The sequence below is a fragment of the Cibotium barometz genome, chromosome 29 (genome assembly GCF_041138505.1).
Source record: "Cibotium barometz isolate CiBa-2024 chromosome 29, ASM4113850v1, whole genome shotgun sequence".
NCBI lineage: Eukaryota > Viridiplantae > Streptophyta > Polypodiopsida > Cyatheales > Cibotiaceae > Cibotium > Cibotium barometz.
Genome location: NC_141074.1, coordinates 43,823,652 through 43,895,740, shown reverse-complemented (window position 1 = coordinate 43,895,740; position 72,089 = coordinate 43,823,652). Strand labels below are relative to the sequence as shown.

The 72,089-nt window shown below is 39.5% G+C and overlaps 1 long non-coding RNA gene across 1 annotated transcript; it reads right to left on the bottom strand.

The window, feature by feature from the left end:
* Positions 1–36,525: 36,525 nt before the first annotated feature.
* Positions 36,526–47,689, bottom strand: LOC147622225 (uncharacterized). Its single transcript, XR_015269732.1, has 2 exons — positions 47,583–47,689; positions 36,526–36,816 (listed from the first exon to the last, which is right to left on the bottom strand). It is a non-coding gene; the product is annotated as an uncharacterized LOC147622225 (long non-coding RNA).
* Between the last annotated feature and the right edge of the window lie 24,400 nt (positions 47,690–72,089).

The window sequence follows — 72,089 nt, the reverse complement described above, 5'->3', positions numbered from 1 at the left end:
AACCTCTCCTCTGGAGTTACATCATGTATGGCTACAGTTGGAGTCCTTTTCATGATATAAGCTGCTGTAGAAACAGCCTCAGCCCAATATCTATGCGGCATATTCTTCTCTTCCATCAATGCCCGTGCAATCTCAGCAATGTGCCTATTTTTTCGCTCAGCAACTCCATTTTGCTGCGGAGTGTATCTGCATGTAAACTGTCTCCGAATACCATTTTTCTTCAAAAATTCAGAGAACTCATTGGAGAAGTACTCTCCCCCTCCATCTGACCTTAGGCATTTTACAAATTTTCCTGTTTGCTTTTCAACCATAACTCTGAAATTCTAAAAGTGAGTGAACACATCACCCTTCTCCTTCATGAAGCATACCCACACTTTCCTTGTGTGGTCATCAATAAATGTCACATATAATACCTGTAGCCTCCCATAGACATGGTCTTCGTAGGACCCCATACATCTGAATGCACAACATCTAGTGCATTTCTACTCACATTTCTGTTATACGTGGAAATACTAGTTAATAGTCTCACATATGTTTGTTAACAAACCTTTTCACTAGCGTGCTATCAACAAAAATCACCTATGTTAGTTAACAGTATACTAGTCTTCTCTTCTCTGGGAAAACAAAGAGGCTAGTTAGTTAATAGTATACTTGTATGCTAGTTAGTTCTCTAGCTAGGTAGTTATTAGTCACGTGTATGCTAGTTAACAGTTACCAGTATGCTAGTTAACTGTTACCTGTATGGTAGTTATTAGTCACTTGTATGCTAGTTAACAGTCACCTATATGCTAGTTAACAGTCACCAGTCTTTTTTCTAGGAAAACAAAGAATGTGAAATCTATTGAACTATGCATTTATTAACACATAGTTTATGAAAAATCGTAGTTTGTTTAAATGAGGTGGTTTATAAAATGCCATGTATTAAAAATAAGTCACATATCAAATGGCATGCTATTATAGATTGCCTCATAGGTTTCCAAACATGCTTAATCAAACAAACACATAAGCAAGCTAATACACATAATAATCACCATGACCAAGAGCCCACCCAAGCTTTGATACCATGTTAACAATGCAAAAATGGGATTGATCATGGTGATAGACACAAGATTAAGCATAAAATAATTAAGGTGGATTAAATCACACTAAGAACTCCATAAGAGAGAGAGAGAGATTGCACACTCAACAATAGCTCTATTTCATATCTCAAGTGAACCATACAATGATATAGGATCTCTAGCCTTATCCCACTTTACATGTTATCATCCATGTGGCATTCCCTTTTCCACTCTTTTGGTCAACACTCACACACCATTCAATATTACATGTGGCATTCTTATCTTGCCACAATATCTTGCACCTTTAGGGTGCTTTTCCACATACACCCAACACCACGATTACATCTCTTAACAAAAATAAGTCACATATCAAATGGCATGCTATTATAGATTGCCTCATAGGTTTCTAGAGTGATACAGTACAAATTTCTTTTTTTGAGGATATGCTCCATGGGTATCTTAATATAACACACAAGATGTGATAGTATGTGAACTGGGGGCATATTAGAAAGAAGATTAAAGGAATATGCATCTCTCTGCTTGTAATACAAACCCTTGATGACATATGTTCCTTTAGCAATTTTATTCTGCCATTCATCCACATAATTGCCTTCAGTCTCATCCTTCTCTGTGCAATACATTTGATGAGGTGAAAGTCAACTATCTCTATATTGGTTGCAGCATTTGGTTGTTGTCACCAATTTGTAGTGCATTGCTCAATACATCATGATGTCCCTTATATGACACTTCATCATAAGCATCTTCGCCATCATCAGGAAGGGGTTCGGAATCAGGCAAGGGTTGCAAAATATGATAATCCTAGGAAGGAACATGTGCTTTGTTGACACATCTATTCCAATGACAATGCATATATGCATCACAAAAGCAAGCCAAATGTCTGATGGCAAGTCCTGTAGAATCCCGTGGGTTATGAGCATGAATGGCATGCACAGAGCGTGACTTTGGGATAGGTTCACAATTCCATTTTACCTCCCTATTTACATCTCCTACTTTTACCTCCCAAAAAACATGGACACAGTTTCTCTGTTTTGAAGAATAGCAAGCTTCAGCACCCTCTAATAGGTTGTCCCTATAGTAAGTGACTACATCAGCAACACACTTTAAGGTAGCACCATTTGGCTTTAATTGTTCATGTGTCAACGTTCTCTTCACCACAGCTCCTGCTCCGTCATGTTCTCCCTTGCCATGTCCTGATGCTGAGAAGAAATGACTCATTTGTATCCCAGTCAAACCTGCATACCTTGCTACAAAATAGAATGGCCTGCGTGCCTTGAACTATGAAGAAGCACCATCAGACCACACCCAATGTGATTTAATTGTTACCCCTTGTTCCTTTAACCATTCAAAGTGCAACATAAAGCAATGTTGCACAAACAAGGTTATTAAGAGACTAAGGTTATGTAGAAGGGGAAGAGAAGGGTGTGTGTGTGTGAAGGGACTTAAGGTCCACTAGCTTACCTATTTAAAGGTGAAGCTAGGAGGCATTTTGTATTGAGCAAGGCCTAGTTGTATTCATAAACAACTTAATAAGCACACATTATAAGCCTTCATCGTCAACCCGCTTCTATGCTTACCTTGGCAATCTTCCAAGGAGAAATGGTGCAACCATACGCCATTGTCTCCATCCCATAAGCCAAAGAGGTTGAAGATTTCTGGTTTTTTCATCAACAAACTCAGTTTTTGAGTGGTTTAAAGTTGGGCACATGTACACTAAGTGTTCATCTTCAATGTTGTTATGTATCACCCTTGAGGCTCTTGTTTGTAAGAGGCATAGCATGTCATAAGCCATATGCTCTCATTTCCCAAGCCCAAGGCATGTTATTCCGTTGCATATTCAACATTTTCATCCTCTAAGATGAGTTGTAAGATTGAGCATAGCATCACTAAGTGCTCTACTTTGTTTTTTGTCATAATTTTAAACATCTCTTGGCATTGTCTTCGTAAGAGGCATAGGCAACATTATGAGCCATGCCCTCACCTTCTTGAGCCAAAAATGATGTACCTTATTGGTTTGAGCATTTACCTCAACCACTTACTCACTTTCATTAAGCTTGCAACTTCAAACCCTAATGGGTATCATGTAACCAACATGCATAAAAGCTTTTGTTGTAATTATGGAGTAGACACTGCCCTTGACCAATCCATAAGGCAAGTGGTAAGACCCTCCCTTTCCCGCTCCCATATAAATCTACCTCATAACCATTACTCTAAGAAGGAAGGCCCTCATTGCCCATGGAGAAGGTATGGTATTCAAGGAAGCATCAAGCATGTTGAAGGAACATCCATAAGCAAACCACTTAAGCAAGGGTGGCAGCCTTGTTTTGATCATTGTGTGAGAATGGTCAAGGTGGAAAGCATGTGGAAGCAATGGCATGTATGTCTAAAGCATGTCAACTACAAGAGGTCAAGCAAGCACAAAGAGTGGGGTGCACCATCATCAAGGTGTACATCTTCATCGACAACAAATAAAGACTTAGATGGCATCATTGTATTAGCCTCTAAGGCTCTAGGAATATGGTTGTAAGTCCTAGATAACCACACCACCTATATTCCAAACCTTGTATGCCTGATGTTATAAAGGCATCCTATGTCCAATACCACCTATTCCATTCTTTCATAGTTGGTATTGAGGGGGGGTATTAAGAGACTAAGGTTATGTAGAAGGGGAAGAGAAGGGTGTGTGTGTGTGAAGGGACTTAAGGTCCACTAGCTCACCTATTTAAAGGTGAAGCTAGGAGGCATTTTGTATTGAGCAAGGCCTAGTTGTATTCATAAACAACTTAATAAGCAAGATATTGTTCTTGTATTTTGTGAGTCCCTCTCCTCCACACACTTGATCTAGCATGAGCACCATGTTTTCTCAACAAAGGTGTCATGAACTCTGTCATTTGAAATGAAGAAGTGGACAGTTTTGATGAGTTCACCTGCTTTCCTGTAGAGTAAGTTATGTGTACAAGTATGGTAACTTGTGTTGAATGCCAATACATAGACTGGATCTCTTTATTATCTTAAAAGCATAGTTTTCAGCAAAGTCGATCATAGATACAACCACATCATCATGGAAATTTTGAATACATTCTTTAAACTTTTGTGCTTGCCACCATGCAACATAATTGTGATGAGAAATGAAGAAACGTAGCTTGGATTTCAAAAGTGCAAGAAACTCCCAACATTGCATCTCTTTGTTCAAAAGATCTATGTACATGTTCTTGATGAAGTAAGAACCAAGTTGGATCTAAAAGTAGAGAAATGTATCTTCATTAGTTGTTATGCCTTGGAGTATAAATTTTATATAGATCCTATAACCATACCACTTGTGAGAGATGCGAGTAAGCAAAGATGTCATCTTTGATGATATGAGTAGCCGTTATGTACTAGTGAAGGCAACTAAAGATGAGTAGTTGATATGTACTAGTGAAGGCAACTGAAGATATAGATGTAAGAAGGAATGATGTTATCCCACATGTAGAGTGTTGAGATGTCAAGCTTAACACGGGCTGACACTTATGCCTGGGTGACTATTTCCACCACTTACATCACTGGCGTGTTTGTTGTTGGTAGGTTGCTGACATGATGTATCTTACAGCTGGATTATACTATCTACTAGTCCATCACCACTGAGTTATGGCATACTTATCTTGCCAGCTCACTCACTCTAGCGTGTTCATATTATGGATCGCATGTACATAGTACCTTAGTATTTATGTTGTTTTTTTCTTATCTCTTTGGTAGATCTCTTTTGTTGAGAAGAATAAGAACAACCTCTCATATTGTGTGTTTTCTTCTAGGGTTTGTGTGAGTGTGTGTGTGCTTGCAAGAGCTCAAGCTCTCTTCGTCCATGTATATTTTCATGGTATGAGAGCCTGGTTCATGCTAAGGAGCTAAGCGGAAAGAAAGAGAAGCACATGAAGCAGTACAAGGGTAATAACTTCACCTATGCTTCTTCCTTTGTGTTGGCTACTACACCCTTGTCGAGAGCTCTTTCGTAGGTATCAGTTTTAAACGAACTTCGATTGAGAAGCTATCTTCACGGGACCAGATCTGCAGGGCAAATATACAATCATTTGGACCATTTTGGACAAAGTTTTTACGATCAAAATTGCATGTCGGGTGCATCTCTCGGGGGGGTCACTATATGCAAATCCTCTATATCACGTGCGTTCAAGGCCTATTTAAAAAGTCCCTTATCTATGAATTTTTTAGTGAATATAATGTATCCTTTCCTATTCAAATCTGTAATTTTTTTTAAAAATACAATAAATAAATCCCCTCTGTAAATATATTTCTATAAGTTTTAAATATTTAAAATGTCCTTCTGTTGAACCCACGTGATACTTACATATTTATACGAGTGACCCCCCCCGAGGTGCATCTTGACCTCTGTTTTTGAGTTAGCACGCGTTCGCGTGCACTGTAGGTAAGTTTCAATATTTTGGAGAACTCTATTTTTGGAGCTGAATGAAGGAAATTTGGTTGTGTAGACATTGCGTGTACTACAAAGAGGTCTTACATGTGGTATTGGATGTATGTATGCACATTGAGACCACTGGTTGTGAAAGTTTGGGTGCAATATAGTACCCGCTCCTCTGCTGAGAATACAACATTTTGTGCAAGTCAAACAAGTGTTGTTTTTGTTGAATTTGTGTTGTAGACAAGATGCCAAATGATGGAATTAACCATATTGTTACAGAGAAGCTTGACAAGAATAACTTCCATTCTTGGAGGTTTAGATTAACAAATTTTCTGATGGAACATAAGGAGGCACTAGAGATACCTAAGATTAATCCAACTGCCTGCAGATGTAAAAGAATATAAGGATTGGAACCAAGGAGAAAGCAAAGTCATGTATCGGCTTTCTAATAGTATACAGGACACAATGATTGGGTATATACATGATGCCAAGTCACCCAAGGAGGAGCCAAGGAGGCATGGGACATCTTGGTGAAGTTGTACGAAACTAACAACAAGGCATTGAAGATTCGGGACTGATACACGTATGGGTGTAGGGAAAGGGGCAACAAATTGGGGTGCAAAGGACGATGTACGATGAAAGTACATCGATTTGTATCTGCATAAGTCTAGGGAAAGGGATGGTGCCTGTACGTGGCCAAAAGGTGAGGTATGCATATACCTTTGCAAGAAAATAGGGTTGGCCACTCAAGGCATGGAGTGACAACATTGGTGTGGGTCACCATCCTCACATCCATATGGGAGAAGTTCACCACATGAAAGCTTGCGCATGAGAGTTCCAAGAAAGATAATAGTCAAAATGATCATTAATGTGTGTACAATGCCCATGAGCCCTATGTGTCATATAGCCCAAGGCCCCCAAAGGCACATATGTAAATGACCCTAAGACCAAGTGCCTAGGCCCCATCCCCCATATGCATGTGACATGAAATCTACTTTGTTACAAACCATCCCCTCCTATAATGATTTTGTCCTCAAAATCGAAGGGTGGTTGTGCACAAACATATACAAGAGGCTATATACAAAAGCCAAAAATGCACTCATGGCCTAGATATATCCGCCATCAAAACATGTCCACGATGCCCACCCAGATTGAATAGAAAGGATAGGAGGGTGTCGTCGACGATGAGGCTAGTGATAATGATGCGTGGATCAAATGGAAATCCAAGATATGCCTGACCCATGACCGTATCAATCTTATATCCTCCTAAATCAAATGGATGATATAATGCACCACATCCATCAATGAGATACATCCAATGTCCCCCTGGGCCAAAAAGATAATGCACCCATGCATAGGACCCTGTGGGTATATGATAGCCCGTATAGAATCACCCACTCTGATCATAGGTGAATACATCATATCCAAGACTGAATGCTTGAGACTATGTCTATGTCAATGCATAGGCATGCATGATCATCAAAAGAAAATGCCTCATACTCCATAACATGCTCCATCAAATGTGAATCCATGTCCTCACTGTATCCATCACTATGCATAGATCCATAGGCAGGATCCACATCTCATAAATGACTACCTAAACATAATCTATATGTACCAAGACATAATCCTCATCACTATCCACATAACCCTCATAGAGGTCACAATTATAGACTCTCCACTTATCTCTCAAGAAGGGGTCATAGATTGGGTTCCCATAGAACCTCCATGAAGTATCCACTACTAGATGCATGAATAGCCTCATCATCGATGTCATCCATGTCATCAATGTCATCCACATTGATAATGTTATCCACATGCTCACTAGCATCATAGAAATCATCCTCATCATATGTAGCATGTGTATGTATACTACAATCATCCACTTTAACATAAATTCTCTCCTCATCACAAGTAATGATGGTAGATGAGTCACCAACAACTGCATAAGCATCATCATCAAGATGCCTATTGTCACCACCATGATCAACAATGCATATGTCCTCAACATATGTATAATCTTCATCCCCATGTGCATGGCATATGTCAAATGCATCCTCATTTTGGCATGTGCATCATCACATGAGTCATCATCCCTTATCTCAAACACAATTGCATGCACATCCAAAATATCGTCCATGATCTCATGGCATCATATCATAAGCTGAAAATGTATCAATCAAAGCACTTATGGAAGTACTCCAAGCATTCCCATTTTCAACTTGTGTATTACCATTGGCCAGAAACACATAGGTGATGTCTTGTCAAGAGAAAATTAGCATCGAGATCTTCTCATGTACTTACTGTCCAGAAGTTACAGCAATTGTCTCATCCACTTCAACACCCACAATGTGTGCATAAAGACCTACATAGTCATATTCTATGCAATAACCAAAAGATTGAGTGAGTGAGTAACCTCTTTTATCATTCTTGATATCCCAATATTTCAAAATAAGCTTAAGCATTCCATCCCCATTCAAACATGAAATGTAGCCAAGAATGGGTACCACCAATTCAATCATTTCTATCTTGCTTAGCTCAACAAACTTGCCCATGTAATTAAACCTTTGGGTATGCATATGGATGAGTCCCATCAACACCATGATCTCGTCTAGACCAATATCCTCATCAATTTTGCAAAATACTTTGAGATACTTGCATGAAATCTTTGTCTAATCTTTGCATAAAACCCTCTATACTTTCCTTCTCTTTGATGTTGGGAATGAAGAAGGAAAGATACCAGTATTTGTCCATATAGCTAGGTAGAGAGTCCTCATCTGAGAATACCATGTAGCTAGGTAGAGAGTCCTCATCTGAGAATACCATGCATCAATATCTAAAAGCACTTTTTCTCTTGGCTGGTCACAAAGTATTGCACATCATATGTCAAATTCTGTCAATCCCAATTATAGTTGTGCATTTCCTTCAACCACCAAGCTCTATCTCTTCCTTTGAAATGAGAAGCCACTTTCTTCACTTTGGCAAGCTCGTCTCACAACAAGGAAAGGAATGAAAATAAGCATCCCAATTATGAATCCAATTTTTGAGTCCCATGCAAGTGACTCCTTCACCATCGAATTCAAATAATCTTTGTGCAAATGACTCTCCTCTTTTGAACCATAAACTACTCACTTTTGAGTAGATACCATATAATCAAGAAAAGCTTGCACCTTCATTGATTCCAATAACCTTGTATGCAAAAGTATATGCATCATGGAAAATCTAAACCTTGCGTGTGCATCATAACATTCTATAATCCTTATGTCTTCAAAAGCATATTGACCTTTATCTTGACTCTCAAATGATAAAGACCTTTGATAGGCATTTCCATCCATTGCCTTTGAAAATGAAGAAGCTTCGGTTGGCCTTGCTTGATAGAAGTCTTGTCCATGTACACCAAATATGCTTGAAGAAAATTTCTTGGAAAAAGCATTGCCTACAAGATACCCATTCACCATTTCTCTTTCTTCTCTTATCTCTTGAAGTTTCCTCGCTTGCTCGAATGGACGCCCACTTGACATAATGGCTGCAAATGGAAAATGGCTAGTAGAAGGCATGAATGGTGTCAAAATTTGATGATCTAGGGCTCTATTAAAAGATCTTGTGGCGTAGAATGAAAATATGCAAGAACAGAAGATTTTTGAATAGCCCCTAATATTCTCTGTTTTAGGGTTTATGCGACACTATTAAAAATAGGAATTAGGCCATAAAGTATTCAAAAGCCATCAGATTTAGATAAAATTTGGCATATGGGCTTGTGATGACATGTACTAACTATGCTTAAGAGGGTTTGACCAAAGTCAAAGTACAGATATCATCTATTTTGACTTTTTGGTCAAAGTCAGCTTTCTAGTTTTGACCCATCAAACGATGTCCAAATAGAGCGGTTCTTGCTCATTGGATTTTCCTAAAGGAGTATTATGAAGAACTCTAAACACCTTTTTAACAACCCTAAGGGTCTATGACTGAATTAGGGTTTTTAGTTTACTATTAAACCCTAATTTGGGTGACCTACGGCTGTCCAATTCAAAAGGTTTCCAATTGTCTCTTCCAAGATGTGTGATTTACCAATAGAGATGTTAATCACCAAGAAGGTGGTTTAAGATTTCTAGCTTAACCACCATTACCTTTTGGAAGGATAACTTAGTTGATTTTACTGACCCCTAAATTTAAAGAGACTTAAAGGGGCAATAAGTTTTATTGTTTTTTTTAAGATGAAGCATCCAACAACTCTCTAGAATTTCATGTAACGAAAATAGCAACGTAATTTTGTTGTTATCTTCGTTGTTCAACAGGGAAATCACAGTATAGGAGTGAAACTTCACTGCTAAAGGCGTTGCCCAGTAGCAAAATTTTGCTGCTAAACACTGAGGAGCAGCGAACGGAATCCTTGACATCCCGACAAAAAACGTGCTACTGAAATGCTGTTGTGCCCCCGACATGTTGTAGTGATCGAGATTGTGTTTACGATTTAATTTGTATTAGATTGAATAATTTATGTGGTTTGTTATTTTGCATGGCATCTAAATGCATAATAAGCACATTAGAAACACTCCATCCTCCATCCCTCGAGAATAAATCTCCACATCAGTTTTTCATTTTACCTGTAAGTTATAATAATATAAATGATAACTTTTATGTTTGTAATAAAGCTTTAGTTAAAAGTCTAAACAAGGACTATCATTACTATAGGTTCCATTACAAACTCATGGAAGCTCATGTGGATAGAGAGTGGTCGCAAACACATGGAGGTACATGCAATTAAAATTTCCAGTAGACATATCAAAAAGAGTAGTTGTGTGAGTATTTTTGATAAACAAATTAAAAAGAGTTGTGAAAATTTTAAATATTTTCTTTAAAATTTCATATCCTACTAATATACACTAAGATTTTCAACATAATTTTTTGCAGTTCACAACTTCATGTTATATAGACATATACATTTGGTGGGTGAGAGCAAAGGCAATCAGATTAATGCTCGATAATTGTGTGGATCTTTGCGCAGATCCAGATTCACCACCACCATCAATTCTACCTATGATGGCAAAGAAGCCATCAAAAAACAAAGGACCTATGATGTCTCCATTGAAATTCGGGAAGAAGAAAATGATAGACGCGAGGAAGGGAAAGGCTTCTCGAAAATAGAAACAACCTAAGGAAAAAGAGGCCAAGTCAAAGAAAACATCCAAGAAATCGGAGCCCCACCAAGACGACCAAGGAAGGTGAAGAGGCCAAGGCTTCTATGGACAATGACCCTCCAAAGCAGATAGTTTTTTGGTTCTCAAACATTGTAACCAACCAATTTGTATAGATACCATTGTAATAAATATATATGTGAAATTAATATTGAGTTTAGTTTCCTATTTTACATTTGTTATCTTTTCTTAATAATGTTGAATAACTATTTTACAAAATGATTCGACAAGACAAGATAAATGGGTGTAAAGTTATATTGTATTAAGAAAATTCTATAAGCTTCTGGTCTTGTAGGGATACTTGGCATTGTATAAAAATATGTGTTTATTAATGAAAAAATGCAAATGGTTGATCGAAAACTAATAATTTCCGAAGATCAGCATGTGTGGCTTTGAAAGTCCTGGTGAATGACTCCACAAGTTGCTACTCAATGCTTGTTGATGGATAAACATGTCACATATACAACATATATAAATAAACCATAGAATCATAAAGAACATAGATAAAATTTTAAGAAATATTTTACAATGAGCTTGCAATGTAGATGCTAGAGTAGAAGGATGCATGTGCATGTCTCTTGCGTTGTACACATGTTGCACCTTTGCCTTCCACCCATCTTTTGCTATCTTGAATTCCAAGATACATCCCTTCCAATGGTATTGCACTAAGCCTCTTCTTTGCCTTTTTATCCTATAAGGACCTTTGCATGATGGCTGCATAGTTACCCAATCATTTAATTTGAAGTTTATACCTTTCCACACACCCTGATCATCTTTAACATTATGAAGAATGCATGATGAAATGGCATTAGGAGTGCGCCTCAGGTTAGACTATTGTCTCGACATTGTTAGATGATGAATAGAGGAGAGGATGATGCAAAAAGACAACAAGAAAGAGGTGCAATCACGGTAGATTAAGGAATTTCAAATGCATTTACTCATTTTAGAGGGAACCTAAATTTAAAATTTTTACTTTTTGAAGTACTGACATTTGGCACATGAGGAGAGGCCTTTGAAGTTGTAACCCACTAAAGTGACATTGGAATAGCCGCGCCGTATCACATTAAAGTGGTGATAACGCACTAAAATAGCCAAAACTGGTAAAGTTAGTAAAAAGTGGATATGACACCCAATGTCATATTTATGGTTGAATGTCGGATTTCTATTGGTCCAAATATTAATCCAAATCCAGTATACAAGTGATTAAAATGCAACCCTTTTTTAATGTTTTTGGCTCTAATGAGTAAAAATGCCAACCCCTCATCTATAGTAGCAGAAAGCAGTAAATACAATTGACAATTTTGCCCAAGCCTTTCTAAAGGAAACAACTCAGTAGAAGTCTTTGTTGCCCCATCCTCCAAAATAGAACTTTAATCTCAATAAATAATTCCGGTTTACTCGAGCCAAAGTAGAGTCGATGACAAGATCACTTCAGAACTATAGTGCGAAATTGATATTTTCATACAACCTATCAACCACTAGTGGCATATCAACCAAACTCTCATCAACCATGCCAATGGCATAAGCATAGAGGTGCCATCTTGGCATATCATCCGTATCCACAATAGTTGAGGTCAATATCCGCACTAGTTGATCTCAAAATCTTAATAGTGAGGGCCTAACATCTTTTATGAGTATGTGAGGACACAAACATTAAGTTAATGTCTTATTTTATCCTAAAGTTGCATGATCGTCTTATTCTATCATAAGTGGACTAAATAATTGGAAGCTTTCACATTAGGCTTGTATCATGTGCTATTTATTGATCCTCATGAAATTTTTTTTTACAATCATGGTGAGGAAAGGATCTTGATATGTCCTTACAAACCACATGTCTAGGATTAAAAATGATGAACCAACCATTATTGGAGTAGACAATGATCTTGCACTAAAATGGAATGAGGAGATACCTTTTAGCTCAAATGACAGGGCCTTAATCAAGAATAAAATGATGTTGATAATTAAACAAGCTTCTCAACTCATTGTAAAACTCATCGTAGGGCAAATTTATAAGCTAGAAAAGGATGACATCTTTTGTTGACATGTGCTAGAGGATAAATTTGTTAAGGTTTTAAAATAAGCACATGCTAGAATAACTAGAGGAGATTACTTATTTGAGGTTTTTGTATATTAAGAATTTAGGACCCAACTCCATTTGATGATGCTGATAAATTTGGTAAGACTATGATGAGTGTAAAATTTTACCACACCTTAACAAAAAGGATCAAACACCTATTATGGTCCAACAATTGAAAAATGGGCTACTGACTTTTTTATCAAAGTGTTTAAATAGAGAGACTAACTAGGCTTCTTTATACTATTGACTTACCCCAATAACATAAAAATAATGACATATCACATACTCATGGTGCACAATAGATACGTGAATTTAAATAGATCCTAAATTCATATACGAGGGCAAAGATATGAATATGACTTTTAATTCCCTACAAGGGAACATACTCATGGTGCACAATAGATATGTGAATTTGAATATAGCCTAACTTCGTATACGATGACAAAGATATGAATACGACTATTTTGATTCCCTATAAATAAATACAATCATCATAAGAGCTAGTCTAGGAAAGTGGGAAAATCTTGGGATAGAACCCACTAGAGTATTGGTAAAAATAGCTAACCATTAAAAAAACTCTAGGGAAGGTCATTCATATGCATATGGATACCTTTAGAATGACCTCAAAACATAGTTGTGTCATAAATAACAATCCAAAAGCTTAACGATGCGGACACGTGTGAGGAGGAGTTACGTAGTAGTGGGTTTGTGTTAGATTTCATCTCACACGTGTGATTGCATATGGATACCTTTAGAATGACCTCAAAACATAGTTGTGTCATAAATAACAATCCAAAAGGTTAACGACGCAGACACGTGTGAGGAGTTACATAGTAGTGGGTTTGTGTTAGATTTCATCTCACACGTGTGATTGCATGCATTCCATACATTGATGGGTGGTCGACGAGATGAGCTTGCATGGTAGGGTCGCCTACTTTGTGGCACCAAGATGGTGTGGATGGCTCGAGCGGATGGGGGGATTGGGAGCTTGATACTGAGGAAGAGATGAAGTGATGTAGAGAGCATGTGGAGGTTGAGTTTTCCAAGAAGACGTGTGTGCCCGAATGGCTAAACGATAGACTTTTCTCTCAGTAAAAGGAGAAGGTATGTTTGAATCTTTATCTCACAGGAGCTAGTCAAAAATCAAGTGGGGCTCTTTTCCATTTGTAGCATCTTTCTTTTTTGTCGTGGTAGACCCTCGTCCTGAGGTAGAGTTGGGGAGGTGGCTTCAGGAAAGCGTACTACATGAAAAAGTCATTTCCAAGGTGTTTTACCTAGGTAAAGTTTTTTTCAATGTCCTCTTTGTCAAAGGTCAGCCTATGACAGTTATTTGCCAAAGGTCCTCTTTTATTTGTCAAGGTTTGGGAGCCAAAAGAAGGAGGAGAAGGGAAAAGAAGTGCTGAAGGAGACTAGTAAGGGTAGCCAGGAGGGAGAGTGGGTTAGGGTAAAAGGGAAATCTAGTGTTAGGCAAGCTAAGAAGGAAGCCAAGAGGAATCAGGGTAATCAAGAGGTTGAGGGTATTAAACCTTATTCTCAATAAATTCAGAGCCCTATTTTATACTCAAACCCTTTTAGCCCTATTTTATATACTGAAACCCTTTTAGCCCAATAGAAGAAAGTAATAGTCATCTTCTGAACAAAGGTTTAATTTTAGAGATGAGGAGGCTTGGAAGGAAATCTAGAAAGAGCAGATTGTGGATGAGGAGGAAGTTGAAATGGTCTCGGAAACTGTTTCTTTATGAAGAAAGATGATGTGTTTTCTGACTATATGTGGAACATAAAAGAGTTAAAGGATAAAAAATTGAATGCTTATTTTTGGGGGCTAGTGAGACATTGGGGCTACTCGGTGTTGGCCATACAAGAACATTATCTTTTTGGTAAAATCTCTAAAAAGGATAGATTCAGAGACTGGATGATTATGTATGGAGGTGTAAATTCGAGGTATAGTGGAGTAATGACCCTAGTTAAGAGTGAATTGTGCCCTAGTATTATTGCCAACCATCCTAATGGTAGGAATCTAGTAGTAGAAATCTTAGTGAGAGGGGAAAGAAATTGTATCATTAATATCTATGGGGCCCACAACCACAAAATCAAGAGTGATATGTGGGAAACTCCATCCCTCTCAAGCTCTCCCTCCTTCTCAAGTTCCCTCCCTCTCAATCTCCCTCTCTCTCTCTCTCTCTCTCTCTCAAGCTCCCTCCCTCTCCACCATTGCTGCAGAAACTCTATCCCTCTTTAGTCTAGTCTAGGTTCAGGAAGCCTATTCTCAAACTCTAACCCTCTTTTAAGCTTTCCATTGCTACACTGAAAACCCTAAACTTTCTCTCCTCTCCACTCTTCTGTTGTAAAACAAGCTTTTCTTTTTCCTTCTTCTCTTTTCTTACCACCATGGCCTCTTCCAGTAATGTGAGAAGACCTAGGGAGAAGGTGGAAGAGCTTGTGCTGCATAACACAAGAGATGAGAATGGAGTTTGGGCTCCAACAAGATTCAAGGTTGGGGGTTGGGTCTACATGCAGCCAAGCTCTAAGGGACCACATCGACGAGTGCATCAACAACAACTGGGGAATATGCTACATCATTGGAAGGGGCGGCTAACAAGGCTTCAAGCATACTAAGAAGGAAGGACTGGTTGCCATAGTGCAACATGTGTATACCCTTGGAGACCTGTACATTCAAGGCCAACGACCAAGGTTTCCTTCAAATTGTCAGTGTAACATAAACACAACTTTAACATGCTAATATTGGATTTTTTGTTTCAAATTTTCTTATGATTCTCCATTTTCTTATGTCTCGCTGCATATATTTTTTCCTCTAATTATGTTGAGGAACAATCACTCCAAAGCCTCACTGAAGTTTTCTATGCTATATGCATGCATCCATTGGAAAGGCAATGTTTGTATCTCAAAGCCCAAGCGATCTTGTACAGAACAATATCTTTTTCTTTTCTCACTCATATTTTGTAGATAAAAAACCAGGTTTATTTGGCAAGCTAGAAGAGATCCCCAACCCCCCTCTTAACAATCTCGAATGGCCCACTTTTGCTGCAAGCCATCTCTTCTCTTGGACCAAAAGATGATATACAACATTAGCGAAAGCCTTCAACAGTTATCACATCCTAACTCATCTCATATACATCTTTTCACATCCTAACTCATCTTATCACATCCTAACTCATCTCATATACATCTTATCACATGCTAACTCATCTTATCACATCCTAACTCATCTCATATACATCTTATCATATCTTAACTCTTCTTATCACATCCTAACTTATCTCATATGCATCTTATCACATCTTATCACATCTCATACACCCCTTATCACATCCTAACTCATCTTATCACTTCCCATATCTTTTATGCATACCTCTATGCATGAAATTCAATTATGCTAAAAGTAACACTTTTATAATAAAATATTCATCTCTTATGCATACCTCTATGCATGAAATTCAAATATGCTAAAAGTAACTCTTTTATAATAAAATATTCATCTCTTATGCATACCTCTATGCATGAATTTCAAATATGATAAAAGTAACACTTTTATATTAAAATAATAATCTTTTATGCATACCTCTATACATGAAATTCCATTATGCTAAAAGTAATACTTTTATAATAAAATATTCATCTATTATGTATACCTCTATTCATGAAATTCAATTATGTTAAAAGTAACACTTTTATAATAAAATATTTATCTTTTATGCATACTATAAAAATTCAATTTTCCCATGATTACTATGAAATTCTTTCAATTAATCTAGGGTGATAATTCCTAGAATATGGTAGAAAATCCTCTTTTCATGCTTTGAATGAAATTATTTTATGTGTAAATTTTTATAAAATTTTGCCATAGCTCCGCTACTATAACTAATAAATCTCAATTATTTTAAAAGATAAGGCTTATCTTTAAGGGAATGATTAGAATGATCCCTAATTGGATCATCAACCCTTAATGGATTGAATAAAAAATAATCATGGAATACATAAACTAAAAGTATAGATAAAAAAACTATTAATTTGTTCTTAAGCATAGATTAATCTTGGATTAAGGAAAAGCTTTATGAAAAGCTTCATTTGGATTAAGAATGGGTCATGAGTATGACTATTTCTTAAGTGAGAGAGAGAAAAAACCATTAGAATTAAACATAAATAGAAATTTATGTAATTCTTTACTATCATTAATCAATTAACTTCAATAGCATTCAAAAACCATACCAATTAAGCTTCTCAAGCTTGAGAGGGGTTGAGAAGAGAGAAACATTGAGAAATTATAGAAAAGATCAAAATTCACCATACTTACCTTACAATTTGTTTGATTCTTTGTTCACGGTAGAGGCCCCCAACCAATCAATTGGTTTAGTATGTTGATGGAGCCACCAATGGGAATTGAAGAAAGAGAGAAGTGTCAAAAACTAGTGAATTCACTACAAGAGCTTGAGGGCATACCGACGCTAAAATACCGATGCAAATGTCAAACGTCGGTATGTCCGTCGTAATGTTGGAGGAGACAAGCATGGCGGGGTTTTTTTTAAATTTTCGTGTCCCGTCGCGTATATCGACGCCTATACCGACGCACATTCTGACGTTTATACCGGCGCATATTCCGTAGCATATACCGACGTATATTCCGACGCATATTCCGTAGCATATACCGGCGCTCGTAAGTTTTTCACAGCCGAGAGCCTATTTTCTGGTTTTTTCGCAGAGGAGGCGCAAGAACAAGCCAAGAAGGTCACTTTCTATCCCTCTTCTCTTTCTCTCTCTCTCCTCTTTTTTCCTCTCTCCTCTTTTCTCCTTCTTTCTTCTTTTCTCCTCTTCTCCTTCTCCTAATATGTTCTTGCAATTGCTTTTACTTTTTAATTTAAGAATTAGGACGTTTAGGATTTTGTGTTTTTTTGGCTCTCTATGCATGTTGAGAGCTCTCTATGTATGCATAGATCTCCTAATGCATGCATAGAGATTTTAGGGTTTTGTATTAGTTCTTTTTCTTGAGTTTAATTTACTAATTAGTTTGTTTAATATTTTGTTTTGCAGCTCTTTCACCTCACCAATCTTTCACCAATCCTCTCCTTCAGCTTTGCAAAAAAGAGGTAGATCCTCTTTCGATTTTTCTTGTTTATGCTATTTTCTATGAATTATTGCATCCCTGTTTTATGGTTTAGGGTTAGTTTTGGGTTCTTGTAAGCTTACACATAGGATTAATTTAATATCTATGCATAAAACCTATAATAAGCTTGCAATCTCTATGCATAGCCTTCTTGCAAGCGTTATGCATAAGTTCTATTCATAGAGCTTGTGAGCTTGTGAAATCTCTATGCATAAGCTCTATGCATAGGCTTTATGCATAGAGTTTGCAAGCTTATAAAATCGGCATATGGCTTATGCATAGAGCGTAATTGCATAGAGCGTGTGCATAAGGCTTATGTGAAAGGGATTGTTGGAATGCAATTGCAAATGCCTTGATTGTGGTTAACAAATGCTTATGCAAATGCCATTGTGAGGGCATTGTGAATTGTTGGTTTGTGTTGGAGCTTTTGGATGATGGATTGAGGCATGAGTCCATGCTTTATTGATGAGTTCTAAATTGTAAAAGGGCATGAGTCATGCTCAATACTTGTAAGCCAACAAACTTGTTCTATCATTTGATATTATCTACATCATTTTGTACCTACACTCACCATTGCTACCACTTCAAGTTTCTATAGAATCTAGCAATGTGTGAGGGTACCTTGGCATTGGTTGGAGAGGCCAAGGGGAGAATGGCTTGAACTCTTTGTGCCATGATTGCTTGGTAAAGCGGTACAAAGGGGGATTAGGTACACCGGTGTGAAGAAATGGCCTCAACCTTCACCTTGGAGGAAAACTCGGTGAAGGGGTGAGAAGAGCTTGGCCGGGAGATCGGCAAGCTTCAACGCGCGTCCTCAACAATCCTCACCATCGACTTTGTGGATGCATTTGGGCAATGGGGCCCATTTTCCGTCATATTGTGTGGATATTGCAAATGCATATGATCTTTCATGACATTGTGGGATACAAAGAGTATTGCATTGTGATTTGAGAAGTTGCATTTTCATTTGAGATTTGGTTCCAATTACAAAGGAGACTCTGGCGGAATTTACAAAACCCTAATTCAGTCCTAGGGTTTTTGGGATTAGGTCCGAGTGATTACACGACTCTATTCTACTCCTTGAGAGTTTTCAAATGAGCCATAGAACCCCTTAATCGGATATCACAATCTCGATCAAAGTAGTCATGTTGACTTTCTGGTCAAAGTCAAACAGAATATACTTCCACTTTGATTGAATCAAAATGCTTTTAGGGTAGGTTCTATCTTCCGTTAGCTTTCTATAGAGCCGTCAAAATCCTAATTCCGACATATATTTTGCGTTTTAGAGCCAAATTACTACTTTCAGCTGTCCTGCACAAACCCTAAAACAGAGAGTACTTGCCCACACCTAATTCTTACTGTGTTCATTTGGGAGGATAGTAGACACCATTACCTACCCATAGAACCTTCTTTTGTCTAATTCCGACATCATTTGGGCATTCTACCAACATCTTGCATTTCTTCACTATGCCGAAGGGAAGACCACGCAGCAAGGGTGGGGATGTTGTGCAAGAAATGATCATTGGTGATGAGGACATGGAAGGTAATATGGATGCAAGGCATCTTGAATGAGGGTTTAGGGTTTATGCATAGAGCTTATGGCTTATGCATAAGACTTGTGCATAGAGCGTGTGCATATGGCTTATGCATAAGACTTATGCATAGAGCGTGTGCATAAGACTTATGCATATGGCTTATGCATATGGCTTACGCATAAGACTTATGCATAAGGCTTATGCATAGAGCTTATGCATAAGTCTTGCAGCCTTATTATGCAAGCTTATACTTATACTATGCATTTAGATTATTGCATAAGGCCTTTATAAACAGCTATTTATGAATAGAGATAGCTTCTCTCTCCATCCTTGTTCAAATTCTATTTAATTTTGTATGGAGAGGAGATAAGCTGATTTGTGTTTAATGAGCTGCATTTACATGTTATCCTGCTAGATGGAGCCTCTCAATCTTGAAGAGAGAATAGCGTGTCCATGCATGCGATGTAAGTACCAAATCTTTCGAAAACGAAGGATTTGCAACGAGCATGTTCATGACGCTAGCATATTTCCAATGGAGCGCTTGCAAAATTTACGGTTTCAATCGTACAACCAAGCAAGTGTGCAGCCGCATCTTGATAACATTGCGCCTGTGAATTCTCGTCCCCAACAAAGGATGAGGATATCGCAGGAGGGAGTGACAGATGGAGCTCAATTAACAGCACCCGAGGGAATGGAAGAAGGTCAGGAAATGGAAGAAGGTCCAATGGAAGAAATGTTGGATGCCTTCATCGAGCAACAAGAAGCTCTCTTTTAGGAGCATGAACATGAAGATCATCAACCACGACATTCTCAACGGTCAAATTATGAACCAGAGGAAGAGGCCATGCGTAAACTTGCACGCCTTCCATTATACAATGGTGCCAACATATCTGTATTGCGTGCATCTCTTACGATGCTAAATTTGCAGTCAATTTTTGGATGGTCTAATACAAGTGTCACTGAACTATTCAAGTAAGGTCTTTTTTTGGAGATTACACCTACTGTTGAAATGATAAATTATCAACTTGTATTTGAGAAAATCTTAATAGTAACGATCAGATATTGCCATACTTGCAGGCTTTTGAAAGATCAGATATTGCCCCCTGGCAACGAGATGCCTCCATCTCGTGCAGATGCGAAGAAGTTATTGAAATCCATAGGCATGGATTACAATAATATTCATGCTTGTCGCAATGATTGTTGCCTCTTCCGCCATGAATATGAGCATTTGCAAGAATGTCTCCATTGTGGCTCTAACAGATATAGAGAAGATGTTCAGGGGGAAGCTGTCCCGGTAAAGGTTCTCAGGCACTTTCCAATCATCCCAAGGATAAAAAGCATGTTCAGGTGCAAATCAATAGCAAGCTTGATGACATGGCATGCCACAACTCGATCCACAGATGAAGTGATGCGTGTGCCTGCTGACTCACCCGCATGGAGACACATTGAAGAGAAATGGCCGGCTTTTAAGGAAGAACCTAGAAACCTCCGTCTTGGCCTGGCAATGGATGGTGTAAACCCTTTTGGTTTAAGGAGCTCTTCATGGAGCACATGGCCTGTTTGCCTTGTGAATTATAATCTTCCGCCATGGTTAGCAATAAAGAAAGGTCATCTGTTGCTCTCATTAATAGTTCCAGGAAAGTACAAGGTGAAGAACATGGATGTATATTTGGCACCACTTATTGATGAGTTACGCACCTTGTGGAACGGAATTGAAGTGAAGGACATGTCAAAGCAGCAGAGTGGCCAAAGACTTACAACTGTGCAAGGTATTCTCATGTGGACAATGCATGATTGGCCTGGCTATGGAGAATGCTCACGTTTGTCTATATCGGGTTACAATGCATGTCCCGTATGTGGTCCTCGACTTGATTCAAGATACTCAAAAGCATTACGAAAGAATGTCTACCAAGGACATGTTAGGTATCTTCCAGAAAATCATGAATTGCGGGATGGTAATCTAGGAAGACCTCCTCCAAGTGCATTGAAGGCAAGCGATTGGAAGATCAAATGGGAGGAATGTGGCAACTTGGCATGTCCTGGGATAAAGAGGCTCTCTATCTTTCACCAACTCCCCTATTGGGGTGATCTCCTTATAAACCATTTGCTTGACCCGATGCATATTTTCAAGAATGTAGCTGACATTCTGTGGAAGACCATGACAGGAAAAAAGGATACTAAAGGCCAAAGGGATGACTTGGAAGAGATTGGTTGCATGCAAGAGTTGTGGGCTCGCACTAGACCCAATGGAAAGGTGCTACTTCCAAGAGCCCCATGGGTTTTTAGCAAGATGGAGGAACAACAAGTCAAGAGGACAATTTCAGAGTTTCGGACTCCTACAGGTTGTATGCATTGCTTGAAAAGTGCATTTACAAAGGATGATGATCTTAGTGGTCTCAAGAGTCATGATTGGCACAAGTTTCTACAATTTGTGCTACCCATAGCAATAAAAGATTGCCTCACTGAAGACATTAGAGCTACTATCTATAAGATTGGCACATTGGTGTGCTGGATTTCTTCAAAAGAGATAAAGAGAGACACTTTGGAGACAGCGCGTTTAAACTCCATAGAGGCAGTCTGCATGGTAGAGAAGTTTTTCCCTACAAGTTTATTAACAATCCAGATGCATCTGCTAGTTCATGTTGTAGATGAGGTTGCAGTTGCTGGAACAGTCCATTCAAGATGGATGTTCTTTTGGAGAGGTTTATGAAGACATTAAAGGGATTTGTTCGCCAAATGGCTCGCCCAGAGGGTAGTATGTCAGAAGGGTGGCTGATACAAGAGTCCCTTGTTTACATCACTGAATATTTAAGTTCCTCAGATCCAGAGATACCTCGACTATGGTCTCAAGAGTCCAACAGGCGAGTCATTGGTGAGGAACCTCAAGGCCAAGGCATTAAGAGAAAGATGGATAACACTTTGAGGAAAAAAATCAACAAATTTTGCATCTTGAACTCTCATGTAATGGAGAAGTGGATTGAGACATATGAAGCTCTCAACCGACAGCGAGTACAAGATCGTTTAAGTTTCAGAAGGAATCACACTACAAGAAATCTCCCATATCCAGAAGGTATGCAAGCTCTTCCGGACTTTCCCACAGGTAGATGGCTAGAAGCTACAATTTTAGAAGCCAAACGTGCTGGTTTACCTATAACAGAGGAGGAGGAGGAGCTTACAAAAGGATGCGATTGGCATGTAAGTGTTTAAGTTCTACATGTCTCTCTTTTTTTTCTCTACATGTCTCTGTGTTTGATTCTCCATCAACAAACTTTTTGTGCTATTTGTAGTATCACAAATATGGGGCGTTTTGGTCACATGGACGTCATTTTCGAGTAGAACGAATAGACCAAAGAAGAGCAACCTTTGATTGTGGTGTCACAGCACAGTTTGTTCAAGAAAGTCGTGCAAGTGCAAGTGATGATAACACAATTACTGGAATGCTTGATTACTTTGGAACCATTCAAGATATATTAAAGGTTGGCTTCAGAAGTTTTGAGTTGTTTATCTTTGATGTGAAGTGGTTCAAGGTAATCATGAATGGGCCACATGCAACTGTATGTAGAGACAAGAGTGGCCTCATCCAAGTGGACTCCACAAAGGTATGGACCGATCAGCAAGATACTTTTGTGCGCCCAGAGCATTGTGAGCAGGTTGTCTTTAAAGCGGATCCAAAAGATCCACGCTGGCTGTTTGTGGTTCAAGTCGCCCCCCGCAGTAAGCAAATTTTTGAAGAATTTGAGCTACAACAAGGTGATGTGGATGCACAGGGTAATGGAGAGCAGCAAGAACAAGCCAATATCAACAATGAAGAGGAGCAAGCAAATGAAGAGGAGCAACTAGAGCAAGATCCAAATGAAGAGGTGCAAACCAAGGAAGCTGAAAAACAAGTTGAGGAAGAAGACATAGATGATGAAGACATCCTTCATCAAGGGACTTTTAATGATGAGGATGCTGAAATGTACATAGACATAGATCTCTTTGGGGCTACTGATCTTAATGAGGATGATAGAATAGATAATGATTTTTAAAATGATGTATCTTAATGATTATGCAAATAGTTATGACATATTTGTAATGGTTTTATGACATTGAAGGTCCATTCATTGTTTACCATTGTTAATGTTTACCATCATAATCACTACTGTAGGAGCAAGTTGATATAGTTTTACCAATGTTGTTTATCATTGTTAATGTTTATCTTATGGTTCTTTCATTCATTGTTTACCGTGTAATTTTCATTTCGTACAAGTTTGTCATATGGTTTTTTGTCCAACAGGCCATGGGTGACTCACCGCCCTACGACTACAGTCCAGATTTCTCATTTAATCCTACACCGCAGGTTATAGATTGATCTAGCACATGATGACTGATGGACACACTATCTTTTAGAGAGATCAAAGCTATTGCAGCCATCTTCTATGACTTCTTGGCATGGGGAATCGGAGAGATCTACTAGCTTTTTTGTTGAGATATTCAAGCTCGATGTCAGTGTGAGCCAGCTATGCTATGTGCTGGCAGATTAGGTAGGAACATGTGTGAGACATAAATGACTGCGTGTCCAGCTGGTCATAGTGTGTGTGGACATTACATTAGGTTTACCTTGTAGTGTGGACATAACACTATGTTGTGTTCTCCTTTGTGTGTGTGAGAGAGATGGTGACTATGGCTTCTCTCCTTCTTTATGGTTGATGGTTATGGATTAGGGTTTGCTTCTCTTGTGTGTGTTACATCCTGCTCCTGTTTTTTATCATGGTATCAGAGCCAAGAGCTCATTAGCTGAGTTGTGTGAGTGAGTGAGAGAAGAGGGAAGAAGAAGGAAAAGCTGTGAAGGAAGCCATTGAAGCTGTGGAGCAAAAGGAAGCTGTGGAGCACACACCGGCATCAGATCTGAGAGCTAAGGACCATTGGTGAGTGTAGCAAGACCCCCTCTGCGGATTGCAGGTACCAAAGAGCAAGTTAAGTGAAGATTGAAGGGCATAAAGCAAAGGAAAAATTCTGGTTTTTTCTCTAAGCTTTCATGGAAAGCTTGAAGTGAATGTATACTCTTGGCAAATGTATACACAAAGGCACATGTATTCGGGCTTGCAAATGTATTAACAAAGTGGACACAAACAACATACATGATCTTGAAGCAGATTGATGCATACAGATTTGAGCAAAATCAAGTGAAAGTGAGTTTATGCAAAAATTTCTGGTTTTTCACAAAAACAGAAAACATACCCCCCGTGGAGGATCAATTGCAGGAGCTAGAGGCAAAATTGAGCTAAACCCTTCATACCCAAGGTAGATTAGGTCATTGCTAAGAGGCCTATCTATTCAATTGTGATTTTCCCTCTCTCTACAGCCCTCTGGAGTAGGCGGTGCATGAAGATGCAGAATTCTGGACAGTTTTCAAAGATTTCATCCTAATTCACTCATTTGGACACCAAATTGAATGCTTTAAAGCTTGGAGAGTTTAGCAAATACATTGCTAAGGCCTTGTGATGCTTGGTTGCAGCTCATTTCATGTATTTGGAGCTCATTGAAGTGATTTATCAGAGGTGTGCAGGTTTGCAGAAATTCTGTCCAGAAACAGAGCATTTTTAATCAAGGCATTAATCTTTGCCTATATCAAATTGGCCAAATTCCTCTGGTACAAGTAGAGTCCTATGAGTTGCTAAACTTTTGAATCAAAAAGTTTTGGATTTGGAGAAGATTTGAAGGAGATAGAGCAATTTTAGTGAGAGGTGGTACCTGACAGGTGCAGAAAAATTCAAACCAGAGGTTACAAAACTTGGTGGTTCTCATTCCCCTTGAAGAATTGGATCAAACCCTTCTAGGATATGTTGGAGCAATGTGTTGGGAAGCTAATGCAAGTTGAATCATTGCATTTGGACAAGATTTGAAGGATTTAGAGCATAATCTTGACTGGTTAACTGGCGAGAATTTACTGGCGAGAAAAAAAAACCAGAAAATTTTTTGTGAAGGAGTTTCATTTGATTTCAACTTTGATCGAGTGTACATTGTTGGTGAACCATTGTGGGATGTTAATGCACACAATTTGCAAGCATTTGATGTGATTTGAAGAGATTTGGAGCATTACAGGTACTTCGTACATTGTGATCGAAAGGGTACATCTACTCTATTTTTTTGCAACAATGGGAGATGGTCCAATACAGATTGTTGGAGAGAAGCTTGATCGCACTAATTTTCAAGTATGGAAGTTTTGAATGAAGAGTTTTTTGAAAGGCAAAGGGTTGTGGAGTCTTGTCTCGGAGGAAGACCCGGAGCCATACCTACCTCCTCAACCAAATAATGCTCAGTTACTGGCTCACAAGCAATGGGTAGAGCGGTCCTCGAAGGTGTTGCATTATTTTTCAATATGTGTAACAGATGCCTTGCTTATTCACATCCAAGATGCAGATACACCGAAAGAAGCATGGGGTATCTTGTGCAGAATGTATGAGACAGACACTGGTGCCAGGAAGATACAACTAAAGCAACAGATTCACAGTGTAACACGAAGGAATCGGAGTATACATGAGTATGTTCAGGAAATCAAGGGTTATGCTGATTCCTTGTCATCAATCCATGCCCCAATGGATGATGATGATTTGGTTGCACTCACGTTGCGTGGTTTAGGCAAAGAATACAAATCTTTTGACACTTCCATCTCAGTAAGGTTGGGAGGAATGCCAGACTTTAATGAGCTTGTGTCATTGCTCATTGTGGAAGAATTGAAGCTTGGCCTTGGTGGTATGAGTGTTACAGGTGGTGCATCCTCGTCAAGCAATGATGAACATGCAAGAAATCAAGCTTTTTACTCATCTAGAGGCTTTCGAGGCAGGGGGAGATTCGCATCACGTGGACGTGGTGGTAATGGTCGTGGATGGCAGGATAGACCTCCACAGCAGAATTTTCAGCCTTCATATGGTGCTCGAGGTGGTCGTGGTTATGCACCTCAACGAGGCAGAGGTAACCCCCGTGGACGAGGACGTTGGCAAGGCCAACAAAATTCTATGCAAGATGTGGAATGCCATTATTGTGGCAAATATGGTCATATGGCGAGAGATTGCTTTCGCAAACAGAATGATTTGAGAGGGGGAAGAGCACAACGTGGTGGTCATTATGGTGGAAACTATGCACATGGTGGCAACTATGCATCAAGTAGCAATGATGGAACTGCAAATCATTTGTTTGCCATGAAGCATGTTGTGGGTTCTATGACAACAAATGCTGAGAATGATGATACATGGTACATGGGCTCAGGAGCATCAAACCATATGACATGTCATGGAGAATGGTTTGAGCACATGAAGCCAATGGATGTGAAGGGCTATGTGGAAACAGGTGATGATACCCAGCATGTCATTACACATGTTGGAAGTGTACCATTGGTCATGCATAATGGTCAGACAAAGTCTATGTCAGATGTGCTGTATGTGCCTTCGATCACTAAAAGCTTGGCCTCAGTTGGTCAAATGGTAGAACAGGGATTACAGGTTAGATTCAATGAGCATGGATGCTTCGTTGAAGACTTTAAACATGGATGTAGAGTGATTGCTAAAGGCAAGAAAGAAGGAAGACTGTTTAAGCTGGATGCTGGAATTCCTGAGCTAAAATCAGCCATGTTCTCAAAGAGCAGGAATGTGGTACAGGATATTGACATGTGGCACAAGAGGATTGGCCATGTCAATATACAGAGATTAAAGAACATGCAAACAAGGGGCATTGTCAGTGGATTGCCTCGATTTAAATATAATGAACATATGCATGTTTGTGAAGCCTGTCAGTTTGGGAAGCAGGCAAGATTGAGATTTCCTAGAGAAGGAAATATGAGTAACAGGCCACTTGAGATCGTACATAGTGATGTATGGGGTCCTGCACAAAACCCATCTATCAAAGGCAGTTTATACTATGTTACATTCATTGATGACTTTAGCAGGATGACATGGATATACTTTCTCAGGGAGAAGAGTGAAGTATTGGAAAATTTCATGGATTTCAAAGCTTTTGCAGAAAAGCAGTATGGCTGTTGGATTAAATGTCTGAGGACAGATGGAGGTGGTGAATACACCTCAAAGGCCTTTGAGCATTTCTTGAGGAAGCATGGAATAAGGAGACAATTGACATGCAGGTATACACCTCAGCAGAATGGTGTGGCTGAGAGAAAGAATCGTGTCATATGTGAAGTGGCAAGGGCAATGCTCAATGAAAAGAGCATGCCAGATTACTATTGGGCAGAAGCATGTGCTACTGCAGTGTATATCCTGAACAAATCACCTACAGTAGCCATTCATGGAAGCACGCCAGAGATGCGGCTTACAGGTTACAGGCCAGATATTGGACATCTGAAAGTCTTTGGATGTGTAGCTTATGTTCATGTGCCTGATGAAAGAAGACGGAAATTGGATCCTAAGGCAGAGAAATGTGTATTTGTTGGATATGCACAGGATCGCAAAGCTTACAAATGCTATAACCCTCAAACTAGACAAGTAGTCATCTCACGAGATGTTGTATTCGATGAGCTTGCTAGTTGGTATAAAGCCAAAGATGAGGGAGTCATTGACACACTTGAGGCGAATGTGCCTGTGAACTTGCCATCACAAGCAAGTTCTAGTTCTACTACTATGTCTGGGCCAGCAGCAGAAGCTGAGAGTAGTAGCAGTGTACGTCCATGGTCAGGACGTTTGAGGCATGAGAGTGTAAGCACTGGCAGTAGTGCTATGGATAAAGGCAAAAAGAAAGTCGAAGGAATTGGAATCACAGGATATGAGTCATCCAGTTCTGAAAGTTTGGATGAGGAGCTTGGCATACCTGTATTACGCACACCTGGTGCTAGACAGGACAGATATGTGCCACCACATGCTAGAGTCACAGGTGTACAGAGTGACCCGCATGCATTGCGGAGATCCCAGAGGGTCAGATATCCTGTTGACAGGTTGACATACAGAGATTTTGCTATGCACTATGCATATATGACATCTATGGTAAAGCATGTGGAACCTACATGCTACACAGAGGCTGTTGGAGAGCATGTATGGGAAAAAGCAATGGATGTGGAGATGGACGCATTGGTCCATAATGATACATGGGATTTGGTTGCCCTACCAAAGGACAAGAATGTTATTGGATGTAAATGGGTCTACAAAGTGAAGTGCAAATCTGATGGTTCTATTGAAAGACATAAAGCAAGATTGGTAGCAAAGGGATATGCACAGACCCATGGATTGGATTATGATGAGACGTTTAGCCCAGTGGCTAAGATGGGCACAGTGAGAGCAGTCATTGCTATGGCTGATATGCTTTTACACTTGGCAGTGCTGTGGTGAGTTGGAGTAGCAAAAAGCAACCTACAGTTGCCTTATCCAGTACAGAGGCTGAGTACAGAGGTGCAGCCATTGCTACTTGTGAGGCTATATGGTTAAAGAGTCTCTTGGCAGATTTATGTGAGCCTCTTGATGGCAAAGTTGTCATACATTGTGACAACATGAGCAGTATGCAGTTGGCAAAGAATCCAGTGTTTCATGCGAGGACCAAACACATAGAGGTCCATTATCACTTTGTCAGAGAGAAGGTGCTGGATGGTACAGTTGATCTTCAGTATGTGAAGACTGATGAGCAGGTGGCAGACATCTTCACGAAGCCACTTAGCAGGGAGAAGTTTGAGTACTTCCGGACTATGTTGGGAGTACATGGGATGAGCTTGAGGGGGAGTGATGAGAGTCTTGATATCCCAAGCTCATCTACATCTTCATCGGCAGTACATCATGAGCTTGAGAGGGGTTGTTGAGATATTCAAGCTCGATGTCAGTGTGAGCCAACTATGCTATGTGCTGGCAGATTAGGTAGGAACATGTGTGAGACATAAATGACCGCGTGTCCAGCTGGTCATAGTGTGTGTGGACATTACATTAGGTTTACCTTGTAGTGTGGACATAACACTATGTTGTGTTCTCCTTTGTGTGTGTGAGAGAGATGGTGACTATGGCTTCTCTCCTTCTTTATGGTTGATGGTTATGGATTAGGGTTTGCTTCTCTTGTGTGTGTTACATCTTGCTCCTGTTTTTTATCATTTTTATCATGTGTGTTGCATCTTCTATGTCCCCCATTTGGGTTGGTCCTTGAGATGGGGTGTGGTATAGCACCTTTGTTTAGCATCTTCTCGTCCATGCTTCTCTTTTAATGATGATGAATGCATAGTTGATGCATGATTTAGCCTCGTGGTGGAGGCTGTGGGTGGTGATGCTTATAAAGTGATGGTAGTTGATAGCCCATACAATGACTAGTGAGCCTCCACATCTATTGTTGGGACTTTCTACATTTGCTACTAATCTTTTTTTAGTTTTCTTTTTTTTTGTACATGTCGGCTTTATCTATATGGACATTCTTCTCTTTTTTATGTAATATGTGGATGAATTTTGGTTCATATTTGATGTTTCTAAAATTATGACGGTTGATTATGATCTTTGTTTAGTGAAATGTATCTTGAAGTTACTCATTTTATCATCTTAGGCTCTGCAGCGGTGGTGGAGGCTCAAAATTTATACTATTCTGGCACTGCTCCCCCAACCACTCAGGATCATTTCTGATGCATTTATAATGAAGTTGAGCACACTAATTGTGAGAAATAGTAGTTTATAAGATAAAAACACCTTTAATCATGTGTAAAAATATAGTGTTTATCATCTAATGCATCAGAATTGCTCCTGGAGGACCGGGGAAGCTATGCCAGAACAGTGCAAATTTAGGCTCTGCAGCGGTGGTGCAGGCTCAAAATTCGCACTGTTCTGGCACTGCTCCCCCAGCCACTCAGGATCATTTCTAATGCATAATGAAGTTGAGTACACTAATTGTGAGAAACAATAGTTTATAAGATAAAAACAGCTTTAATCATGTGTAAAATTACATTGTTTGTCATCCACTGCATCAGAATTGCTCCTGGAGGACTGGGGAAGCTATGCCAGAACAGTGCGAATTTAGGCTCTGCAGCGGCGGTGAAGGCTCAAAATTTGCACTGTTCTGGCACTGCTTCCCCAGCCACTAAGGATCATTTCTGATGCATTTATGAAGTTGAGCACACTAATTGTGAGAAATATTAGTTTATAAGATGAAAACACCTTTAATCATATGTAAAAATATAGTGTTTATCATCCAATGCATCAGAATCGCTCCTGGAGGACTAGGGAAGCTATGCCAGAACAGTGTGAATTTAGGCTCTACAGCGGCAGTGCAGGCTCAAAATTCGCACTGTTTTGGTGCACTGCTCCCCAGCCACTCAGGATCATTTCTAAATTCTGATGCATTTGTAATGAAGTTGAGTACACTAATTGTGAGAAATAATAGTTTATAAGATAAAAATAGCTTTAATCATGTGTAAAATTACATTGTTTATCATCCAATGCATCAGAATTGCTCCTGGAGGACCGGGGAAGCTATGCAGAACAGTGCGAATTTAGGCTCTATAGCGGCGGTGCAGGCTCAAAATTCACACTGTTTTGGCACTGCTCCCCCAGCAAGTCAGGATCATTTCTGATGCATTTATAATAAAGTTTACACTAATTGTGAAAAACAATAGTTTATAAGATAAAAACAGCTTTAATCATGTGTAAAATTACATTGTTTGTCATCCAATGCATCAGAATTTCTCCTGGAGGACTGAGGAAGCTATGCTAGAACAGTGTGAATTTAGGCTATGCAACGACGGTGCAGGCTCAAAATTCACACTGTTTTGGCACTGCTCCCCCAGCCACTCAGGATCATTTCTGATGCATATAATGAAGTTGAGTACATTAATTATAAAAATAGTAATTTACAAAATAAAAATACCTTTAATCATGTATAATTTAAATACATTATTTGTCATCCAATGCATCAGAATTGCTCTTGGAGGGCTGGGGAAGCTATGCCAGAATAGTGCGAATTTGGGCTCTATAGCAGCGGTGCAGGCTCAAAATTTGCACTGTTCTGGCACTGCTCCCCCAGCCACTCAGAATCATTTTTGATCAAGTTGAGTACATTGATTATGAGAAACAGTAATTTACAAGATAAAAATACCTTTAATCATGTGTAAAAATACATTATTTATCATCGAATGCATCAGAATTGCTCCTGAAGGGCTGGGGAAGCTGTGCCAAAACAGTGCGATTTTGGGCTTTACAGCTCGCACTGTTCTAGCACTACTCCCCCAAGCTCCCAAGGTCATTTCTGATGCATTCACAAAAACATTGATGGTACAAACTAGAAAAAACAATGATATACTTGATGAAAATAAGTTTGCAAAAATTGTATTGTATTCATAATAATAAGAAATGATACATCATCTTTACAAAAGCTTTCTTACAATATTGAGCTTCCTTCTCTTGTTATTGGGCAGAGTGTGCTCAAGGAGTGATTGGGCTATTTCTTGAGGATCCTCTATGCTTATACTTTTGGCTACACCTCTCAGCATGAGTTGCGGCTCTATGTCTGTTTTGTAATTGGGCTATGGCGTTGAGAGGGACAAAAATCCAGAACCAAAAACATCAAAGGCAAGGGATTTTTTAATCAGAACTATACATTTGGTGCTCTGTGCCATAGAGGCTACACAGAGGAAGCAACATCCAAATCTTATCAATGTTGAGTATTGAAAATTGATCAAGGACAAGATTCAAAAGCTTATTGATGTAATATATGAGGCTGAGTATCATGATAGAATGAGTATTAGACCCATAGTGATTGTGCCAAAGAAGAATGGAAAGATTCAAGTTTGTGTGGACTTAAAGAAGGTCAATGTAGTCACTATTCAAGGTCATTATCCCTTAACACTTAGAGTATTAGACCCATAGTGATTGTGCCAAAGAAGAATGGCACGATTCAAGTTTGTGTGGAATTAAAAAAGGTTAACGCAGTCACTATTCAAGGTCACTATCCCTTAACACTTAGAGAATGTGCTAATAAGTTTTTAAGGAAAGAATGCTTATAGCTTCAAGATGGAATATCAAGTTTAACCAAGTGCTCCTAGGTTTGATAAATCAGCAGCATAAGGCTACTTCTAAAAAATGTGGGGTGTATGTTTATACAATCACAATGTTTAGTCTACCAATGCATTTGTAACATTTTGATGACTAACAAGTATGTATCACAAGGATTATCTTTCAAAATTACTCAAATTATCCATTAATACTATTTGTGTTAACTCAAGTGTGGGAAGGAAAACTTAGCATGTTTGTGAAAATTCTTTGAAAGTGTCAATTATACCGTATCTCACTCAACCCATTGAAATGCCATGTTTGAGATAAGAAGCAAGTTATCTTTGGATATATCATATCTAATAATGGTATTTATGCTTGTTAATTGATAGTGGAGTTACCACCTCTAACTAATTACAAAGGGGTGCAACGCTTCATGGGACATGTTCATTACTTTAAAAAATTTATAATCTTCTATACTAACCTCACAAAATATCTATACAAGTTGTTGTAGACAAACAAATACCAACATATATATGACAACCTCAAGCATGCAATACAAAGCTCAAAGATGAGATTCAACCTTTCATGAGTATCAATGCATCAAATTTTGTAATTGAATGTGTATTAGTAAAACCTAGAGAGCACCAACTAGACTTTTTAATTAGCTTTACTAGTCATCAATAAAATGATGTAGAGATGAAGTACATTGCCATTGAGCAAGAAGATTTAGCCATGATGCTCGTAATAGTATAGAAATTTATCATTGTGTTTTGGCTGACAAGTTTGTATTCCTTTTCCATCAACAATATTTTTTGTATCTTATTAACAAACTTTATGCAACCACACATATCAATGGATGATTCTTGATAATTTTTTGGATTCAGCTTTTACTACATGTATATGACAAGCTCAATATTAGTTAATGTACCCATACTTACAAGCTCCAAGATATGATATAATCTTCCATGTTCACATGGTGATGCATCAAATTTTACCATTGAATGTGTATTAGCACAACACCAAATAAAGTTTCTAATCATATTTGCCATTAATTGAATGATGTGGAAATAAACTATGCCTAGGTTGCATTAATTTGAGCAATCAAAAAATGAATTATTCTATAAAATTTGGGGCTTCATGGAATAATACGTGAAATATAAAATTTATCCCAATTCTAACATATGAAAGAATTTATTGTAAGATAAATTCTATTGTACAATATAATAAGATAGATTTTTGTATGATATCGTTCAAAGATTAATTTTATCATACGAATATTGTAGGATAGATTTTATCATAAGATAGATTCTATCATGTAAGATCTCGTATGCTAGAGTTTTTATCGTATGAAGATATATTTTATAAGATAATTCTATCATACGAGTATTATAGATTTTTTACTGTTAAAAAAAATGTATTATTAGATAGATATCGTACGAATATCATATGATAGATTATACTGACCGATAGATTATATCAAATGATAGTTTATTTCGTATGATAAATGTCAGCGTATGAGATACAATTATTCCAACTATTTGAGAGCTTTTAGGTAATTAAGTTTTAGTTCTTAATTAGGTTTTTGTAGTGCATTTGTAATGTTTATTCACATTAAAAAATTTAAAATTTAGGTAAGTAAGCTTTAATTCTTATTTAGGTTTTTGTTATGTATTATTCATGTTTAATTCTGTAGGTTAAAAAATCAAATTCTTTTGTTGTTTAATTTTAGAATTTTTGTTATAGATAAAGTTAGATAGATTTAATAGATTAATTTAAATATTTTTAATAGATAATTTTTATTAGATATATTTATATTTTTGTATGCTTAAATATTTTATGTTAGATCAATTAAATTTAATTAGTTATTTTTTGAAAGTAAATAAAAATATATAAAAAGTTAAAATATTACATTTTAATCTCTTGTGGATCATCGTGTGATGCATCTAACTCGCTATGGCCTAGTGTGCTTTTGCATTCTAGGCTTTTGAGAGATACTGTGTAAAATGAACATAATAATCAATAAATAATAAATAATAAATAGTATTAAGATCGCCATCAAAGCTCCTTACTTGAAGCACAACACAGGTGGGCAGACAACCATCAATTTGTAATCAAGTTTGCAAGTAGTAATATTGTTTACTCTCCACTTCTTTCAGTAATTCAGTGCTTTGTATTGTTTACTCTCCACTTCTTTCAGTAATTCAGTGCGTTGTATTGTGTTCTCTATTGTGTGTGTATTCTTACACACACATCCTTGTATTGTGTGTGCATTCTTACACACACATCCTAGATATTCTTCTAAAATTTACAATCTTACATAAAATATAGAATAATCTAATGTTTTCAAACTTAGATGTTCATTAAAATTTTAGAAATTAATATTTACAATTTATCAAAATTTTAAAAGTATTTTGATAAATACAAAATTCTAAATGATCTTATATATTTATGATAGATAAGAGGAGAGAGAGAGAGAGAGAGAGAGAGAGAGAGAGAGAGAGAGAGAGAGAGAGAGAGAGAGAGAGAGAGAGAGAGAGAGCTATTGAAGCCCAAGCTTTGATGCTTTAGTGACAATATCAGAGCCCCTATTCTAAAGATGGAGGATACATAGCTGACAAACTTTCAAGAGTGCCAATAGCTTTAACATACTCTTGCTTGAGTTAAGTAAATTTGAGGGCTTTGCATGCATCACATCCAAGTATTCAAGAAACTTGGAAAACTAAAGTTAGTAGAATTGTTCTTGAAGGCCTACGCGTTGAAGGATCTTGAGATACATGGATGCAATAAAGTTGTTAGAGATAATTGTTGATACCTTATGAGCTAAGGTGTGGGTTTTAGCCAACACATCAAATGCACCAAAGCTTCAAGTCTCAAGCCTCAATGGTAGAACCTGCTTCCTCTATTATTTCCCCCCCTTAACATGAGGAGAGAGCTCGTCAAAGTGAATCAAGCTAGGTAATACCTCTAGGTCTACATAAATAAGTGAACAGTATAAGGGATCTACCTTCATGTAAGCTAGGGATTTAGCTACCTCAATGAATATTTTATGCGAGAGAGATTTGCAGTCTACTTTTGACACATGCCTAGCCTTTGGGAATTTAGGCATTGTGTTAAAGGTTAAATTCACCAAGAACTCATTCAAAGATGAGTTTTATGATGGAAATATCTTTAAGGGAAACAATGGGGATGTTATAGCTCTTGAGGTCACATGCCTTAATTTTTATTATCCAAGTTTTGTTGGTCCATTTGTGTTTCTTTGGCATACACATGAGCCAATGGTAATCTTTTAAACTTGAAATGGCTCCAATAATCTCTAGCAATGGTACACTTTGGCTTGGGGGGATGGATCTTGTCTATGCCACCTATACTGACTTTATTAGTCTTACATACCAAATACCTTGAGTGGTTACCCAAAGTTTACAATCAGATCCATGGCTTCATGTCTACTATATGCGATGTACTTCACAATGATATGCATGGAAAAAACTTTTTAATGCATTTTTTAATAAATCTAAAAATGTTTCCATTGGTGTGATTGATTCAAGCATGAGCAATAAGAGGAGGCATTGAAGACATAATGTTTGATAGAAAATAACCGCTTGGATATGAAGAAGACTTATGGAAGAAAATTGAGGTATGTGCCTCTTAAATGTTTCAACACAACTACACCCCATGCCCCCCCTCCCGAGGCCATTTCAAGACCACTCTAGAAGTACTCCAACGGCTATTAGGACAAGAAACTTCTACATTTTATTTCATTTAAACATTAAGCTCATACATATTTTTCACATCAACTTGAAAAAAAACCCCAACATAGCTAGGATGAGGTACCCAAACAAGTGCCTCCACTCTTATGAGTTTTTACACACTTTTACACATACATCTAGATATCACATTTCTATTTGTACAACTTTTGGACTTCGTCTTCTTGATAATGAGTAAATGTAAACATTTACGATCCATAGAAAAACATGCATGCATCTAGATATCACATTTCTATTTGTACAACTTTTGGACTTCATCTTGATGATGAGTAAATGTAAACCCCACATGTGACTCATACTTATATGAAATAGATATGGATTCAAATGTTGTATGATACTGTCAATAACCTTCCATAACCATAGCTTCATGCTTTTCAAATAAACAAGAAGAAGATAAATAAAGCAACTGTGCATGACAAAAAGAGTGGGGGTTCAATCTCCCCCCATGCATGAGTGAGCATGCTTCCTCATGCATGTATTTATGTATTAGCAAAAAGCAAGTGCTCACAAATATAGCTTGATACATTCCACTTTGGGCCATTAATATAAAAAAGTAACTTGGTCCCCAAGCTCGTATATTTACATTAAAATTGTAGCAATTAAATTACATGAAACTATGGGCAGGTGACCATCGTTGCACATCAAAATATGACGGCAGTGCATCGGCCAAAATCCATTGCACCCACACTAATCCATGCACTGATCTGCTCACCAAAAAACACAAGACACATTAAATCTCGCGTGTCTGCCCAACACAATGCGACCACTGCTCCATGCTCTCGCATGTAGCCAGTCACGACTTCTCGCGTGTAGCCAGTCACGACCATATGGCAAATGAGCGTACCATAAATATCACATAAAATATCAAATAATTCCATAATTAATTCCATAATTCTCATTTCCATAACACTATCGCAATGTATCGACATTAAAAAACCTAGCAAACATTTAGTGTGTAGCATGCAAAATAGGTGGAAAGGTTAGGATTTAGGATTAACTATGAAAAAGATCTCATGTCACATGCATTGAAATAATTTTTAAATTCCTTTTAATTTTTAAATTCCACTTTCTTTAAAATGGTATATTATAAAATCCACTGTGAATTCTTTTACTGAGAAGTAGGCTTATATTTGTATACAACCTAATTTCACCCTTTCTTTTACAGATTTGGTAGATTTTTTTGAATTCCTATAAATTATCACCCCTTAAAATGAACACCCCTTAAAATGAACTCGTCTACTACCTTACATTCTCACATTATAGAGTTTAAATGCTAAAGTAGAAAATACGACTTGAGTATTAAATATTTGAGTCTATATAAAAGAGAATGCCAATTTAGGTATGTGTTCCCACATCAAATTTACTTTACAAGTTATTTTCAATTCTTTGCCATAGTCCATACAACTCTAAGAAAATCGATAAACAAACAAGGAGGATTAAAGTGGGAAATGATAGATGCAAACACGATATCAATTTTGAAGAATGTTTATACTTCACATACCACAACAAACACACACATAAGAGTAGACAAGCACACAAGAGATATGGATAGATGAATTTCTTCTATTCTCTTCTCTTATCTACTACAACCATAACATAAAGAGATAAGAGTACAACCATAACATAAAGAGATAAGAGTACATACTATAAGGGAAACTACTCTACTACTATAAGATACACTGGTCGGTCCATAGTGTGAACAAACTTCATGAGATGGCACTATAATTATGCCACAACTCTAATACACCCAAGTATCTCTCTGCTAGCCTGATAGAAATAATCAACGGTGGACTTTATGTATCTAAGAACCTCTCTGCTAGTCTGAGACACTATCAATGTATGTAAGCATAGTGATGGGCTATATAACCATTATATCTTAACCTGTCAATAGGGTATCTAACCTTAGTAAACTTGTGTACACCTAGATTGAAAAGATGCAGGGGACAAGAGAGCTTGAGCTCTTGCAAGCACACACACACTCACAAAACCCTAAAAGAGAACACACAAGGTGAGAGGCTGAAAATCTTCTTCTTCTTCACACAACACTCAACACACCATATACAAAGATAAGAGTACACACAATATGAAAAGGTACTCAACCAAGTACATACTAGGGTTCTCTATAGTGTGAACCCAACTAAATGAGCTGGCACTATAACTATGCACCAGTCTCTACTAGAATGGCTGTCACACAGCCTATCATCCCACTAGCCGCATATCACCCATGATCTCACCAACCATGCTAGTGGTGTAAGTGTGGGGCCTATCCCCTAGGCGGGTCATGTCCACCGCCTCACTAGATGAGCTCGATATCTCAATACTCCCCCTCGACCTCAACTCCATCTCATGTACACCAAGCGAAGCCCTGAATCTGCGGAGCTTCTCTGTACCCAATGCTTCGGTGAAGATGTCAGCGACCTGATCCTGTGTGCTGACATAAACAAGGTCAATGTCTCCTGCCAAAACCTTCTCTCTGACAAAATGGTAGTGGACCTCTATATGCTTCGTGCGAGCATGAAAAACTGGGTTCCTGGCCAACTGTATACTGCTAATGTTGTCACAGAAAATGACAACTTGTCTATCCACTGATAGACCCAAATCTACAAGTAGCTTTCTCAACCAAGCTACCTCACATGCTGTCACAGCAGCACATCTATACTCGGCCTCTGTACTGGATAGAGCAACCGTAGGCTGCTTCTTGTTGCTCCAAGTCACAACAGCACATGAAGCCACTAGTAGATCTTCTATTTGAGATACTACCAGCCCAATCAGCATATCTGTGTACCCATCTGTGTACCCATGTACACATATCTCTGTCCCAGTTTCATAAAATAGTCCACAATGCAAAGTAGACCTCACATATCTGAGTATGCGTCTCAATGCATCCAAATGGGGCTTTCGAGGAACCTGCATAAACCGACTCACCAACCCAACATCATAGCTCAAATCTGGCCTGGTGATCGTCATGTAGATCAAGCTTCCTACTATGTGCCTATACATAGTAGGATTCTCCAAAATCTCTCCTGAATTTGCACTCAACTTGCCATTCTGATCCAATGGCACTGAGATAGGCTTACAGCCTATTATACCATACTTGGACAACATGTCCAAGCCATACTGTCTCTGCAGTAATCCAATACCATGTGGTGACCTAATCACCTCAATGCCTAAGAAATATCTGAGCTCCCCCATATCCTTCATCTCAAACTTCTGTCTAAGCAAGATCTTTACATCAAAGATCTCTACATCATGGTCCCCCGTAATGATCAAGTCATCTACATAGATGACAGCAAGCACAACCCCTCTATCACTATGTCTCACATACAGCGAGAAATTTGCATTGGCTACATGAAAGCCAATAGTGACAAGATATTCAGAAATCTTGTCAGACCATGCTCTTGGTGCTTGTTTTAAGCCATACAAGGCTTTCTTCAACCTGCAAACATGCTCGGGGTGACTCACATCCTCATAACCAGGTGGCTGCAACATATACACCTCTTCCTGCAAATCCCCATGCAAGAATGCATTCTTTACATCCATCTGATGTAAAGACCATTTCTTTGACGCAGCCACTGCTATCACAACTCTCACTGTTGCCATCTTGGAAACTGGGCTGAAAGTTTCCTCATAATCAATGCCATATGTCTGTGCATATCCTTTGGCTACCAATCTAGCCTTGTACCTGCTTATGCTTCCATCACTGTTATGCTTTACTTTGTACACCCACTTGCATCCAATGGCTTTCTTTCCTTCAGGCAATTGCACTAAATCCCAAGTCTCATTTCCATATAGTGCATCCATCTCCTCATCCATAGCTTTCTCCCAACACACATTTCCAACAGCCTCATCAATGCATGTGGGCTCTACAACCTACACAAACCTGCACAAATTTTGCCATGTATGCATATTTATGTGCCACATAACCATCATAGGTAAACCTCTGCACAGGATTCTTCACTCTCTCAGATCTTTGCAGCTTTGCATTCATGGCTTCCATAGCCTTCTTTACACCAAGTGTTCTCATAGCTGGTATCCCAAGATCCTCATCAAGGCTCATCTCTGAGCCACTAGACTCAACACATAAGAATGCCCTGCAGAAATGTCAGGCATACTAAGGGGCTCAACCACTTTCTCTTTGCCTTTATGTGATGTACTAATCACATTTGCAGGATTGGTATTATGACGCAGCCTGCCACTCCATGGTCTATCAACTGAACCACTAGATGAGGACTCTCCTGGTCCACTCAAAGACTGTGATTGCTGACTTACATTCTGTGCAACCACATTTCCACTCACATCAGCCCCAACAGCTTTTTTTTCAGCAGCATACCAGCTGCTCATCTCATCAAAAACAACATCCTTGCTTACCCTCAACTCACGTGTAGCACGATTATAACACCTGTATTCCTTTTGCTCAAGGGAATACCCAATAAACACACATTTTTCAGCTTTTGGATCTAGCTTAGTTCTCAGCTCATCTGGCACATGCACATATACAATGCATCCAAAGACTTTCAGATGAGACAAATCGGGTTTTCTGCCAGTAAACTTCTCCTCTAGAGTTACATCATGTATGGCTGCAGTTGGAGTCCTGTTCATGATGTAAACTGCTATAGAAATAGCCTCAGCCCAATAGCTATGCGGCATATTCTTCTCTCCCATCAATGCTCGTGCAATCTTAGCAATGTGCCTGTTTTTCCGCTCAGCAACTCCATTTTGCTGCGAAGTGTATCTACATGTAAACTGTCTCCGAATACCATTCTTCTTCAAAAATTCAGAGAACTCATTGGAGAAGTACTCTCCCCCTCCATCTCTGACCTTAGGCACTTTACATATTTCCTTGTTTACTTTTTAACCATAACTCTGAAATTCTAAAAATGAGTGAACACCTCACTCTTCTCCTTCATGAAGTATACCCACACTTTCCTTGTGTGGTCATCAATAAATGTCACATAATACCTGCAGCCTCCCATAGACATGGTCTTCGTAGGACCCCATACATCTGAATGCACAACATCTAGTGCATTTCTGCTCACATTTCTATTACGTGAAAATACATGCTTTGTTCGCTTTCCAAATTGGCATGCTTCACATTTTTTCTGCATACCTTCAACTTTAATCTTTGGCAGCCCTGTCACAATTCCTTTAGTCTGCATAGACTTCATTCTCTGCACATTCACATATCCAATTCTTTTATGCCAAATGTTTGTGTCTGTAACAATTCTTGAACCATTTGCAAACATCGCAACACTCACTTCAGGCATGTTTACATTCAATGTAAACATTCTGCCCACTCTGTTGCCTTTTGCAACCAACCTGCACTTGTCTTTAAAGTCTTCAACATAATAACCATCAGAACCTACAAACCCTGCTCAATCATCTCGCCAACTGAAACCAGATTCTTTGTAAATTGGTGGGACTACATCGTGTATACATTCTCTTGCAAATCACTATGCAAGAAAGCATTATTTACGTCCATCTAATGTAAAGACCAACCCTTCGCTGTAGCCATAGCAATGACAACTCTCACGATTGCCATTGTCGCAACAACAACTGGTGTGACGGCTCTAGGTGATGGCCTCTATAACACCACCAGACACCACACAGGAGTAAGATATATTGCTACCAAAATAAGGGGCTCCTAAATCATCAACTCTAAAGCACCAATAAATTCATTTGATATCCTCTGTCCTTTAGCTAACACATCTAGACACCTCAATCATTTCAACCAATATAGCATCTCTCACAAATCCCATTTAGGTTTGACCCAACTCTGACACTCAAACACTCAGATCTTCAATCCCAAATGGTATCTTTTAGCATATCTCAACCCAAAACAACTTGTTAATATTGATCTCATATGATTCAACACAAACTAATGATGCTCTCATAATTGACCTAGCTCAACAATATCATCCAGAACAAAACACACCCTTTCCTACATCTCATCATATAATATTATCATACCATATACAACTTATTCAAGTCATATCACCTCTTATCTCCTCACTTACAAAAACATATAAATCTCAACTGCCCTGAGACATGGTGTTAAACAAAGAAGAACAAAAACATAAAAAGAGAGGAACCTTCACAACAGGAACTTAGCAAAAGTAGTCTTCACAGCATAATCTTCACTTTCATAGCATCAAGCCTCAATGATGTAATTTGTAGTTTTCTTTGGGGGTCTTCAACTTTGGATAGCAATGAGAAGTAGAACCATGTTCTGAATGCATCTAAGTTCCAGCAGAGCTGCACCTCTCAAGGATTCTAGGGCCTAAGCACCCTCATACCATATACAACTTATTCAAGTCATATCCCCTGTTATCTCCTCACTTGAAAAGACATATAAATCTCCACTTCCCTAAGACACGATCTTTAATAAACAAGAACAAAAAACATAAAAAGGGAGGAGCCTTCACAATAGGTACTCAGCTTAATCTTCACTCTCACAGCATCAAGCCTCAACTATAGTTTTCTTTGGGGGTCTTCAACTTCAGATAGCAATGAGCAGTAGAACTAGGTTCTGAATGCATTCCAACAGAGCTACACCTCAGAGATTCTAGGGCACTCAACCTCCTAGATGATCCTCTAAATACCTAACCACCCTTTGTTCTGAATGGATTAAAAACTCTTTAAATTGTCAGCTTCCCTTCTCCCCTAGCTCTTCTAAATGAATTATGTATCATCTCGATGATCTTGACACACAAAACAACAATACATTTGGTATATTCTCAAATCTACACACCCTCAAGCTCACCCAAACTCACAAAGCTTTCAAGCTTCCCTTGAGAACTTGTAACTCCCATCAAAAACCTTCACAAAACTTTAACTTGCATGATCACTTCACGTCCCTTGACCAGATTTGTCTAACTCAGTCTCCTAAAAATAATGTGCTGAGATTTTTCCTCACAAAAACTGATTCCCCTCCAACGATTGAAGCTATGGTAGATAACTATGTCTAAATTCCTAAAATTATGGGTTGAAGGAGGATAGAGGAAACATCCACGACTAATTCCCAACAAAAGTTACAGATACTGAACTGACCCAAGCTTCAAATCCTCATGAATTCTTGGAAAAAAGCATTTACTCACCTTGGTCTTGGGGCATCCCCAAGCTTGTTGGTTCTTTGCCTACTCAGCACCTTCTCACTCAGGTCCCTATCTTCTTTTTCAATTCTATTGCAGATGCTCCTTTTTCTCAGTCTCTGTCCATCGTCGTTTTTTCCCCCTTCTCTCTACTACAGAAAAATGCACGCACACCCCCAATTGGGAACTCCCTTGTTTCCATTTTCTACTCTTGCCTTTTTTGGCCTCTCCCCAACTCTTCTATGAACTCCCCATGGCTGCCAAGTGGAACTATGTGTGGGTACTAAATGCACATGGCCATGCATCATCACTATGTATATGATCAATTATGGGACATCCCTAATACTATCTCATATACATTTTCACATCCCCCACCATCTTCACATCATAAGCATCCAATGATCATTCATATCCATCTTCTTTAGACTAACATCCGCAGTAGATGTCCATTGCCAAATGGATATGCTTACCATGTGACGCATATGGCCATGCACCATTACCAGGGACATCATCAACCATAGCTCATTCTCATCACCATCCACCATACATTCACATGCATTTTCCATTTCCCATGACATGACCTACCAAAACCACATCCACTCTTTGCACTCTGCCTTTTCCTCCTTTGGGCTTACCTAGGTTCCATCTGCATGCATCACAAAAATGCTCCTCACACCTCTCCTCATAGTCAATGCCATAGGTCTGCACATAACCCTTCGCAACCAATCTTGCCTTATACATGATCATTGATCCATTTACATTATTCTTGACCTTATACACCCACTAACATCTAATTTCCTTCTTTTCTTTAGGCAAAGGCACTAACTCCCATGTTGTATTTGCATCCAATGCTACCATCTCCTAATTCATGGTATCTTCCCATTTTTTATTTCCAAGTGCCTACTCAAAACAAGTGGGCTCTAATCCTGGCTCCAAATCTTGTACTGCTTTAACCATGTAAGCATAACGGTGGGTTGTATGTCCATCATATCTCAACCTACCTACAAGGTATCTAACTCATAGACCTGCCACTTTGATCAAATGCTAGGTGTCCTTAAAACAACCCTAGTTCTCCTTGCACTAGGAGTAACCCTTGACAAAATTCCAAGCTCATCATCAAGGTTCTGCTCAGAGCCATTGGAGTGACCATTCACATGTGAGTGACTTGTTGAGAGATCATGCACAAAGGTTGATATATCTTTTCCTCCCCTATGCATGATACATGTGTATCTACATCTATCCTTGACCTACCTGACCATGGACTAACATTGGATTCACTGCTAGAGGACTCTCCAGGTCCATTAAGCACCTTTGTTTGCTGCTCTACATGTGGGGCAGTATCATTACTTCTTATACCTCCATCTTTTGTTGTCTTCATTGGGATATATCAACAATTCATCTTATAAAAAACAACACCTCTGTGTACTTACATCACACGAGTGGTAGGATTATAACATCTATAACCTTTCTTCTCCAAAGCATAACCACTGAAGATGCATTTCTTTGCCATTGGGTCCAATTTTATTCTCACTTTATCGGGAACATGCACATATGCAATACACCCAAACACTTTCAAGTGCGAAACAACTAGTTTTATGCATGTATCTTATGTTCAAATGTAATGCTCCTTGCATTATAAGCTTGAGGACTTGTAAAACTAGATCTTTGATTCTCCACCCAACCATATCCCAAATGGACTCTAAACACATGGTTATATAGGCCTATGTGATGCATGACCTTCCAACTTCAGCCCCTTGACCTTTCATTGGCTAGGCATGGCCTTTCACTCTCCAATGCCTCCTCAACTACCCCTAGAAGAGGGAGCCTACTTTTGTGGCCTTTGTGCTTCCCTTGTGCACCATCTACTTCCCTTTTACTTTAACCTTAATGTCTATTAACCATGCTTTCGTATTTCCAATTTGAAATCCCCTGAACCTTCTTTATATGCAAACCTTTTACATATAAATAATCTTTTCTAGTCTTACCTTATAGTGTTTCCTGTCAGTCTCATAATATTAGGCATCATACCATGAACGACTGTAGTGGGGGTCTCCTATTCATAATGTACAAAGCCGACTTCTATAAAAAAATAATCTAGCATATTCTTTTCAAACATGAAGGCATGTGTCACTTATGCAATGTGCTTATTTTTCCTTCCTACAATACCATTTTGTTGGCGGAATGTATCTACATATAAATTGTCTCTTGAGTTCTTGCATTCTGAAGAAATCATTGAACTCATTGGAAAAATACTTTCCCCCACCATCCGATCTTAGAAATTTGATTTGCATATCTTTTTTCTTCTCAACTAAGGCTTTAAATGTCTGAAAGTGAGAAAACACCTCAATTTTCTCCTTCATAAAATAAACCCACACTTTCCTAGTGTGATCATCAATAAATATAATGCAACTTGTAATTTTTGTAGTCTTGGTGGTCAGTCCCCATACATCCGAATGTATAACAACCAATGGCCTTGCACTAACATGCTTTTCATGTAGGAACATACAAAGGAAATAAACATCCTGCCATTTCTATTACCCTTTGCAACCAAGTGGCATTGATTTTTGAAGTAACACCCTTCAAAATTAAACCTTACTTGGAGACCCTGCTCAACCATCTGTCCAACAAAAACCATGTTCTTTATAATATTTGAAACATGAAGTATATTTGCAAAGTACTTCATTTTGTCATCCTGCGCATGGACAATGGCACTTTACCAACATACTCAATGGGATGCGCAATATCATCAATTCTACATAACTTGGTTTTATCATTTTCTACATGTCTTTAAACCATTCACCATGACTGGTCATGTGGTAAGAGGCACCGGAATCTACATACCAAACATCTCCAGATCCTGACACAACTCCTGTTGGTGGAACTGAAGCCGCTCGCTTTTGTTATTACCACCGTGTTTACTTGATGCATAGTTACCTTGTTGCAACTTTCCACTTTTAATATCATTCTACATTTTTTATAGTAGTCCTTTGTCATGTGTCCTCATTTGAGATACTAATAATACTCTAATTTCTTTGCTAACCATCTCAGCCCCTTTGGCTCCCCCTATCTCTATGTTATTTGCATTTTGATTTCTTTGCCAACCACCTCGGCCCCTCTGGCTCCCCAGTGTCTCTAGAGCGGCCTCTTCCACTTGTTTTTACATTTAAATCTTGTTATCCTGTCCATCATTTTTGTTTCTAAAATAGCCTCCACCTTGGCCTCTAGATGATGATATCTCTCTGCCTCTACCTGTAATTGAGTAGAAGGGCTACTCAATTATATTTCTAGAGGATGAACCTCCCTTAATATTTATCGCCTCATGGATGAGAAGAGAAATTAATTCCTAAAAGTCGAGAAAGTCCTCTTGAACTTCGATGGAGGATTGAAATTGGCTGTATTCTTTGTCAAGATCATTCAATGTTACACACACCCTATCAACATCATCTACTGGTGATCCAATAGACGCAAGGGTATGTGCAAGACTTGTAACCTTCATTGAGTAGTCATTTATACTCAGCTTTCCTCTGGACACATTTTGTAGCTCATGCCTTAGCTATATCTTCTGAGCTTGGGTGTTTGTGCTATACATCTTCACCAATTTGTCCCACGTCTCCTTAGGCATTTTTCCATCTTGTATATGTATAATCATAGAATTTGTCACACTGAGAGACAACCAATACAACACCTTTCTAGATTTTTCATGCCATGCTTTATATGCCTATAGTTGTTGAGGGGTTGAATTTTCTTTAGCAATCTCTAGCTCCTATTCATCACTTGTGATGAACTCCTAGTATCCTTTTCCAATAAGGAAATTGGTCATCCTGAACTTCCATGTCTGGAAGTCATTCTTGTCTAGCTTCTCACTCATAATATGTGATAGACTTTTAGACATCTTTACTTTGCAGCAACTTACCAAACAATGCTTGTAAAAAAACTTCTGCACTTTTTGCAACAAATCTGTTGTAACCTCTAGAGTGGTATTGTAAACTTGTTATGATACCACTGTATGTGAACCAGTCACATACACATACATCCACCGCCAACACCTATAACATTTAGATTCTATGCACAGATTGTCCTATAACCAAAATTTTGCATGAATTTGCACTGAACAAGAAATTGGGCATAGTGAGTCAAAATCGACACTTCATACAGTGACTATAAAAAACTTGTAGAGCCAAAATAATGGGGCCCGAAACGCACCCGAATCATGCCGAAACGTGTAAAAACTTACTTAACTATGTTAACTATACATAATATGGACTTCTTCCTTCACTAAGAGGATGCCTTGATATGAGACAATGACTTTCCTATCTGCCTATAGCTCTCACAACTATCGAAGGTGTTGCTCCAAAATCAAAGAGGAAAAGAGATGGAAATACCCTTACTACTTCCTTGCTGGCCTTTTTCTTGCCTCCTAAGCTCTCACAATGAACTGGAGCTCTGATAAAAGAGATTTCAAAGAGAGGATGAGAGCTTGAGTTACTTTAGTTCCTTGCAACCAAACACACACACACACACACACACACACACACACACACCCACACACAAGAGAGAGAGATATACAAGAGAGAGAGAGAGAGAAATGCATGAGAGAGATAAGTGGATGAATTTTCTTTTATCTTCTTCTCTTGTCTACAACCAGTAACATAAAGAGTTAAGAGCACATACTACAAGGGAAAGTACTCTCCTTCTTTATCCATAGTGTGAACCTGGCTACATGAGCTGGCACTATAGCGATGCCTTAACTCTAGTCCTTCAAAGTGGCTATCACACAGCCTGTCATCTACAACCATTGGTGGCATATCAACTATAATCTCACCACCCATGCTAGTGGCATGAATGCGAAAGCTATCGCCCAAGCAGGTCATGAATGTGCATAGCACTATTTGAGCATAATATCTCAACAATCCCCCTTGAGCTCAATTCCACACACTGCATTCCAAGTAAGCTTCTAAACATATGGAGATTCTATGTGCCAAGTGCCTCGTGAAGATGTCAGCCACCTACTGACATATACGAGATCTACATCACCTACTAGATCCTTCTCCCTCATAAAGTGATAATGTATCTCAATGTGCTTCATCCTAGCATGATATACTGGGTTATTGGTCAATTGTATGCTACTCATATTGTCACAACAATAAATAACAATAGCGGCCCTATTTGGGATCTCTCATATCACCAAGTAGCTTTTGAAACCAAGCTACCTCATATCACCAAGTAACTTTTGGAACCAAGCTACCTCATAAGTTGCCATAGCAATGCCGATGTACTTTGTCTCTGTACTTGAGAAGGAAATTGTTGGTTGTTACTTGCTGCTCCAGCTCACAAAACAGCACTCCCAAAAGAAAAGATAAAGCCACTGGTAGATCTCATATCTGTGACACTACTAGCCCAATCAACATTTGTGTACCCATGTAGTTGTATCTTTGTACCAGCCTCATAAGAAACTCCATAATCAATTGTGGACTTTATGTACTTGAGAATCTGTCCACCAGCCCAATCAGCATCTATGTATCCATGTAGTTATATCTTTGTTCCAGTCTCATTAAAAAATTCCATGATTAACTGTGGACTTTACCTACATGAGAATCTATCTAGCCACTCATAATAAGTGGGCTCCAATTCCAGTATTGCTTTAACTATGCAAGCATAATGACAGGCTCTATAGCCATCATTATGTATATTCCATCAACTTTAACCTTTAGCCAACCTGCACCTACATAGGCTTCAACAGTCGTCGTCGTTGAATATTTAAATGACCAATGCGCTTGTGCCATACGTCAATATCTACAACAATGACAATTGTTCCATGCGCAAACATGGCTGCTTTAACCTCAAGCAAGTTAACATGGCAAACATGGTTGCTTTCACCTTAAGCATGTTAACATCCCAAAGTAAACATCCTACCATTTCTATTTTCTTTTGTAACCAAGCGACATTGATTTTTAAAGTCTTACACTAAACACCCTTGAGGATTAAACCTTACTTGCAGACCTTGCTCAACTATCTAAACAGAAACTAGATTCTTTGTAATATTTTAAATATAAAGTATATCTACCAAGTATTTCATGTTGCCATCCTGCATAGACAATGGAACTTTACCAACATGTGCAATGGGACACGTAGTATCATCACCTATTTCTATATAGCCTGTTTTTTTCACTTTTTACATGTCTCTAAACTACTCACCACATTTGGTTAGAGGCACAAAAATCTACATACCAAACATCTCCAAGTCTTGACACATCTCTTTCTATGAAACTAAGCATATGTGGCATGACAAATAGCTCCTCACTTTTGTCGCATCACCACCATGTTTACTTTAGTTATCTTGCTATAACTTTTCACCTTTAATATCATTCTGCTTTATATAGCAGTCCTTTGCCACGTGCCCAGGATTGCCAAAGTAATAACACTCTGTTATTTACACTCTAATTTTTTTTCAACCACCTCTACCTCTCTAGCTCCCCTTGTTGAGATATCGAGCTCGTCTAGTGAGAGGTGGTGGATACTGATGACCTGCCAGGGGGATAGGCCCCACACTTACACCACTGGCATGGTTGGTGAGATCTTGGGTGATATGCGGCCAGTGGGATGACAGGCTGTGTGACAGCCATTCTAGAGACTGGCATAGTTATAGCGCCAGCTCATTTAGTTGGGTTCACACTATAGAGAACCTGTGTATGTATTTGGTTTACCTTTCATATTGTGTATACTCTTATTGTGTATATGGTGTGTTGAGTGTTGAGTGAAGAAGAAGAAGATTTCCAGCCTCTCACCTCGTGTGTTCTCTATTAGGGTTTTGTGAGTGTGTGTGTGCTTGCAAGAGCTCAAGCTCTCTTCCCCCCTGCATCTTTTCATGGTATCAGAGCCTGGTTCATGCTAAGGGCTGAGCTGCAAGCAAGAGAACCACAAGAAGTGGTACAAGGGTAAGAGCTTCAACTACTCTTCCCTATTTGTGTTGGTGACTACACCCTTGTCGCTTGGGAGCTCTACGGGAGGCACCGGCAAACGATCTCTGATTGAGGAGCTTTCTTCGCGGGAGCAAAGCTACAGGGCAACTATACTGTCCTATCGGACTGTCCTATCGCACTAAATTTTCAGGGCCGAAAACGCGTTTCGGGCGTGTCTGGACCTCCGTTTTTTAAAAAGCAGGCGATTTTGAGCACTGCGATGGGTAAGTCATCGATTCTCTGCAGAACTCTGTTTTAAGAACTGCAGGAAGACAGATTGACTGTGCAGACACTGTGGGTGCTGCAAAGAGGTCAACAGTTGGTCACTGGGTGTATGTATGCACATTGAAGTCACTGGTTGTGACATTTGAGAGTACTACAACACCGCTGTAGAAAATACAGCAGTTTGTGCAGGACAAACTAGAGTGCTGTTTCTGGTAAAATTGTGTGTTTACCAAGATGTCAAATGATGGGATAACCCAAATTTTGGCTGAGAAGCTTGATAAGAATAACTTCCATGCTTGGAGGTTCAAGTTGACGAATTTCCTGATGGGAAAGGGCTATTGGGACTACATAGAAGGTGAGCATGAAGAGGCACCAGAGATACCGGCGACTGCTTCTGCAGATGTGAAAGAGTTTAAAGACTGGAACCAAGGAGCCAGGAAAGTTATGTATTCGCTCTCCATTAGTATACAGGACACCATGATTGGGCATATTCAGGATGCCAAGTCCCCCAAGGAGGCGTGGGATACCTTGGTAAATCTCTATGAAACAAATACCAAGGCACGTAAGATACAGTTGAAGAATGAACTTCATACTGTGGAGAAAAAGAGCATGTCTGTGAATGACTATGCATTGAAGATAAAGGGTATTGTGGAATCCCTTGCATCTATTGGTGTGTCAGTAGATGATGATGATAAGGTGGAAGTCTGTCTACGTGGTCTCGGGCCACAATACAAGGCGTTCAAGACGTCTATTCAGACTCGAAAAAACATTCCCAACTTTACAGATTTGGTGTCTATGCTGATTATAGAAGAGAAGAGCTTGGGTGAAGACCAACAGTCTTCACAAAACAAAAATAGTTCAGAGCAACAGGCCTTCTACACAAGTTCAGGAAGAGGACGAGGTAGAGGAGGCCGTAGACGCGGTCAAGGAGGTGGCCGAACAGGTAATCAAAATTATGGCCAGCACAGCAGCAACAACAACAGTCCCAGAATACACAACAACAACAACAACACGTAGGTGGAAGAGGCAAATTCAGAGGCAGGGGGAGTCAAAGAGGCCGTGGAAATTGGCAAAGGCAGTATAATGATGCACGTGAATGCTATTATTGTGGTAAGCCTGGACATGTGCAGGCAAAATGTTATAAGAAGCAGGCTAACATGCAAAATGGAAAAGTGCAGCAAAACAACTATGCATCCTCAAGTAGAAATAATGAGGATAATGAAAGGTTGTTTGTTATGCAGCATGTCGTGAATGCCATGTCTGAAAATGTTGATACAACACAAAAAGATGATGTATGGTATGTGCTTCGAACCACATGACAAGTCATGGGGAGTGGTTCAAGGAGATGAAAAACGTTGAAAGACCAGGTTTTGTGGAAACAGGGGATGACACTGCTCATCCAATTACCCATGTTGGAGATGTGCCATTATCTATGCAGGATGGCAAAGTGAAGTACCTTGCAAATGTACTTCACGTTCCGAACATAACAAAGAATTTGGTTTTAGTTGGCCAGATGATTGAGCAGGGTTTGCAGGTTCGGTTTAACCCTGATGGTTGTTATGTTTAAGACTTTAAAGACAAGTGCAGGTTGGTTGCAAAAGGCAACAGAGTGGGCAGAATGTTTACATTGAATGTAGACATGCCTGAAATGAGTGCTGCGATGTTTGCAAATGGTTCAGGGATTGTTGCAGACACAGACATTTGCCATAAAAGAATTGGACATGTGAATGTGCAGCGAATGAAGTCTATGCAGACTAAAGGGATTGTGAGAGGGCTGCCAAAATTTAAAGTGGAAGGTATGCAGAGAATATGAGAGACAGAGAGAGTTTATATATGTGTGAGAGTGTGTATGTGCAAGGACCGAGTGAGAAGATACAGAGTGCATGCGCACGTGTGTGTGTGTGAGAGAGGGTTGTTTCCATAAAATAAGGTTTGGAGCATAATAGGCTTAGAAATATAAATCTATTTCTAGAACAACTTTCCCTTTGTCAACAACCCATCACTGACAATGACACACGAAAAGATGCTGATAAGAGTGGCCGAAGTAATGCTCCATGTTTTCAACATAACACTCTATAGGCTTAGCTTAAGTGTTGGAAAGCTATTGCCATAGCTTCTTGCTCATGAGTAAGTGCCTAGTTTTGGGCTATCGTCTGTAATTCATATAATGACATAAGAACTATGTTTCCACGTACTATCATATCTTATACAAACTAGAACCATTTATTTCTCAAAATGAGCACATCTTTGGATCAAGATATAACAAAAAATACATTTGCCAAACATGGTAAATCCTAGGGTTGATCACTTTTCTACGGAGATAAATAGTAGCTTAATTTTCTTCCAAGGAGGCCTTTCATCTCATGATCTACTTTTGGACTTTGGAAGCTCAAAATCGATGAAATATAAAAGAGTATTGATTTGGGGCTATAATCTCACGAGATAAGAAGAAGCAAGAAGTTGCTACATCTTTCTATAATTATAATAGCAGTGATAAAATAATGGGTAGTAAAGTATACATTTTCAAATCATCCCAAGATGCCCAAGAACCATGGGAATAAGAAGACCATCCTTACTATGATTGAAGGATCTCATATAAATGTGGACTTTCTTATCAGTCCACCACTTTACTTTCTTAACTTCTAGAGTGTCACGTAGGCTGTAATGCCTGTGGGGCCGACGGCAGACCGGATGGCCATGTCCGGGGTTCAGTGGGAGAGGATGCCCATGCGGAGTCATGGGCGGCCAGGCTAGTGTGGACGGCAGGCCACACACTATATAGCCTGGGGGATGAGGGGCAATCCTAATTCTTCCTCTATGGCTGGGTGGTGAGCCAGAGGCCGTCCCCTCTTGTGGTAACGCTCGTAGAGCGGCGTTATGGATATCTAACACTGGTATCAGAGCGTGGTTCGAGGGGATTGTGAGAGTCCGCACGTGAACAGGGAGGGAGGCGGCCAAGATTTTGAAGGGAAGAACTCTCTCTCTCTCTCTCTCTCTCTCTCTCTCTCTCTCTCTCCCCGTCACACACAGCAGAACTCTCTCTCTCTCTCTCTCTCTCTCTCTCTCTCTCTCCCCGTCACACACAGCAAGTCTCCACGCAGGTAAGCAAAGCAATTTTCGTTTTGTTTTGTTTTTTTTTCTCTGCGTTGAAGAGCTCGCGTTGTTTGCTGGCCGCTGGACTTGTCAAAATCGATGTTGTGGGGCGAAGCTCTACGGCGTCGTCGGCAAGCTCCTACGCTCTGCGGCGGCGGTGAGGCTACTTGAAGGGACGACCTACCTACGCACTACGGTGTAGTCACGGTCGACATCGAGGAAAAGGTGCACCCTGGACGGCGCACTACGGTGGGGAGGTGCAACGCCGGTTGCGGCACAAGACGGCAAGAATCCAGCTACTGTAGCAGCTGCTGTAGCTTCGGGTGGCTGTGCAGCCCCTCCACAACGTTGGCGTTGGGGGCGACTTGCGCCTAGGCGGCCAGCCCAAGCGGCCAGGCCAGCCGGCCGGTGGCGGCGGCCAGCCAGGCGACGGCGCCGGCCAGCCAACGGCGGCCAGCCAGAGCCGGCGGCGGCCAAAGCAGCCACAACGCCAGCCAAGCCAGAGGGCCGGCTAGCCATCAGCGGCCACCAGCGAGAGGAGAGAAAAGAAAAGAAAAAAAAGAAAAAAAACCATTTATTTTTTTAAAATATATTTTCATTATTCATTTTTATGAAATTAAAAATGAGAAAATTTAAACAAACCCTCTCTCTCGGCTGGGGAGGAGGGATAATCCCCGCAAGAAATAATCCGAATTTTTCAAGCACAGCTTCCCGAACAGAAATTTATTTTTGATATGAGTTGCAGGCATTTTTCTCGTGGATCGGAGCATCCCGAAATCGTCCTTGTAGAGGCTCACAGCGCAACACAAATCGACATGCGACCGTAAAGGGGGGTGACTATTCTCTCTCCACCACTGCTCATTTTATTAGCATTTTTTTAGTAATTTTCGAGTTCTCGCATTGTTTTTTGCAAGAATTAAAGATGTCTGCTAGGCGTAGTGTGTCCCCACCGCCTTCTACTTCTCTAGGTTTTTCCAGTCTCTTGTCCTCGGTCGCGGGTTTGACCCCGACCGAATTGTCAGGCCGTACACGCCCGACCGTTGTTCGGTCCGGAGTGCGCTCGTCGATCACGCGTGATCCGTCGGCGCCCTCCTCGTCTATTGACCCCGCCTTAGGACCCAGCGAGCCCGCAGCGGCCGCATTGGTTGATGACCCCTTCCTGGCCGATGAGCCAGAGGACATGAACACTGACATCGCCGAGGGGACCAAGGAGGACCTCTTGGATTATGACGACAACGACTATGACCTATTGGACTCTGCTGATGTCCTGACAGAGATGGAGCTCTCTAGTGGACTGTTTAAATATCTTAATGCCAAATTGAACACTATGGGTAAAGTCCAGGCTGATTTAGTCACGATGCTACAGAGCATCTCCACATGGCTAGATGCACTGACAGCCGCCTCGGCTAGTACTCCGACTCCTCGTGGTAGCCGAGCTCCTGCAGCACGGGTGAGCATAGCCTTGCTAGTAATTGTAGGAGTACAGGCCAATGCACCTGCGGGGCCGTCCGTAGCGATAGCTTCGTCGTTGTTAAAAGACTTAAAGCCGCCTAGTTTTGGTGGCGAGGAAAAGGAGAGAAATAAGGACTCAATCAATATGTTTCTAGCGAAGTGGTCAGATTTGCACGCGCTGCGACAGCAGCCTAGCCGTATACAGCCCATAGAGGCTAGTCTCTCATTAACTGGCTAGTCTCTCATTAACCGGCAAAGCATATAAGTGGTGGATGAGTTTGACAACTCGCCCTGCCACTTGGACGAAATTTGAAATGATGTTTCGAAAAGAATTTTTGCCTGTTAATGAGGCAGAGAGAAGCTGGGAGTTATGGGACAAGTGCTCGATGGAGAACAAATCCCTAACTCAGTACATCTCAAACTACAGGGAGATAGTACTCAAGCTAAAGGGAATTGATGCATTCCAGACATTGCGAGGCTTTAAGAGAGGCCTCAAAGATGATTACCTTGAGTACGTAGAGCCCTTACAGCCTAAAGACTTAGCAGAGGCAATTCAATATGCACAGATATTTGATGACATCAAGCGCCGTAGTGCACGTGGTGGTTCTAGCAGGGCCGAGGGTAGTGAAAAAAGGAGGTCATGCCTTAAAAGAAAAGGGTTCCGCAGTGAGAAACAAGGGGATAGGACGGACCAGGAAGGAGGTCAGGCCTTAAAAGAAAAGGGTTCCGCAGTGAGAAACAAGGGGATAGGACGGACCAGGAAGGACATGGTGGTCATTGGTCTAAAAAACCGCGACCATCCAGAAAAAAAAGAGACACCGAAATCCAAAAGAAAGAGCACTATATTAAAGCGCGAAAGGAAAATCGCTGCTTTAATTGCAATGAAGTAGGGCACACGAAGGCTGAGTGTCCAAAGCCTAAAGCCAGCACTAGTGGCAACAAGCCCAAAAAAGATAGTAAATCTTCTAGGCAGTTGCATACAGTGCAGAGACTCCCTCTTAGTTCCGCAGAGTTCAGAGAGGTGACAGTGTGTCATTGTGATGAGCATCACGCTTGTTCAGTGACACCAGTGATGTGGCAGCCTACTGTAGGTCCGCATGATATGGTGTGCATGTATGGCACCATAGGTGGCCATAGAGTCACAGTTTTTATTGATGATGGAGCTAGCCACAACTTCTTGAACTACTCGTTAGTCAAGAAGTTGGGGTTGACTGAGACCCGGAGTGATCATGAATATACTGTTGGCCTAGCCAACGGATATGACAAAACGGTATGGAATACCGCAGTATTGGGAGTCCCATTATCTATGCAGGACTATGAGGCTCCGTTTGACTTTCAGGTCATGCACTTAGCCAGAGCAGACGTATATCTAGGCAGGGAGTGGCTGTATGGCTTGGGCCCTAGTCTAGCTCGGAATTACTTACATAATATGCTATGTTTTGAGCACGGAGGTAGAGTCATTACCCTGCAGGGCGACCGTACTATCCCTGCCACACCACTTATTTCCTCCATGGAGCTATGTACAGCGGTCCGCAGAGACTGGATAGCAGAGGTATATGCTTGTTATCCTCTTTTGAATTCTGTTTCCGTATAGATGAAACGATAAATGATGTTTGCGTAGACAAACAAGGAAAACAAAATAACCTTGGACGAGACCCACTGTTTGAAAACCCTGTTTGGCATGCATGTGATTCAAACAAGAAAAAATCCAAGGTGAATGAGACATTAAAGAAAAAGTACGTAGATACTTTAATGAATTTATTAGAGGAATTCCAAGATGTTTTTCCTGATGATTTACCAGATGGTTTACCACCATCTAGAGAAGTAGACCATGGCATCGAAGTTATGCCAGGATCAAAGCCTATAAGCAAACTTGCTTATAGATTAAGCCACTCCGAGGCACAGGAGGTGGAAAAACAATTGATGAAATATTTGAACAAAGGCTTTATTCGGCCTAGTTCAAGTCCGTGGGCATCGCCTATTCTTCTGGTAAAGAAGAAAGACGGATCTATGCGGATGTGCATAGACTATAGGGCTCTTAATCAGATAACAATTAAGAACAAGTATCCGATGCCACGCATGGATGAGTTGTTTGATCAACTCTATGGATCGAGATACTTCACAAAAATAGACCTGAGATCTGGGTATCATCAGGTTAGAATAAAAGCAGAAGATGTTGCGAAGACAGCATTTAGGACCCGTTTCGGGCATTTTGAGTTTTTGGTTATGTCATTTGGGCTAACCAATGCTCCAGCGATGTTTATGACGCTGATGGACAATATTTTACGTCCATATTTGGGAAAATTCGTAGTAGTTTTCCTAGATGATATTCTTGTGTACAGTAAGACACAGAAAGAACACATAGAGCATTTGCGTCTAGTGTTCGAGTTGTTGCGAGAGCACAAATTATTTGCGAAGAAGAGCAAATGTGAATTTTTTGAAACAGAAATTCACTATCTTGGCCATATTATATCCGCCGATGGTACGCGGATGGAGCCAGAAAAAGTAGAGGCTATTCTTAAATGGCCAGCGCCGAAGAATCTCGAGGAACTGCAGATTTTTCTTGGCATGTCGGGGTTCTACCGACAGTATGTGAAGGACTACGCGAAGATTGCAGTCCCGTTGACTGACCAATTATTACGGTCAAAAACAAAAAACATTAGTTGGGGGGAAGCCCAACTAAAAACATTAGTTGGGGGGAAGCCCAACAGAAAAGCTTTGATAAGCTCAAGGTGACTGTAGCAGCTGCACCTGTTTTGACTATTGTCCATCCAAATGAGCCGTTTGTTTTGGAAACAGACGCTAGTAATGAGGCCATTGGGGCCGTACTTATGCAAAGGGGATGCCCAATTGCTTTGAGAGTAAAAAGTTAGATCGTGCGTAGCGTAACTACTCGGCTTACGAGTGAGAGTTACTAGTGATAGTTCATGCACTGAAAAAGTGGAGACACTATTTATATGGTGCTACTTTTGAGGTCCAGACGGACCATGAAAGTCTGAAATGGCTTTCAAGTCAAAATTAACTGAAGGGTAGAAAAGCTCGGTGGGCGGAGATTCTACAGGAGTTTGACCTTCAGATACGTTACCAAAAAGGTAAGTATAACGTGGTGGCAGATGCACTTAGTCGCATGCCACAGATTAATGAACTTAGTTTCACAGTCTTCAAGAATGATTTCTTGGAGTCCCTACGTGGTTTATGTGAGCACGATCCATCTTTTACAGAGGTCTGGCGCGCTGTACGCGTACGCACTTCTTCACAGACGCGACCACCTCCCTCATTGGCACGTATTGCTAGTCCGGAGAGACTGGCCAAAGGTGCAACGAGAAGGGAAGCGAGAGTTAGTCCGGAGAGACTAGCCGTGTCTTCTGGGTATATTTTGGAACCGGAGAGTTCTGACGTAGGCCCTTCATCACCTTTGACTGCCACGGCTTCAAAGGGGAGTGATAAACTTCGTCGGGGGGAGAAATATGCTAATTACTCCATTGACGACGGGTACTTACTCTACAAGGGTAGAATATGTGTACCAACTATTGGTGACTTTCGAGCCCAAATTCTTAAAGAAAGTCATGATAGTCCAAGTGCGGGTCATCCTGGGATTCATAAGACCTATGCACTAGTAAAAAGACAGTTTTATTGGCCTAGTTTGTTTAAGGACGTCCAGACTTATGTGCTGAAATGCAGTAAGTGCTAGGTCAATAAACATGAACGTCTTAAGGTTGGAGGACTACTCCATCCGCTGGAGATTCCTCAAGGGAAATGGGAAAGCATTTCCATGGATTTCATTACCGATTTACCCAAGACGAGGGAATGACTCGGTGTGGGTGGTAGTGGACAGGTTAACTAAAATGGCAAAGTTTATTGCCACCACGAAGAAAACTGTAAAAATGCCAGAGTTGGCAAAACTCTTTATTGAAAATATCTACAAGCTATATGGCCTGCCCGCAGATATAGTGTCGGATAGAGATAGAAAGTTTAACAGTCATTTTTGGAGGAAAGTCTTCAAAAAGTTGGATACTACTCTAAGTATGAGTACGGTAGATCATCTGGAGTCTGATGGTCAAACTGAAAGAGTTAACCGAATTCTAGATGATATGTTGCGTTCTTATGTTAGTAAGAAGCAATCTAATTGGGAAGAGTACTTGCCCTTATTGGAGTTTGCCTATAACAGCTCCAAACACTCAGCGACTGGATTTACACCATTCATGTTAATGTATGGATTCCAGCCGAGATCTCCGATGGCTGTAGGCCTAGAAAAGGAGAAGATTCAATCTGTCAAGGATTTCCTTGAAGATATGAATGATATGCTCAGAGCCGCACGTGAGAGCATTCGTAGCGCTCAGGATCGCGCTAAAACTTATGCGGATAAAGGACGAAGAAAGGTGACCTTTGCAGAAGGTGACTTTGTATTCCTCAAGGTTCCTGCGCAGTCAGAAACCATGAAAACGGGAAAGTGTGATAAACTTTCTCCGAGATATTGTGGTCCTTTTAAAATCCTTAAGAAGATTGGGGATGTAGCATCTAAACTTGATTTACCGGAAAGTTCTCAAGTCCATCCTGTCTTCCATGTCAGTAAACTGAAGAAATCAGTTCACGGGTTAGAGAACGCAGTTTCTCCAAAGATTTTGGTGGACTTGATAGAGCCACCAAAGATACCACATGAACCTGAAAAGATTCTACAGTATCGTGATAGACAAACCCGACATAAAGTGTACTAGGAGGTACTTGTTAAATGGACAAATAGGGATGAGGAGGTAGCTACCTGGGAACGCCGTAGTCCAATTTCCAAAAGGTTTCCCCAATTTGTTTTCGAGGACGAAAACTCTTCTTAAGGGGGGGTAATGTCACGTAGGCTGTAATGCCTATGACCGACGGTAGACCGGATGCCCATGTATGGGGTTCAGTGTGGGAGAGGACGCCCATGCGGAGTCATGGGCGGCCAGGAGGCTAGTGTGGATGGCAGGCCACACACTATATAGCCTGGGGGATGAGGGGCAATCCTCATTCTTCCTCTATGGCTGGGTGGTGAGCCAGAGGCTGTCCCCTCTTGTGGTAACGCCCGTAGAGCAGCGTTACGGATATCTAACATAGAGTTGGGAGAGTTGGGAAGAAAAGATTCTCATAATGCTTGGCCCACATTAGGTAACATGCCGCATCATCACCAATTTGGGGACTTCTTGAATAATAAAAAATTTCCATCATACTATATATCATTGGAAAGGTCTCGATGATAGAGTAGATTCCAAATATGCAATCTCCGTCAACTTTTGATTTGATTTGTAAAATTTTCACCCCATGAGCCCATTTCTCTAGAGAGAGGAGGTGTGGAAATCCTTAAGGGGCAAAAATAAGAGTCCATATTTTGCCTAATGTTTGACTTGCTCTACAAATTCCTTCAAACCTTCAAAATGAAACAATTAAAGGCTAAAGCCACCATGTCTTCCTCCTTAGAAAGTCATAGATTCTCATTCAAACTAGGTTCTCCCCCCATTACTTCTTGCTCTTTTCCATCCAACAAAATAAACTTTTAGGCATTCACATTTCTATGCCCAATTCATTCCATCCAACCTAGCTCTAATACCACCTATAAGACCACCACCCCCTTTCTAACAAGAAAAAGTGTCTGTAGATTTCTAGTGTTGACCCATATGTCCATGTACGTGGTACTTGGGGGACTTGGTGAACTAGGTGGACTTGGTAGTAGACTTAGTAGACTTGGTGAACCAGGTGGACTTGGTGAGACTTGGTAGTAGACTTAGTAGACTTGGTGAGACTTGGTAGTAGACTTAGTAGACTTGGTGAACCAGGTGGACTTGGTAGTAGACTTAGTAGACTTGGTGAACTAGGTGGACTCGGTGAACTAGGTGGATTGCCAAGTTGGAGCAACATGTGAACTAGGTAGGGATCATAAAACGGCCTTCTTTTCAAAAGACTCTACCATTCCCTTCTTGTACAACCAATGCATCTTGATTCTTGATTCTTGATTCTTGTAGCCGCTTTTGTGATAACATTTAGTTGGAGTCAGGTGTAAGTAGAAGGCATGTGCACCAGAGGGATATCTTGAAACATTATCGATATTAGGTTTGTAGCTTGTGTGTAGCTGTGAGATAGTGTTGGAGAGTGTAGTGGTGGCTCTGTGTTGTGCATGAATAATAGAACTCTCTACCTTGGTTACAGGGCAAATAGAACTCTCTACCTTGGTTACAGGGCAAATAGCCCAAGAGAGAATCCACTTCTCTGTGTATGTTTATGGGTGTTTGATGTTTATGGGTGTTTGATGTTTATGGTTGTCTATTGTTTATTCGACTCTTGAATTTAGGTAAGCATGCATGTGAGTTGGTCATAGCAAGGCATGCACACCCAAATTACTGACATATATAGAAAATTTAGCACGATCACGATGGGATTCTCATCACGATTTCTTATCATAAAAAAAGAGGTTCATTTCTAGTTCTTTGCATTGATTCTTACACAAATCTTGATGAGCACTTTGATTCAGTATCCTTTGTTTGCACGCATTAACAGTCTACATGAAAGTAAAAAATATAGAATACTTGAACTCATTCCCTATTCCTATAAAATAGAATTAAGAGGTTCAATCTTATATGTGGATTGCTACCTCAAAACCATGTGGGATCAAGTTTGAGATGATAATCTTCTTTACGTTCCGTTGCATTGCATTTTTAAAATAGAGTTGTCTTTAACTTCATCATGTTTGGGTATTCAAGAGACTCATACTTTGGATCAATTTTGGGAAGATAATCTTGTCTATGTTCAGTTGTGTTACGTTTTAAAATAGAGTTGTATTTAACTTCATCATGTTTGGGTATTCAAGAGATTGATACTTTGGAACTTATGTTAGGGACATCCAACTGGTAGCATCGTAAGAATCTAAACCTTTCTTGAACCTACTTAACTAACATTTGAATATGATAGGAGGCTTGTAGAAGCCTGGAGAAGAAGAGACAACCTAGACACAATTGAGTCTGAGAGTAGTTTTGTGAGTAGTTGGGAAGATTATTAACTACAAGGGAGCTAGGAAGTAGGCCACACAACTTTCCCCTTAATCTCATTGATTCTTTCACATGGCTAGTAATAGTGGAACTCCAGTAACTTCCTCCTCAAGGTGAAGCTCCACGGGAGATCCTCCTCTTGCAACCATACTTATTAGGGTAAGTGTGAAACTACCTACATACATTCAAGGGAACTTCCTTGAATGTACAACCAAGTAGGCATACATCAACACCAACTTCCTCCTCAAGGTGAAGCTCCTCAATGAGAGCCTCCTCTTACAAGCATACTTATTGTGAGATCCCCCTGTTCCCACCGAGCAACGGATTCGGGTACTAGCAGCGGAAGTAGTACTTCTCGCACGGGACAGGGGTCCCACATTCGGGGCCTCGTCCACGGATATCCGGACAAGAGACTAATCCGTCGGTTTTTCCAAAACCGAACCCGGAAAAACTTCCCTTACCCGGAAAGCACGGGCGATTCCACCAGGATAATTTTTTTTACTCTAACGTAGTCAAGATCATTACTGATCACGCTGATCCAACTGCACCTATAAAGATACTTGGTCGGATCAAGGAAGAAACTTGCACTTGGATCATTGGGATCAACGCTTTTTTCCCCATCAAGAGGCACAGCCGTTGATTCCTATCCATAGAACAATTACTATCCGGGACTTACTTCATCTATCGTAATAACAGAAATTGAGTCTCGGTTTACAGATCCATCAGTCCAGCCTAACCCCATCCGATCCCATGGGTTAGCCAACCGCCCAACCACTGTAGTGATGGGATCCAATTTGGAATTTGGTTAGGTTTTGTCCCGGGTACCAAGGAAAAGAGTTCCAAGGCCCCCTAGCCGGAATTTCATGCAAACATAAAACTAGCCACACCACTTACACACCCAATATGAAAATTGCCTTTTTCTTAGCATCAGCTAACTTTAAAACAATCCTTTAATGAAACCATAGTACCACTGATCACAATCTCCCAATTTATCCAGTTGATTCATAATTTCCCATCATTCCTTCATCAGAGTATCTATGGCATCATTGGCAACTAGAACGCTCACCACCTGTCCACACAGAGGCCGTTTCCATAGTTCCTAGCCCATAATACTCGGCAATATAATCACTTATCAAGATGGACTCTCGTTGAAGATCAGCAAGATCAACCAACAGATCCATATAAAAGAGCCATGGACTCATCTGTTGAGGACCAGCAAGGTCAGTCAACTAGATCCATGCCCGGTTCCAGAAAACAACTCTTACTCCTTGTTCCAATATCTTCCTCGACGCACGCGTGGGTATCCTGGGCGACCCAGAGCCCGAGCACCGTATGGTCAGCACCCTCTAGGATCCTTCGCAGGTGACCTAGCGCTTCACTCATAGGCCGCTTCCTTGGTCCCTCATCCACCGTACCGGAAGCTCACCATTTTAATCGAACCGAGGCTGGTCAAGACCTCGGTCGACCTTGCTACGCGAGACGTCCTCCATTGACTCTCCGTCAGCAGTTGCAACTTTATCAGTTAGGTCTCCACGACCTTAATCACAAGACGGTCAAAATGCTTCCCCAGCATTCTTGACATAAAACAGCCATTTACAAACAGCATTTACAAACAGTTTACAAATACAGTTTCTATATTAACTCTCATTTTTCCACATTATCCCTCATTAATCCACATTACTTATTCCACATTCCATGTATATGTGTACTCATCCAATCACCTCCTTTTCCATCTCTTCACTTCAGATTCCTTAACATCACATATCATATATTCACATCCATATCCACATCCATACATCCACATCCACATCCACATTCACATCCATACATCCACATCTACATGCTTATCTCCATTTTCACATCCTCATTTATACATCCACATCCCATATCCACATTCATACATACACATCCATATCCACATCTACATCCACATACATACATACATCCACATCCACATTCCACATTCACATCTATACATCCACATCTATATTCACATACATCCACATCCACATTCCCATACATCCACATCTACATCCACATTCACATCTATGCATATACATCTTCATGCATACATCCATTTTCAATTCATACATCCACTTTCACATTCATACATCCATACTCCCATCTCCACATCCACACACCCACATACATACATCCATTTCCACATTCTCATTCATGTAACCCCATATGTCTTCACATCTAATCTTTTACATCACATCCATTCTCGCCCTATCACAACCCATATACATCCTATTCTATCACATACACTTCTTACCTCATCCCATACACATCTTATCACATCCTATCACTTTCCATACGCATCTCATCAATTCTTATCACATCTCATACACCTCTTATCACATCTTATCACATTTCATATCTTTCTTTTTTTTTTAAAGAGAATTCTTATATTTGATATAAGATTTCTCTACACATTTATTTATACATAAATTCCATTTAAGGAGACTAACACTTTCGAAATTAAAATCAATCTTTTATGCATCTTCTTATGCATAAATTCAGTTTGGTAGGAAATTACACTTTTAGAATAAAAGAATTTCTCTTATGCATCTAAGTTAAGCATAAAATCCATTTATGAGGAAAATCACACTTTTAGTATAAAAAGAATATCTTTTATGCATACCTATATGCATGAAATCCAATATGATAAAAGTAACACTCTTACAATAAAATAATCAACTCTTATGCATACCTCTATGCATGAAATTCAATTATGATAAAAGTCACACTTTTATAATAAAATAATCAACTCTTATGCATACTTCTATGCATGAAAATTAAAAATGATAAAAGTAACACTTTTGATATAAAAAAATTTCTTTTATGCATACTTCTATGCATGAAAATTAAAAATGATAAAAGTAACACTTTTGATATAAAAAAATTTCTTTTATGCATACTTCTATGCATGAAAATTAAAAATGATAAAAATAACACTTTTGATATAAAAATTTATCCATTATGCATACTTCTATGCATGAAATAAAAATGGTAAAAATAACACTTTTGATATAAAAATTTATCCATTATGCATACTTCTATGCATGAAATAAAAATGGTAAAAATAACACTTTTGATATAAAAATTTATCCATTATGCATACTTCTATGCATGAAATAAAAATGGTAAAAATAACACTTTTGATATAAAAATTTATCCATTATGCATACTTCTATGCATGAAATAAAAATGGTAAAAATAACACTTTTGATATAAAAACTTATCCTTTATGCATGATATTAAAATTCAATTTCTCCATGATTGTAATGAAATTCTTTCAATTAATCTAGGATGATAATTCCTAGAATATGGTAGGAAGTCCTCTTTTTATGCTTTGAATGAGATTATTTTATGCATAATTTTTATAAAAATTTTGCCATAGCTCCGCTGCTATGACTGATAAATCTCAAATTTTTTAAGGGATAATGCTTATCATTAAGGAAATAATTAAAATAATCTCTAATTGGATTATTAATCCATAATGGATTGAATCATTAATATACATAAACTAAAAGCATAGAAAAAAGCCATTAATTTGGCCTCAAGCATAGCTTAATCTTGGGTTAAGGAAAAGCTTTATGAAAAGCTTGATTTGGATTGAGAATGGGTCATGAGTATGACCATTTCTTGAGTGAGAGAGGGAATTTACATAAAAATCATTAGAATTTAAACATAAATGAAAATTAACTTCAATAGCATTATGTAACTCTTCACTACTATACAAACTTCATTAGCATTTAAAAAAAACCATACCAATTAAACTTCTCAAGCTTGAGAGGGGTTGAGAAGAGAGAAACATTGAGAAATTATAGAAAGATCAATATTCACTAATTACCTTACAACTTGCTTGATTCTTTGTTCACGGTAGAGGCCCCCAACCAATCAATTGGTTAAGTATGTTGATGGAGCCACTAATGGGGATTGAAGAAAGAGGGAAGCTCCAAAAACTAGTGAATTATTAAATGAATTCACAGTTCTTGGCTTAGGTGGAGTAGAGTAACGATGCATAAACACTAACTATTTTTCAACAAGGGGGAGGCATCTATTTATAGGAAAAATTGAGCTCCTAACCAAACAAACTGATTCTAGAATTTTCTAAATCAGTTTGGTCAATATTTGACCATTTTTAGGTCAGTTAAGCTAACTTTTTGGAACTAGACTTGAATGAGGAGAGAGGAGAGATGAAATATCTCAATTTTTATGAGTTTAAAACTCATTCAAGCATGTGAAATATGCACCTCCTTTAAAGAACTCCCCTTCCTTACATATGTGTCATAATGGAATCATTTTAATATTGCTCATAGTTTTTTTACTAATAAACCTTGTACATTTTCAACTCTTCATCTTATGTGAAATATGCACCTCCTTTAAAGAACTCCCCTTCCTTACATATGTGTCATAATGGAATCATTTTAATATTGCTCATAGTTTTTTTACTAATAAACCTTGTACATTTTCAACTCTTCATCTTATGTGAAATATGCACCTCCTTTAAAGAACTCCCCTTCCTTACATATGTGTCATAATGGAATCATTTTAATATTGCTCATAGTTTTTTACTAATAAACCTTGTACATTTTCAACTCTTCACCTCATGTGAGCATTTACTCATTTTTGGATATTTTCTTTTTTACAAGTTGGATTTATCTCCTCCCTACACATGGATTGATGCTATTGGTCCATAGAAACCTTAATTGGACCATAGTCTAAAGATTTCTGAAAATCTAGACCCTTAGGCTAAGGTTCTTTATACCTATTTTCAATTAATTTCAATTGCACATTGGAAAATTCTTTTTGAATTTCTGTTTCAGGGGAACTCATCTGAATTAGAAGAGATATTTTTCTATCCAAAAATATTCAAAATCTGAATATTCTCTCTCTAGAATATTTTTCTCTCTCTAGGCTAAAATAGATAGAAACAAGGTCTTTATATTTCTGAAGAGGGATTGATTATAGGGAAAGATACTAGACATCAAAAAGGGGGTGGGGGAGGAATCTTACATTCTATCCCACTTAAAAAAATGCGAGATGTCCTCATCTCGCAAACTGGGATAATTTCGCAAGATGCACGAATATGAGACTTAGAGAAAAATTTTAATCAAGATTAACCACCAAGATAAGTCTTAAAGAGAGCAAGATTCAAAATACGAACAAGATTTAAACTTTATTCATTCTCAGAACTTATACAGTAAAGATAGAAGAACTCTTTACACTTCCATAAGCCCATCCATCATATGATCACAAAAGCAGCACTCACAAGCTGCGCATGTATAAGGTAACTCATCTATGGAAATAATTCTGTTGGTTATTGCTGCACCTATCTCAGTGGTATGAGGTGATCTAACAAAAGGACCTCTGAGAGGCAAGCCAAAAACGGGGTAAAGGCATATCTTCTCATGAGGAAGAAAACACGCCAGTAAGAAGACCCGCTCAGAAAACCCAGGATGCCTTGATCTCATGATGCAGTAGTATCGGGGACCCAAACCCAAAGCTTCAATAACCATGGCCAAGCGGACATTGTTACGAAAGTACTGCTGACCCCAAGGTGTTACCCTAGTTATGTCTTGATAGGTCCGCCATTTGGTTTGCGCTACAGAAGTTCCCAAGTGAGGGAAAAGTGAGCGCTCATACTGCTCTATAAAATCCTTCTTCACAGATTCACTTGCGTCTTGAAGGTGAGGAATCATTATGGATAAAACTAGTTCTTGTTGCCAAGCCATGAAGGAGATTAAGAAAGAAAGGAGATCGATGGAAGTAAGATTACTGTGAGCGACAAGTAAAAGTTACGATTTATATAAAGGAAGGAGCTAGCGTAACTTAGAAGCCAACGATAACTTGCCACTGAAGTTTTACCGTCTTTCTATGATTTGGGTTTGGCACATTTTTCTATAGAAGGCATTCAGAACTTTGAGATGAGGAGATAAAAGAAGTTCGTAAGCTAAATCACCTACTTTCTTTGGTCCACAATATCTAGGAGATAACTTCTTATACTCTCCAAGAGATAAAGAACTTCTTTTGGGCCGTACTCGAGACCAAAACCTTGATATCCAAAACATCGATTCTCACTTCTGAACTCGTTGTTCTGAATCCTTAAAACAAGTGGGACTCTTGAAAAGTATTCAGGAAAAGGTTCTTCCTTTTTTAAACAGAATCTTTCTTTTATTTTAGAGAGAGAATAATTATGAGATCAGAAAGGGAGATTCTTACTCTTGTATACCTCTAAGGCTGGGGGAGGAATCTTACATTCTACCCCACTTAAAAGGTGCAAGATGTCCTCATCTCGCAAGTAGATGACAACTTTTTTGCTTAATATCCAATTTATTCTGGGGTTCCTTATATTCCGGTCAACCCAACAGAATATGGGGATAAATATCCCTTATATAGAATTCATCATTAAATAACAATTCATTCAGATCATATCATTCATATCTTTAACACGATAATGGTCCATTAGACCGAAAATTTCCTTCTGAACATTCCTCCACGGAATTTAAGTTAAGCAAGTTCTCAATTTGTCATCCCTTAACTTGATCTACCGTCTCAAGTATTAACAGTAGCAATTTGACAACATAATCCACTAATCTCATAGTGATTTGCTGAATCATTTTCATCATTTATCATTACAGGGACTCGTCCCAATCATCCACATTGTGGTTTCGCTCAGCTTATTACATTTCAACCCATTTTCAAGGATCATCATTTTTCAATCAGAATCCAAATCAATTCATCAGTTCCCAAACAGAATTAAAAATCATATCAACCACATTCAAAATCATCATCTGGATAGCATTAACGCTTATAATTTCAAGTCTTAGATTTACTCGTATATACTGTCGGTAAAGAGCTGCAGTTATACCCTCGGTATATACGGATAGTCATGATACTCGAAACTATAAGGTAAATACCATCATGTCTAGGTCTCAAGCAAGTCAGGGTTCCATACAATTGCGGTACTTCCAATTGAAGACCCAATTACTAATTTACGAATTTCAATTTGAATTAACAATTTGTATGAATTATATCAAACAATTACAACCTTTTTGTGCGTCTTGATAAATTTTTGACATAATTGGCTCCTCAGTTGATCTTTATTAACCAATTCGCTCTGATACCAACTGTGAGATCCCCCTGTTCCCACCGAGCAACGGATTCGGGTACTAGCAGCGGAAGTAGTACTTCTCGCACGGGACAGGGGTCCCACATTCGGGGCCTCGTCCACGGATATCCGGACAAGAGACTAATCCGTCGGTTTTTCCAAAACCGAACCCGGAAAAACTTCCCTTACCCAGAAAGCACGGGCGATTCCACCAGGATAATTTTTTTTACTCTAACGTAGTCAAGATCATTACTGATCACGCTGATCCAACTGCACCTATAAAGATACTTGGTCGGATCAAGGAAGAAACTTGCACTTGGATCATTGGGATCAACGCTTTTTTCCCCATCAAGAGGCACAGCCGTTGATTCCTATCCATAGAACAATTACTATCCGGGACTTACTTCATCTATCGTAATAACAGAAATTGAGTCTCGGTTTACAGATCCATCAGTCCAGCCTAACCCCATCCGATCCCATGGGTTAGCCAACCGCCCAACCACTGTAGTGATGGGATCCAATTTGGAATTTGGTTAGGTTTTGTCCCGGGTACCAAGGAAAAGAGTTCCAAGGCCCCCTTGTAAGGTCCCTGTTCCCACCGAGCAACGGATTCAGGGTACTGGCAGCGGAAGTAGCGCTTCTCGCGCGGGACAGGGGTCCCACACTCGGGGCCTCGCCCACGGATATCCGGATAAGAGACTAATCCGTCGGTTGTTCCAAAACCGAACCCGGAAAAACTTCCTCACCGGAAAGCACGGGCGATTCCACCAGGATAACTTTTTACTCTAACGTAGTCAAGATCATTTCTGATCGAGATGATCCGATTACATCTATAAGATACTTGTCAGTTCAAGGAAGAAACTTGCACTTGGATCATTGGGATCAACGCTTTTTTCCCCATTCAAGAGGCACAGCCGTTGATTCCTATCCATAGAACAGTTTCTGTCCGGGATTTTTTTTTTTTTTTTACTATCGTAAAAATAAAAGTTTGAGTCTCGATTTACGGATCCATCAGTCCAGCCTAACCCCATCCGATCCCATGGGTTAGCCAACCGCCCAACCACTGTAGTGATGGGATCCAATTAAAAATTTGGTTAGGTTTTGTCCCGGGTACCAAGGAAAAGAGTTCCAAGGCCCCCTAGCCGGATGTTCATGCAAAATAAAACTAGTCACACCACTCACACACCCAATATGAAATTGCCCTTTTTCAACCAGATTCAACCAGTTTAAAACAATCCTTTAATAAAACCATAGTATCATTGATCACCATCTTCCAATTTATCCAATTGATTCTTAATTTCCCATCATTCCTTCATCAGAGTATCTATGGCATCATTGGCAACTAGAACGCTCAGGAGCCGTTTCGATAGTTCCTAGCCCATAATACTTGGCAATATAATCACTTAACAAGATGGACTCTCGTTGAAGATCAGCAAGATCAACCAACAGATCCATATAAGGAGCCATGGACTCATCCATTGAAGACCAGCAAGGTCAATCAACCAGATCCATGCTCGATTTCAGAAAACAACTCCAACTCTGTTCCAATATCTTCCTCGACGCACGCGTGGGTATCCTAGGCAACCCAGAGCCCGAGCACCGTATGGTCAGCACCCTCTAGGATCCTTCGCAGGTAACCTAGCGCTTCACGCATAGGCCGCTTCCTTGGCCCCTCATCCACCGTACCGGAAGCTCACCATTTTAATCGCACCGAGGCTGGTCAAGACCTCGGCCGACCTTGCTACGCGAGACGTCCTTCATTGACTCCCCGTCAGCAGTTGCAACTTTCTCATCACGACCTTAATCACAAGACGGTCAAAATGCTCCCCCCAGCATTCTTGACATAAAACAATCATTTACAGACAGCATTTACAAACAGCATTTACAAACAGTTTACAATACAATTTCTATTTTAACTTTCATTTTTCCACATTATCCCTCCTCAATCTACATTACTTATTCCATATTCCATTTATATGTATACTCATCCCATCACATCATTTCCATCTCATCACTTCAGATTCCCTCACATCACAATCGTATATTCACATCCATACATCCACAACTATATGCGTACATTCACATCTACATGCATACATCTACATCCCTATGCATACATCCACATCCACATTCACATTCACCTCCATACATCTACATCTACATGCATACATCCACTCCACATTCACATCCACATCTATACATCTACATCTACATGCATACATCCACCTCTACATCCACATCTACGTCTATACACCTACATCTACATGCATACATCCCCATCCACATCCACATCTACATCTATACATCTACATCTACATGTATACATATACATCTCCATTCACAACTACATCTACATGCATACATCCATATCTCCATTCCCATCTACATCTATACATCTACATCTACATGCATCCATCCACCTCCACATCCACATCTACGTCTATACACCTACATCTACATGCATACATCCCCATCCACATCCACATCTACATCTATACATCTACATCTACATGGATACATATACATCTCCATTCACAACTACATCTACATGCATACATCCATATCTCCATTCCCATCTACATCTATACATCTACATCTACATGCATCCATCCACCTCCACATCCACATCTACATCTATACATCTACATCTACATGTATACATCCACCTCTACATCCACATCTATGTCTATACACCTACATCTACATGCATACATCCCCATCCACATCCACATCTACATGCATAATAAAATTCTTTTAATTAATCTAGGATGATAGTTCCTAGAATATGGTAGGAATTCCTCTTTTTATACTTTGAATGAATTTATTTTATGCGTAATTTCTATAAAAATTTTGCCATAGCTCCGCTACTATGACTGATAAATCTCAATTTTTTTCTAAGGGATAAAGCTCATTATTAAAGAAATAATTAGAATGGTCTCTAATTGGATCATCAATCCATAATGGTCTCTAATTGGATCATTAAGAAAACAATTAGAATGGTCTCTAATTGGGTCATCAATCCATAATGGATTG